The following is a 72,089-nucleotide window of genomic DNA, read 5'->3' on the forward strand; positions in this document are numbered from 1 at the left end:
TAAGTTAGATGTAAATTTAAAAAAATTTTTTTAAATGTAGGGGCGCCTGGGTGGCCCAGTCGGTTAAGCAGCCAACTTCGGCTCAGGTCATGATCTCGCGGTCCGTGAGTTCGAGCCCCGCGTCAGGCTCTGTGCCTGGAGCCTGTTTCAGATTCTGTGTCTCCCTCTCTCTGACCCTCTCCCGTTCATGCTCTGTCTCTCTCTGTCTCAAAAATAAATAAACGTTAAAAAAATTTTTTTTTAATGTAAATACAGATACCTCTTAGGAGACAAAAGAAAGTTATATCAGATAATATATGTAAAATAATATTAGCCCAAGCTAAAACATAATAGCCCCTCAATGAATGCTAGTTCTTGCCCTAGTTCTTAACCATTCCTAGAGCATTTACATTTTATGTATTTATTTTATATATTATAAAGAACATATACAAACATTACACTGGATAGGAATATAAAAGGAAAAAAATCACTAATAATTCCACTACCTTAACACAGCTATGTCCCATTTGATGCATTCCCTTCCACTCTTTGATTTCATGATTAAGTATTTTTAGGGCATTGCAATCAAGAGCATGCATAAAATTTACATCATTATATTTCTATGTTGGTATTGTCTCCATAGTTAAAATTTTCACGACTGCATAATATTTCATCAAGGGAATATAGTATGATTTAATTAACCATCCTCCTATCATTGAATAGTTAAGTTGGTTCCAATGTTGTCTTATTATAAGGGAATGCAATAAACTTTTCTGTGCCTATTAATTATTTTTCTTATTTGAGGTTATCTCTTTCTGACTTATTTCTGGAAGTGGAATTTCTATGTGAAACAATTTAAATATTTTTAGAGCTCCTGATGCATTTTGCGAAGTTGCCTCCCAAAGCATTTCCACAGCCTCCACTGCCACCAGTAGTGCATAAGTGGAAGTAGAGACACTTGTTATTCTCCCATTTAAAGTGCTTAGTTACCTTAAGGATTTAGACCAGGAGTGGCCAAATCCCTCAGGCTACTTGATCTTAAGGAGAAGGCAGTGTATCTATAGCTTCATTATACTGTAGGATTTTCTCTAAAATCCCTACTCTCCAAAGATATCCCATCTTCTTGCCTCTTTCTATTACTAGAGCCACCTTTTTGGCATCAATCTTGAATTCTCATCATCCTGCAAGATGCAGGTGCTCTTGTTGATCATGTAAACATAACAGCTTTGAATGCTCAATTTTATGGTTACTCATTAAAAAGGTTCATTTTTGCTGGGCTATAGTCCAGAGGAAGAGAGATATCAGAGTGGGCAGGTGGAAAAACCTTCCCACCCAATGACACTTCTGTGGGGTCCCCAGAATCCAGGAACAGATCTTTAACTTTGTAAGATTCAATTTGCCTTATCTCTTGCCTTAGGGGAAGGCCATAAAAAATGGATTCACTCAAGCCAAATGAAACACAGTAGTGACTTCTGTTAATGATTACAGCATGCAAATAATGTACAAATTTGAGATGCTGTGCTCCAAAAAGCATCTGAGAGGGGGAAACAGTTCATAACTGAGACATTCAGTCTGAAGACATAGAGACAAAGCAGGAGTTACCCATTTGGTAACTTGCTAAGATGGAGAAACCAGGGGGCTAAAGACTGATGAGTAGAAACACGGGATATTTCCAGAAACCCAGAACTAGGTCACATGGCCACCTGTAGACCAATCACCAGAAGAGAACAGGATTACCTCATTGGTTTAGATACCCACTGTTTGTTTCTTAGGGATCTGCACAGTACCCTGGGAATAAATTGAAATTCGATCACTAAAGAAGTAGAGCAGCTGTAGGGGGATTACACACACTGTTTGCCACAGCCAAGCATAAACAGCATGGTGATGAACACAATACACATAGTCTCTGCCCTAAAGGAATTTATACTTTAATGATAGAGGCAGACAGGAAACAACTCTTAAATATATTATGCCACATTGCATTAATTGCTATGAATGGAAAGTTGGGTTTTATGGGACAAAAACCTCATTGAGATTAGAAGGTAAGATAACCTCCATCATTCATTACTTCCAACTTTCCATCTTTCATTGTATGGCAGCAGGCTTGGTTTCCCAAGCCACTTGTTTCAGACAAGACCCTCTGGTTTGAGTCCAATGTGGGAAGCAGAAAAATGCTCCCCCAAAGATGTCCATGCCCTAGTCCCTAGAAACTATGAAATGCTATCTTTATAAAAGGGACTTTGCAGATATGATGAAGTTAGGGATCTTGAGAAGGAAAGGTTATCCGGGATTACCCAGATGGGCCCTATGTAATTAAAAAGTTCTTTAAGAGGAAGGCAGAGAAGGAGATGTGATGCTAGAAGCAGAGTGATGTGGCTACAAGCTAAGGAAAGTGGGCAACTCTAGAAGATGTTAAGGGCCAGGAGCAGATTCTCCCCGACTGCCTCCAGAAAGAACACAGTTATGCTGACATCTGACATTAACCCCATAAGACCCTGTTTCCAAATTCCAGAACTGTAAGATGATAAATGATATTGTTTTAAGCCACTTTGTGGTCATTTGTTACAGCAGCAATTGGAAACCAATACACCTAATCAGTCCCCATTCAAACTCTTCACACGTGTATGCACCTATAATTACCTGCAGATGAAAGCCAGGAAAGCATATCACCTGGGAACTTGGAGGAAGGGGTTCATGTCAATCATTTTGGTTTGGTTTCACAGCTTTTATCTAATGGTAGGTGACATGAAAAGAATTGCTGTAACATTTGTATGATCATTCTTCTTCTGTCCCTCTAAAGAGATGTAAGGGGAGGTTTGGTGCTTTACGCGTGTTCTCTGAAAATACATTCTGAGGAGACAGTTATATTTGTCCCTCTGAGCTGAACTTCCCAAGTGCTCATCCTCCAGTGTACATAATAGAGAACATGATTTAAGGTCATAATTTTCCTCTCAGAGAAACAGAACAACAGCTAGCAGTATTTTTCCAGCAGTTCTCCAGAACTGATGCCAGTGCTGGACACAGTCCATCTCCAGAGGAGGATTCTGACCTGCAACTCTCCTGTGAATTAATCTTGAGCCTTCCTTTGTGAATTGAATGAAGATCAAGAGGTGGATGCCAAGAAGGTCTTTGTAGAACTGAGGAAAAAAATCCAATGAGAAAAAGGCAACCAACCACCATCATTTGGGAACAGAAAGTATTACTAGAACACAAGTCTAAAAGGCAGTAAAATAAGTAAAAATGGAACATTTAAATAAAAATTTAAAAACTCCTAATATGAAGTACAAAATCCCAATGAACAAACTCTTCAAAGAAGGCCCAAAATGTCATTTTAAGGAATTTAAATAGCAAGCAAAAGCCTTTATCTCCTCTATATCCCTTCCTGCCCAGCCCTATGCCACTGGCATGGGCTCTTGACTTCTCTTGCCTTAATAATGAAATAGCTTTGTAACTCATCTCTCTGTCTCATCACTTTCCAGCCCACTTCCCACACTGCCACCAGAGTAGATTTCAAAAACATAGATCTTATCAAATCACTTCCCTGCTAAAAACAATTTGTTGACTCCCAACACCAGGCACATCTGGTAGGAAATGGCACATATAACCCTGTCTGAGCCAGTCCAGCTCTCATTCGTTACCTTCAGCCCACAGGTCAACCATATTGAGCTATCTGAGCACGCCATATTGTTTCAAGACTTCATACATTCACACATGCTCTTCCACCTATCAGAAACGTCCTTTCTGCCACCTCACCCTAAATCCACCTAGCAAATTCCAGTTCATTCTTTCAAAACACAGACGTCTTTCAGTAGTCTTCTTGGCTCATTCAGAGTTGATTATCCTGATCACTGGTGCTTACCTCTATGGTAGCTATTATCAGGGTGTATTACTATTTTATTTTCCTTCTGAACCTGACCATGAGCTTCCTGAAGAAAAGACTCTGGCTTATTCACTGTTTTGTCCATGACAGCCAACACAGAGCCAGGTACTCAGTAAATTTTTACTGAAAGCAAATTAGCAAAAAGCTGTTTAGCTACTTGTAACAAACACAAACAAATATTTGCGGGAATTATTTTTTCCTAGACTTAAGAAGTCTAGAGGTTGGAGTATCAGCTCATCAGAGCAAAACTTTCCAAATATATTCCCAGCAGACTTGTATTTACATCTCAATGGCCAGAACCATGTCACATGACCACCCTTAGCTGCAAGGACAACTGGGCAATGTTTGTTCACTGGTCACATTGCCATTTTGAACAAAATCTGTGTTTTCTTAGAAAGTAAGTGTATTGCACTGTATGTTAAGCAACTAGAATTTAAATAAAAATTTGGGGAAAAAACGAGAGCAATAGTGAATGAACATTGGGTACATAATGAACATAGAATATATCCTTGGGAGCATGCCTGAGAAATCGAACCTTAATAAGGCACTTAAGACAGCAATTCCTTTGCAAAGGGTATACTCAAAGCTTCTGAAGGTTATGGTACCCAATCCAGGAACAAGCACAGAAAACAATTACTCTGATGGTTCTTCCCAAGTTGCAGAATTTTTGAAAATGCAGATGCCTACACCAAACCCTTGTGCCACAGAATCAGAATCTCAGAGGTTGGGGATCTAAAATGCAGGTCCAGGGGCGCCTGGGTGGCGCAGTCGGTTGGGCGTCCGACTTCAGCCAGGTCACGATCTCGCGGTCCGTGAGTTCGAGCCCCGCGTCAGGCTCTGGGCTGATGGCTCGAAGCCTGGAGCCTGTTTCCGATTCTGTGTCTCCCTCTCTCTCTGCCCCTCACCCGTTCATGCTCTGTCTCTCTCTGTCCCAAAAATAAATAAACGTTGAAAAAAAATTTTTTAAATAAAATAAAATAAAATAAAATGCAGGTCCAACAAGTATAACTGTGTACAGCTGATGCAACCAAATGGAACAGCCCTGAAGACATTATGTGGCTTTTGAAAACTCTACAAGTATTTCTACTACATGGTCAGTGTTCAACGTCTGCTTTAGACTCTTGCCCTTTGGCTTATGCCACAAAGTCAAACCTCAGATGGGAAGATGGAAGTACAATGCAATGGTTAAGTGCATGGGTTCTGGAGTCAGTCTGTCCTAGCTCCTCCCCTTATTAGCTGAGCTTAAGGAAGTTAGTTGATGTCTCTGTGCATTTTCTCACCCTAAAAATGGGATAATGGTAGTATGACAAGGTTATTCAGAGGATCAAATAAGATGACATCTATACAGAAACTGAATTGGGGGCTGACATTCAATAGGTGTTAGGTACTGATATTATTACCCTAGATCTGTCACCAAAGAATGAAGAACTTTCATTCAATTGTTTTTTTAAGATATCTTTTATAAGGTTAAAGAAGTTCCCTTGTGGGGCGCCTGGGTGGCTCAGTCGGTTGGGCGTCCGACTTCAGCCAGGTCACAATCTCGCGGTCCGTGAGTTCGAGCCCCGCGTCAGGCTCTGGGCTGATGGCTCAGAGCCTGGAGCCTGTTTCCAGTTCTGTGTCTCCCTCTCTCTCTGCCCCTCCCCCGTTCATGCTCTGTCTCTCTCTGTCCCAAAAATAAATAAACGTTGAAAAAAAAAAAAAAAGAAGTTCCCTTGTATTTCAATTGTATTAAAAATTGAGAGCTTTTAATCACAAATGAGTGTTGCATTTTTTCAAATCCTTTTCTGCATCTACTGAAATGGCTATTCAATTTTTCTCTTTTATTCTGTTAACATGATTATTGGACTGACTTTTTTGAATGTTCAATCAAACTTGCATTCTCAGAACTAAACCCTACTTGGTCATGAAATATTATCCTTTTTTTATTGTTGTATTTGATTTCCTAATTGTCAAGAATTTTTGTGGCTCTATTCAGAGGGTTATTAATCCACTTTTCCTGTTATGTCTGTCTGTCTGGTTTGGATACCAGAGTAATGCAGACCTCATAAAATGGGTTGGAAAATATTCTCTCCTCTTCTAACTTCTGAGAGAGTTTATATACAATTGACATTATTTCTCCCTTAAATATTTGCTAGAAATAGGGGCACCTGGGTGGCTCAGTAGGTTGAGCATCCGACTTTGGCTCAGGTCATGATCTTGCAGCCTCTGGGTTCGAGCTCCACGTCGGGCTCTGTGCTGACAGCTCAGAGCCTGGAACCTGCTTCTGATTCTGTGTCTCCCTCTCTCTCTCTCTCTCTGCCCAACCCCCGCTCTCTCTTGTATGCTCTCTCTCTCTCTCAAAAATAAATAAAAACATTTAAAAAATATTTGCTAGAAATCACCATTTGGGCATAGAGTTTTCTTTGTAGAAATATTTATAATTATATATTCAATTTAGTGAGACATATGGGACTATTGATTTTATTCCATTCGAAATAAAACTCTCAGCGTCTGTGAAGATACATCACAGTCCTGCTTTCAGTCTTCCTTGTAGGGAACACTCACAGTTATACACAACCACTTGGCTAAGGCTTACCCCATGGAGGCATGCTGCCTGCTGCAACACTGCTCACGAGAATTCAGGTCCTCTGCTTAGAGTCCAGACAAGTTAAGGAGAAACCCCCAACAGGTATGGGCTTTCCCACCTCTTGGCTCATATGGGGAAAAGATTAACCAGGAGGCTGAAAATAGGTCCACTTGGCCCCAGCTGGGGCCACAGGTGCAACTGACCATGCTAGATACTGCACAACTCTAGGGACCCCACTTGCATTAGAGATATAATAATTTGCATATTTGTAACAATGGTTTCCAAGCAGATGTTAGGGAAGCATCTCATATGACCAGTGAGGCCCATGGCAGCCTTGAAGAGTCTTCTGTGGCTGAGGCTGCAGACAGGGTCAACCAACTCAATCATTCAATCATTCAACAAATACATACTGTGTGCCTTCTATGTGTCAGACACTGTTCTAGGAGGTGGTGTTTTCCAGATGCATGTGTTAGGAAAATAACTCCACCTCAGAGTAAACCCAGATATGTTACTGAGTCAAGAGCACAAGTCAAAAAACTTTGAAGATAAAATAGAAGCCTTCAAAAATGGTTATGCTCCCCCATCCCAGCCTTGGACCTCCAGACCCTTGCAAGACAACATAATCCTTCTTTATTTGAAGGAGTCTGTAAAGGAAAATTTCCTTAAGGGAATAATTATCTACAACAACAATATCAAAAGTTTATGGAAGTCAGCCATCAATGGTAGTATGAACATTTTTATTCAAGTACATACACACAGAATATTTGCCAAAACTGAAAATATACTAGGCATAAAATAAGTCCCAATCAACTTCAAATGTTTAAAAGCATATAGAATATACGCACTAACCATAGGAAAATAAAAAATGAAAGAATTAATAAAAAGATAATGCGAAAAATCACAAATTAAGCAACGTGTTTTCTAAAAAAACAAAAGCACGAGGTCAAATAAGAAATCACAACAGAAATTACAAACTATTCTAAATGAAATAATTACAATATAACATATCAAAATTTTTAGGATGCAGCTAAAATAGTACTTAGAAGAAAATAGAGAGCTTTAAATGTTTGCATTTTTAAAAGGCTGAAAAAACAATGATCTAAGTATATATTTTAAAAGTTAAAAAATTAGCAAATTAAAATATATTCAAAGCAGGATTTATCTGGTACATTATAAGTACTATATACATGTTAGCTATTATTGTTATTATTATTATTACCTAGCTTAGTAGGAAAAAATGGGTGCTACATATGCTACATGGTTTACCAAAACTAACCAGATTCTCTATGTTGGAATTTGGGTTTAAAGCCCTATATAGCAATAAAATAGCATGTGTAGTTTTTTTAATTAAGTGACACAAGGAACAATGGTTAAGATATACAAAAAAGCTCAACTGCCTAGGTTGGACTCCAGGATCTATGGCTGGCAAATTATATCACTGTTTCAATTATCTATCACTGCACAACAAGCTATCCCAACACTCAGCGGCTTAACATGACACCAATTTACCTGTGCACACTTTGTGGGCTAGTAATTCAGGCAGTACTCAACAAGCAAGTCTCTGCTCCATGTGGTGTTACCACAGCTCCTGCAAAATGGCCTTCCCCACAGGACTGGGCTTAGGTAGGGCTGTCCACTGGCACACTGTGGTTCCCCTCCTCATGGCCTCTTTCTCCACATGGTCCCTCTACTATATGACCTCCCTCTCCAGCAGGATACCCTGGACTTCTTTCTTTACATGGGAGTCAGGGTACTAGGAGAATAAAAACAGATACTGCGGGGTGCCTGGGTGCCAGTTGGTTAAGCATTGTGGTTTTGGCTGGGTTCATATTAACGAACCCATGTGGGTTCAAGCCCCACATGGGGCTCTGCACTATCAGTGCGGAGCCTGCTTGGGATTCTCTCTCCCTCCCTCTCTGCCCCTCCCCAGCTCACACTCTCTCTCTCTCAAAATAAATAAATAAACTTTAAAAAACAAAAACAAAAAAACGATACTTCAAGGCATCCTAAAGCCACCATCGGGAGGTGCCCCATATGCTTTCAGTGCACTGCATTGGTCAAAGCAAGTTACAGATGAGTTCAATTCAAGAAGAGAAATAAACCCCACTTCTTGCTAGAAGTAGCAAAGTCATATTGGAAAAGTAGGAATGATTGTTGTCAACATCTTTGAAAATAATACACCCCAGGGAACTTGAGCAATTTACTCATTCTTTCTGTGCCTCAGTCCCCATCTGTAGAGGAGCTAATACTAGTTCTTAGGTTAAGGATTGTTATGAAAATTAAGTGAGAAAAATTACAAAGCACTCAGATGCATCTAGTAAGGTGATTCTCAAACTTGGTGTGTATAAGAATCACAAAAGTCGGGAAGGAACACTTATTAAAAAGAGATTTCCGGGGTGCCTGGGTGGCTCAGTCAGTTAAGCGTCCAACTTTGGCTCAGGTCATGATCTCACAGTTCATGGGTTCAAGCCCCACATCAGGTTCTGTGCTGACAGCTCCGAGCCTGGAGCCTGCTTTGGATTCTGTGTCTCCCTCTCTCTATTCCTCCCCCATTCGTGCTCTGTCTCTGTCTCTCTCTCTCTGTCTCTCTCTCTCTCAAAAATAAACATTTAAAAAATTAAATTTAAATTAAAAAAATAAAAAATAAAAAGAGATTCTTAGACCCCATGCTCCAGAATTTCTGATTGAGCAGGTCCAGGGAGGGCCCTCAAATTTGCATTTTTACCAAATTTGCATGTGATGCTGATGCTGTTGGCGTTCGACCACATGTTAAATAGCAATGGGGTAGTATACAATAAGCACTCAATAACTGTCAGCTATTTTTTTTAATTTTTTAATGTTTATTTATTTTTGAGAGATGAAGAGAGAGTATGAGCAGGGAGGGACAGAGAGAGAAGGAGATGCAGAATCTGAAGCAGGCTCCAGGCTCTGAGCTGTCAGCACAGGGCCAGATGCGGGGCTCGAACCCACAAACCGCGAGATCATGACCCTTAACCGACTGAGCCACCCAGGTGCCCCAGCTATTTTTATTTTAAAAGAAAAAAGAGAAAGAAAGTTATAGACAGTTTTGCTATTTAGACCCCGAAGGCACTTTTTTTGTCCCCACTGAAGGGGATAGTTTACATGTAAAAACAAACACTGGTACAAAGGACAAGAGGCATGAGGGAGACTTTCAGGGCTGTGGTTCGCTGAGGGCTGGTACCATAAGGAAGGCCACCCTGAGAGAGTGAGTTGGGAGCTCTGCAGTGAAGGAGGGTATAAACCAGACAAAGTGGAGTGCCTTCTAGGTAAGGGGAACACGCGATTAGGGGTTCATCAATCACAGTCACTGTGCTAGCTGTTTAATTTAATGAATTTTTTTTTTTAAATCAGGCAGTGTGGCAGAACTATATAGGCATAAAAGAATATTCATTTTGACCCAATCTCCAGGCCTCCACAGCCCCATTTTTCTCATCTAGAATCAGGATGCCAAGCTTTGTCAGCTCCACAGTGTCATCAGCCAGCCTGGGCCTCTCCAAGTTGCCATGGTAACAGAATACCCTCATCCCTCTGTTTTTTTCTCACAAAATATTCAAAAGAATGAAATGCCATGACACCAGGATTTCTCCCACTTCCCAGCTGAATTTCTTTAGAACCTGCATGTTCTCAAGAGCAGCTTCACAAGTTACTGGGGTTGGGCCCTCTTTTGTGGATAACCCTTATCAGAAACACATCCCACTGTGTTCTGAAGTAATGTATGACCTCGTATTTCAGCTCTGAGAGGCTTTGACTTTTGTGGACTGAGCCCCATGTTCCCTGTGGCTTTGACTGTATCTCGGTTTTCTCAATGAGAAATAAGTGTCTGCAGTTTTAATACCAAATTTATTCCAGCCCTATGCCATATCACCCTGCTCAATAAAAATCCCTAGACAGTGAAAAGGAAAACACAATTTGCCTTAATCTGATACTGTAAGGGTTGATTGGGTTTTTTAAGAGGCAGCTCTCATGTTTCATTCCATTTTACAGTCCTCCACTCTACCAGCTGAGCTATCAAAGGGGGCACTCATTCCATTTTAAGAGTATCCTCAAAGTTGTGTTATTTAGATCACCTATGCCAGTGGTTCTCACATTTGAACCTGCATCAGAATCACCTGGAAAGCTTGTTGAAACACTGACTGCTGGGATTTCTGATCCAGCAGGTATGGAACTAAGTCTGAGACTTTATACTTCTAACAAACTCCTAGGTGATGTTGATGCTGCTGGGGTAGGGACAACACGTGGAGAATCATCGATGGTCCCTGAGGCTGGTAGGTAAGGCTATGAGTGACCAACTATTGTCAAACTCCTGGAATGCACCTCTGGAAAGGTACAGGGTGTGTGGGGCAGGAGACAGGGGTGGGCAGGGAAAGGGCTCTCAAATACTTGCAGATGGAAGATACTGGCTGCACAATATCTTTTCCTCCCCTGGCTAAATAATAGGTCACCTGAGGCAAGTCATAAAAGCTCTCTAACCCTCAATCTGACCTTTAAAAAATAATAGTAATATCCCCTTACTTAACCTTGCAAAGTTATTGTTCCAATTAAATAAGATAAAGTGTGTGAGGCTGCTCAGTCAGCAGGAACTGCCATACACATACAAATTGTTAAGAGCTTGGCAGCCAAGACTAATTATTTTTATAAACTGTTGCTCTGCCAAGACTAATTATTTTTATAAACTGTTAAAGTGAAATTGTATTCATCTTTCAAGGCTATCTCAAAGGTTATCTCCTCATGGGTATGGTCCCTATGGTCATTTTCTCATCATAAAGCTCATGTTACCTGATTTACACCTCTCTCTTGACAATTTTTGTCAGGTTTAAATCTGATGCCTGTCTCCCCCATAAATTCTGAGCTTCTTGAAGACAGGGTACTTGGGTCTTTTTTTTTTTTAACTTTCTGTGCCTCACACCCCAGCTTAATTCTTAAGTACAGTGTTATGCACTCTTAAGCATTTTAATAAATACTTGTTTGAACTAATAAGTAAATGAATGAAAAGCTTAAGATTACATATCCCTGATTTTAGCTAAGATTGTAACATATACAGTATCTACTTTTATTCACCCACATGAACTCACCACCCAAATCTATATATAAAATACATATGCTATATATAATATTTAATACATCATATTATATATGAAACCACATACACACCATATATGCAAATAATAAACAGTGAGCTCAAGAAACTAAAAGTTGTGGCCACCATGGCTGGCCTGAGCCAGGCTTCCTGATCCAGCATTGCTCTGCCAGTTGCCATGGTTCAGGCTCCTGCAAGGTAGACTCTTGGGAAGATGGAAGCAAGCTTGACAGTGAGTAACTCCCATCCCCAAACCAGATGGTTGACCTCTACCTCTACCAGGATAAGCTCCCAAGAAAAGAAGCAACAGGACAGAGACTATCAGACCTCAGATCTCCCTGATGACCCTCAGTGTTATTCTGTGGGCATTGGCCTTGACCATGCAAGCCTAAGTAGTGTCAGAGAAACTAGAATTCATGAGGATCTATAGTTTTCAGCTGTGTGAGTCACTAGAATTCTGCAACTGCAGGACCCTACCTCACCTGCCCTTCTTTTTTGAGGATCTTGGTTAGAAGACTGAGTGGAAAGTAAAGAACAAAACATTGTAATTATCATGAAGCCCATCCAGGAATTACTGGATGCCTTCAAGTAACCAGAAAGCTCCCACACCTTATTGGCATTTTGGCTGGTAGAGAGGGAAAACCTGATGAAGTCCTTCCATGAGCAAGTTTAGATGACTTGTCAATAGCCTTGACCTCAATCTCCGTAGGGAACACCAAATCAATGACACAGACCTGAACATAATAGGGGTTGCTTCTTTCTCTCCCTATGTGGAAACATCTTCCCCTAGGCAGCATGTTTATCTAGTTTATCTGGTTTTCTGATGGAAAACCTAGGCAATGCTAGCTAGCTACTGAAGTTTAAGATGAAGTAGAAGAGACAAGTCCTTCAAATGGCCCAGCTAGGGACCTCAGCCAAAGGAAGCCATGGGTGGGTCAAGAAGGGGTAGACCAAGGACAGTAACAGTGGGCAAAAAAGCACCTTCTCATCCTTGCCCACAGCCTTATGCAGGGGTGACCTCCAAGGTCCTTCTTCCTACAGAGGTAAGGAGTACCCATATGCATAAGTCTTCTGTGGATTTGGTTTTCATGAGACTGTCTCTGAATTTCCAGCACACAAAGACCTAGCCATGGACAGGATGGCCCAACATCTCTGGGGCCCTGACCTAAGCATCTAGATGGCCTTCTTCCCTTTCACCCCCTCTGCCATTCTCTTTAATGCCAACAATGAACAGAAAATATTTAAACAAAACTTTCAAATCTGGTTTAAATTTTTTAAATATTTTAATTAACTGCATTTTTTATCACCTAAAGTTGAATACCACTTTGTTATCATCATATAAATATTCCCAGAAATACATTTCCTCACTTAAAGACCTCAGAAAATTGAATACCTAGGAGGGCTGTCATTTGTAACTGTCATTCAACCCTTCTACGTTCAGCAAGATAAATGAGTTATGGAGAATTTTCTTTATGTTCTGTACCTTCAGTGTCTGTCTGCTCACCTAAAATAATTCTTTCTATGTGTTGTAAAATATGAAGAAAGAAAATGTTCTGGTTATTTTTTAAAGTATATTTCTGATAATACTTTGTATAAAAATCTCTGTAAGATTCTCTCCTCAAAATGTGTTTACTGGAGCCCTGAGTGATTTTTTAAATCATCCTCAATGTCCTGGGTCCTTTGACACTTGTCCAACTTTGGTGGATGTGTTCACTAAAGCCTTGCCTGTCATCTTATGTCATTTAAGGAAATGGCCAGCCAGATACACAAAGCCTTGTGAGTTGTCAGAGCCTTGATTTTTTTTTTATGATTTTTTTTTCTATGAAGTAATTTGAAAGTTGTTTCTTTAAACCAGCTAGAAAGCTATTTCTGAATGTGACCCAGATGAAAGAAGACAACAAGAAAGCACTTCGATGGTGACCATCAGAGGGAAGCTTGTCCAGTCCAAGGCACTTTTTGATCAGCTACACTTGGCCCAGAAAAAAATAAGGAAGAGAAATAAAATGCATAAGGGGTGGATAAAATGAGCAGTATTTACTGGTGGAGTACCTGACAGAAAAGCAAGGATTTGATAGCTATTTGATATCTTTACTGTTAAAGCATTTCTAACTATTCAAAGTCATTTTACATGTTTTATTTCTTTGTGTTTTTCTAGCAGGACAGCAGCAATGCTTGTTATCATTCATATTATTGTTGTTATCCTAATTGCTATTTCAGCTTAATAGAGAGCAAGATCAGGGCTGGAAGAATCTGGTAAATCACCTAGTGTACCTCAGAGCAAGGGGCTACATCCTTCAAGTCTCTTCTGTTGGATGCTTCTGTTTTACATATTATGAAGTATGATTTTTCCAAAGTCCCTCTTAGCGAGCACAACTAAAGATGGAACATGGTTGGAAAGTGAGGAAGATAAGGCACTGGGCAAGAAGTGGGATATAAAGTAGGCAGAGCAAATGGCTCAGCATGTGGGCTGTGGACAGAGGTGACCCAAGCATGCTGGAGGCAATCACAGCATCTGGCTGGAACCAGAAAAACCCGCTGGCCTCACAGCCAGCTGGACAGAGGATGGTTGGGTTGTCTAGATCTAACCAGGAGATTCTAAGAAACATGGGGTTTACTGGGAAATGGATGATGCTACACCAGCAAGCATCCATCTGTGGTCCCCAACCCAGACTAGAGTATATTAGGGAAAACTCTTTTGGTGGCAGACAGAAATTTTTCATCATTGTAGAAAGTTCTACTAGACAGTGCTGGTCTAGACCATGTTTGAAATTATCTAGGCAGTAGACAATATCAGGGCCTTGAAGACAGTGGTATGGCTCTGAGCTAAGTCATCACCTTGTGAGGCTAACAGATCTGCCTGCAGGACTCCCCAGGTAGACTTCGAACTGGCCCACTGGGTCAGCACTTGCTCATGCAAGAGTAAATGGCTAAAAAGGAAACTACCTAGCAAACACTGGAGAAACAACTTGTCTTCTTGCAGACAATGCAATTCTAATTGAAAAGTCCTTTCAGAATCTCTGTATTGCTGCCCCTCTCCTCCAACCTCACCCATTCCTAAAAGGTTTTAGAAGGTCAGTTGGCAATACCAACAGGGATAGAGAAGAGATAAGGAGCTCCTCGAGGAAGATCCCCTCTTTCACCTGTCTCGGGACATGAATCTTTCCTCCCAGAGGCTTGTGTTTTCTTCTCTAAGAATGAGGAAAGATGGTATCAGAATTCCATTACCCACTTACTGTGAGTCTGGTTTGGGGACCACAAATGGGTGCTTGCTAGCACAGCACCAGCCATTTTTTCATTAAACCCTACATTTCTTAGAATCTTCTGGCTAGATCTTTATGACCTGCAAAATATACATCTCTCCCTATATACCAGTTGGCTGTCCCATGTGATTTTATTCAAGCTCAGGAAACTCTGGGGCCTATCAGGTACAAGCAAGTGCCAAGACATCAGAGCCAAAAATAGTGATGGTTTATGATATTACTATGAAGGCTGGAGTCAGAATGAAGCAAGATGATATAGAAAGAAAGAAAGAAAGAAAGAAAGAAAGAAAGAAAGAAAGAAAGAGAGAGAGAGAGAGAGAGAGAGAGAGAAAGAAAGAAAGAAAGAAAGAAAGAAAGAAAGAAAGAAAGAAAGAAAGAAAGAAATAGTAGATTCAGGTAAGAAATCAAGATCCAGGACAAAGAATGGAGCATGGAAAAAAACCCCAGAGATGGGTGGTCTAAATATCAAGGAGGGCACCAAAACAAAGAGCCCAGGACCTCCACAGAACTGTGCCTGGGGTCCAGTCTATCAGGGTGGTCATCTGCCCACAGCACCTCTTCTAAGTCTGATGGCCACATTGCCCTTTGGACATAACAAGTGATCACATCCTGGACCCGATACACACAGTTAAGGAGACCAGAAGCTACATCAAGGGCTTTTCTTTGCTCTCCACATCCCCTTCCCCCATTCCACCACAGCCATGTTCCTTCAAGAATATACACCACAAACCCCCAACCTAGAACTAGGTTATTTGGTCACCTCATTTACTTGGAATATAGCTGAAAGTCAAGTCTGAGAAAACATCATCATAAAGGCCTCCAAACAACCAAAACAATGGTGTTAACATTAACGCATTCTACCTACAGGATTAGTCTTCAAGCTCTCACTCAATTTATCAACCTTATTTTATACCACACAGTAACAAGCTTACCTGTCTGGATTACCAGTCCACATCAAACAGAAAGCAAAAATTTGGAGAATTATGAGAGATCAGACATTATAACAAGCAGACAGATGGTCACCTCTTAAAGCACAAGTTGAGGCCACTGGTACAACGTTAAACTGTTCCACTCTAGAACAGTAACTCCTGTTAATGCACAAAATCACTAAACTGTGTCTTGTTTTTTTTTCTGCTTAAATCACATATTTGTCATACATAGTAACTCAGAGATTACAGATACTGCTTTATATGCTAAGCTGCATCACTTTTTTGTTTTGTTTTGGGTTTTTTCTGTTAATCTTGAAGAAAGGAAAAACAAGCTGCTTTCCTCTGTCCAGACCTGGAAGAGGTAGAGGCCCAGACCCAGAATCTGGAGAACTCTTAAGCTTGATCCTGCAAAATGATAACCCATTCATGGGAGTGGAATACACATCACCAGGGGGCTGTGGGAAGGGAGGTGTGGGGAGTTATTGTTTGATGGGTATAGAATTCTATTCAAGATGATGGAAAGGTTCTGGAAATAGAGAGTGATGATGGTTGCACAATTATGAATACAACTAATGCCACTAAATTGTACACTTAAAATGGTCAAAGTGGTAAATTTGATGTTATGTGTATTTTATCACAATAAAATGAATGAATGAATGAATGAATGAATGAACGAATGAATGAAAAATAAAATGATGGCCCAGCCAAGGAGCTAGAGACAGAGGTGGGGGAGGAAAGAAACCTCCAGGGAGAAACTCTGCAAGGTACTTCGGATTTTCCTTTCTGTATTGTAATCACTGCCTCTTCTCACCACACCTTCTGTGAAAGCCTGCCCTAAGCTGTTTTCTGGAAAGAAAAAGTGGGTCACTCTTGGACTGTGACATTACAGTGAGTACCATAGTCACCTGGGAAAACTGTAATAAGCAGCACTGACCAGCAGAGCTGCTTTGCACAAAGGCCAAAACACTGACTGGGGCTGCAGATGGGAAGGAAGGGCTGTGGAGGGCATGCGGGATTCCCTGAAGCCTTGCAGGAACAGCAAGGAGGAGATTCCTTCATAGTCTGGACCCCCACCAGACCACAGACTGTGAGCCAGGGACTGAAAGCTGCACCGCTGGCTACCATCCTAACCTCCTCCCTAGCTCCAGCATCTTCTCGGATCTCACCCAGTCAGGGCCCCACTACCAGCCCCACTAGCGGTCTCTTAGGGATACCTTGAACTTGACTCCAACTTTGCCCAGTCCCCCTACAGCTGAGACATTCTGGTCAGCTTCCCCCACCCCACCCCCCGCCCCCCGCCCCCGGGGGCGCCCCCGCCCCCCCCCCGCTCTCCTTGAATCCTCACCTCTCTTACCCTTGGGATCCTCACCAAAGCCAGATTTTCCCAAGCCCCAGGGAGGGTCACAGTGCTGCACTGTGGCTGTCACCTCTTCCTCAGACACAGAACCCCTTCTGCTGATCCAGAGCTCCATCCATTCAATACAACCTTCTCAGCTCTGTGGTCACCAGGGTCTAAAGCACTCACTGCCTGGGTGCCATAGCCTTTCTCCACCTAGTCCTGGCTGCTCTATGGGACAGCATGGAGCTGACTGGCCTCTGGTACTACTCTGTGGCCCCTCCTGGGCGTGGCTGAAGACTCTAACACCAGCTGTGGGTGCTGCTCAATCACTTTTCTTCTGATATAGGACCCACTGGATGCAGCTAAACACAAGGTGCCTGCATCAGTCACAGTCCCTAAACAGAAACAACATGTGCAACTTTGGACAATTTGTGGGCAGTTTACTAAAGAGACTATTTACAAAGGTGTAGGCAAGAAGTAGGGAACTCACAAGGAATAGTGTGGTATCCCCAAATCAGAAATAGCCTCCATCTCACCCCTAGGCGGGAAGGGATGAGGGAAGGTGTGAATAAAGGAACTAAAGATGGGGTGGCTAAGTTGCGAGGTGGTTGCAAAGAACTGAGACCTTGGGTCAAGGTACAAAGCAGACTGTGGCAATCCCACAGGGAGAAAGGAAATGTACACTGGCTTCCGTCTCCTTCCAATCTCCTGTGGGGCTCCTCACCGACTGAACCCAACCAGCAGCTGGAGGGCAAGCAGCCCAGTGCTGTAGGGCCTGCAGGCTGGCTTCCCAGGACACAGGGAAGTGTGGAGAAGGTCCTGCACAGTGCCTTTCCCTCTGTTAGTAGCACAACATGACTCACCTGCATGGTTCTGGCTAATGTGTACCCAGAGGGCTTGGTGCCAGGGTAGGAGGGGGAGACAAAACCAGGGTAATCTGTTTTTTGCCGAATTTCAAACCCCGATGTCTAGACACAAACACAATGACAGAAGGAAGGGAAAAAAGCAGATTAAAGATCCTGGCCACATTCCAATGCCCCCATACGGGGTTCAGCTCACCCTCTTGTTCCTTACCCACTCACTCACTGGCTGAGTCAGAAACATAGCTAACAACACAATTTTTAAAAATCAATCTACAAAGACATATACATGCAATTTATAGAAAAATAAATACAAATGACTTACAAACATAAGAAAAGATGCTCAATCTTATTTATTATTTATGAATTACCAAGGTACTATTTTTTTAACCTTTCATAGTGGCAAAGATGAAAACATCTGATGACACACTGTATCTGCATGGTTATGAGGAAACTGTTGGTAGCAATACAAATTGGTGCAATTTCTTTGGAGGATCATAAATTTAAACTTTACATACTGGTTAATTTAGCAATCTTACTTCTAGAAATGTATTCTATCTTCCCACATGTGAGTAAAAAAACTGAACATAGATATTCACTGCAACATTGTTTGAAAGCAAGGATTGGAAAAATCCAAATTATTTACCAAAAGAGGAATGGCTAAATAAATATGGTTTGTACATACAGTGGAATACTGCATAACAGACTTAAAAATAGGTGCATGTGGGTGCACCTGGGTGGTCCAGTCAGTTGAGCTCTTGGTTTCAGCTCAGGTCATGATTTCACCATTTGTGGGATCAGCCCCCTTGTCAGGCTCTGTGTTGATAGCACAGAGCCTGCTTGGGATTCTCTCTCTCTCTCTCTCTCTCTCTCTCTCTCTCTGCTCCTCCCCTGCTCACATTTATTCTCCGTCACAAAATAAATAAGGATTTTTAAAAAATAGGTGCATGTGTGTGCTGGTAAGAAAACACCAGGTAAAAAGCAAGGTACAAAAGTCTGGGCACGATATGGAGGTGTTGTTTTGGGGATGGAGCCAGATTCAGTTGAAACAGGGTGCATGAAGAAAGTACGTTCATTCTTTCCCACCACTTCTGTTTAAACTCACACTGTGGATTTGTTCTAGCTCTGTTCTAGGATGACATTGCTTGCAGGTCCATAGTTTTCTAGCTACTCCTAGATAATTTTGAAAGCCCTTAGTCACATTCACTTATAAGGAAAACCTCATTTTAGTAATTTAACCATTCAGTGTAACAACTAAAACTCCAGTCTTGTCCAGTGTACTATTTCTGTTTTTCTGTCAGTCTGGGCCTGTTTTCTGCAGGTGGGTGCTGTTGGGGCTGGGGGAAGGGGTGGATTTGGTTGTTTCCCTCTTCCCCACTAACCTCTCCAAACCACTTGCTGGCTATGGTTTCTGACCATGCCCTCACCCCACCTTGAGATGTGGGGGAAGAGGGTCTGGAGAGAGAGGGTGGTTTCTGTGGCTGGTGCAGAGGTTATGAAGATGGCTTCTTAGAGTGTAACAGACGCAGATCTTCCAGATGCTTGCTTTACATAAAGTTGTTCTCAGTTTTGACTTTTCTTTTTTTCCCTTCTTTGGAGCTTCTCCCACTGGGGACCCATGGGTATGGAGCTCTTACAACAGGAGCTGCCTCTTATCTGGCTATGGCCAAACACTCCCTTGGGCCCACAGACTCATTATGTAGGGATCACATGGCTCCACCAGGAAATCCTCTTGGGTGGGACCCAAGACAACTCCAGGCTGCTCCCCAAACCCAACAAAATCCAAATCTGGTACTCCCAAAACATGAACCTTTGCCCCACAGCTACTGAAAATGAAATCTCAACTCCAGGGCAGCTACCCCTCTTCACTCAACTCCCTGGTAGGCAGTTTCAAAACAGCCTTATCACCATCTCCAGGTAGAAATAGATACTATCTTTATTTCTAACAAATGCCAGGAAACAAGAGTCCAGCTCTCTGGGAGATGGCCCTGACACAGATGGCCTTGAAGCCCCACTCACCTGGCCAAGCATACTGACAATACTCTCCAAAAAAATTCTCTCAGCCCCAACACCCTCTACTCCTATTGGCCAGGGGGAGGGTTGCTAATGCAGCCAATGCGCTCTTAACAATCTCTTAGTACAACCTACAAAGGCTGTAAAACCAGTGCAAGTATAAGGCATCTACAATGTTGTTGCAGGCCTTTGGGCCTCACTCAAAGGGAGAAAGAGTACCATTTCAACATCCTTTTGCATACACATATACCCATGTATATATTTTTTTAAGTTCTGGGAGGATTATACAATAAATAATCCACAATAATCAACTGGGGGTAAACTAGGGGACAGAGATGAGAGGGAAATTAACTTTACATTGTATACCCTTTTATACTTTAATCATTTTTATGCTGTTATGTATTGCTTTTAAAACTAAACAGAAGTCTAGTTAAAACCTTTTTAAAATATGAAGGAGATTTGTACACATCAAGATCAAAAAGACCTCATTTGATACAAGGGCAAGTGAAACACCTGTTACAAAGTATACAGAAGAAAGTATCTCATTTATAACTAGCAACCAGAGGGGCACCTGGGTGGCTCAGTCAGTTAAGCATCCGACTTTAGCTCAGGTCATGATCTCGCAGTTCATGGGTTCAGGCCCCATGTCAGGCTCTGTGCTGACAGCTCAGAGCCTGAAGACTGCTTCAGATTATGTGTCTCCCTCTCTTTCTGCCCCTCCCCTGCTCACACTCTGTCTCACTCTCTCTCAAAAATAAACATAAAAAATTTTTAATAATAAAATAAATAGCAACCAAAGAGAGAAAATACAACACATGAGTAAAATCTATAAGCAGGAAACTTTTAAATTCTACTGAGGGATATAAAAGAATAATTGAATAAATGGAAAAGCATATTCTGTTCTCAAAAGACTCAATAATTTAAAGATGTCAGTTCTTCCTAAATTAAACTATAAATTTATATGATCTTAGTTAAAAAAACAAAAACAAAACAATAGGTTTTGGGCCTACACATGCTGACTATAAAGTTCATATAAAAAATAGCAATGAAAGATGGGCCAGGAAAACTCTTTTAGACCCTGCAGATAGCAGAACATTTTGTAGTGTTCTGGTAATTAAATTATTTGGGAGACTCCTGTGCAAACACAGCTATAGAAACACCACCAAAGGACAGTGAAATACTAATCAAAATTGAAAATCCAAAGAGAATGGCAGGAACAAAGAAAACTATAAACTGGTTTCCTTTATCGAGTAGAGGGAATTAAAAATGAAAAGGGATTGTCCCTACAGATCCTGATAAAGCTTCAAGAACAGAGGAACAATGCTCTGAGGAAAGTAGAAATCAGGCAAGAGGCTGAAAACATGTGATTGAAAGTCTATTTACAGAGAGGTTAGTATCCCATGGGTACCTTCTCCAAGGCTGCCAAAATAAATAATGTCCCCTACTCTCCCACCAGATGCCATTGATTTATTCTCTGGGAAAACAGAGTTGAAAATTAAACTGATTTTCAACCTAGCATCTAGCCTATACTCAGCCAAACTATCAAGTCAACATGAGGCTAAAATAAAGATATTTTAGGGCATGCAAGGACTCAGGGAACATACTGTTCCTGATTCTAGTTCTAATTCTAGTTCTAGGATCTAATTCTAGGATCTAGTTCTAGGATCTAATTCTAATTCTAGTTCTAATAAGGTGATTCTTGGTGGGCTCCTGGGTGTGGGTTGGTCACCAGAAAGACCAAGCCATGATTAGAAGCTTGAAATTTTCAGCCCCACCCCCATCCTCCAGAGAGGAGAGAGGGACTGAGAATGGAGTTAATAATTGATCAGGCCTGAGGAAGCCTCCATAAAATCTCAATAGTAGGGGTTCTGAGAGCTTCCAGGTGAGTGAACATATAGACATATGGGAGGGTGACACACCCCAATTCCACAAGGATAGAGCTCCTGCACTCAAGACCCTCCCAGACCTCGTCCTCGTCATCTGGCCTTTCATCTGTATACTTTATTATATCCTTTAATAAACTGGCAGACATAATCATTTCCCTGAGTTCTGTGAGCCACTCTAGCAAATTTATCAGACCAGAGGAGGGTTCATGGGAACCTCAGATTTATAGCTGATCAATCAGAAGCACAAGTGACCACCTGGGCTTGCAATTAGCATCTGAAGTGGGGGGCAGTCTTGTAGGACTGAACCCCAACCTGTGTGATTTGATGCTATTTCCTGGTAGATAGTGTCAGAACTATAGGACACCCAGCCAGTGTTAGAGAATTGCTTGGTGGGGAAACCCTCCTCACATCAGACATGAGAAGGGCTACAAGTGTGATGGTATGTGAGAGTGAAGAGTTACACCAGAGGAAGCACTGAGGATTTACCTCAAATGGTGTTTCTCAAACTTTTCCTGAGCATAAGAACCACCCGAGGATCTTATTAAACTGTACATTCTGATGGTCTGAGGGTCCACATTCCTAATGGATCCTGATGATATTGGTGCTGCTGGTGCCTGGACCATACTTTGATTAACAAACTACCACAACAGCAGTTTTCAAAGTGGAGCTGAGGGACTTCAGGGGACTCTGAGGTCCTTCTAGGGATCATTGAGGTCTTTGCTTTTCTAACTGTATCTGTGTTGAGACCAAATTTTCTTCATACACTTCAACTAGAACAATGCATTGCAACAGGTATGAGCATCTGGCTGTCTTCTACTAAGCCAGACATTAAAGAAATTTGCAAAACATGTAAAACAATGCCTCTCTTCTCAGTAATGGTTTTGTTCTTTGAAAAAAAAAACTATACTTTTGATAAAGAATTTTATGTTAGTATGCTATGTGCTTTATCATTAATACTTTGAAATGAACTATTGAATATTTTAAAGATCTTCCAGCTTTAGTTTCTAAAATGGTAAATATTGATAGGTACAACCACATCAACAAATGTTCTTTGGGGTCCCCAATAAGTTTTAAGAGCATAAAAGTCTCCTGAGATCACTATGCTAGAGAACATATTCCAGGAAGAAGACAAAAGATCTAGAAAGTAGGGACTCTAACACAAGAAAGATGAGAGGAAGTCCATGATGACAGCTGTACTAGTTTCTTCTTGCTGATGTAACAAATCACCAGAAGTTTAGTGACTTAGCACAACACAAGTTTATTATGGCACAGTTTCTGCAGAAGTCCAAGCACAGTGTGCCTTAGCTGGCTCTCTGCTTAGAGTCTCACAGGCCAAAATCAAAATGTCACAGGATGCATTTCTTTCTGGAAGCCCTGGAGATGACTCTGCTTCCAAGCTTACTGAGGCTATTGGCAGAGTTCAGTTCCATTTGGTTGCAGGACTGACGCCCCTGATTCCTTTGGTTCAATCTCAGTTTCTAGACCACCCTCCAGACCATTCCTTGGCTGCTGGCTTCCTTCCCTCATCTTGAGGGCCTGCAATGGCAGGTCAAATCCCTGTCACATTTCAAATCTTTCTGACCTCCTCATGCCCCCATCTTTACTGCCACATCTCTTTTTCTGCCTCCCTCTTCTGCTTTTAAAGGCTCATATGGCTACACCGGGCCCACCAAGATAATCTCCCTATGTTAAGGTCAGCCAATTAGTGACCTTAATAACACCTACAAAGTCCCCCATAGTAGTACCTTAAGTCATGTTTGCCTGAATAACCAGTGGATGGGAATCTTGGGGACCATCTTTATAATTCTAACTACCACAACAGCAAAGAGAAAGTTCCAGATGATGGCAGATAGCTGGTCTAGGCCCCAAAGGTTCTGTATTGAAACAGGCAGACTGAACTCTGGAAAACAGTGTGGAGGTTCCTCAAAAAATTAAAAATAGGCCTACCCTATGACCCAGAAGTAGCACTGCTAGGAATTTACCCAAGGGATACAGGAGTACTGATGCATAGGGGCACTTGTACCCCAATGTTTATAGCAGCACTCTCAACAATAGCCAAATTATGGAAAGAGCCTAAATGTCCATCAACTGATGAATGGATAAAGAAATTGTGGTTTATATACACAATGGAGTACTACGTGGCAATGAGAAAGAATGAAATATGGCCCTTTGTAGCAACATGGATGGAACTGGAGAGTGTGATGCTAAGTGAAATAAGCCATACAGAGAAAGACAGATACCATATGTTTTCACTCTTATGTGGATCCTGAGAAACTTAACAGAAACCCATGGGGAAGGGGAAGGAAAAAAAGAAAAAAAAAAGGTTAGAGTGGGAGAGAGCCAAAACATAAGAGACTCTTAAAAAATGAGAACAAACTGAGGGCTGATGGGGGGTGGGAGGGAGGGGAGGATAGGTGATGGGCATTGAAGAGGGCACCTTTTGGGATGAGCACTGGGTGTTGTATGGAAACTAATTTGACAATAAATTTCATATAATAATAAAAAAAAAGAAACAGGCAGACTGAGGGCATAAAATAAAGAAAACAGAGATGTTTAAGCATATGAAAAATTTTAATGAAAGGCATGGTACATAGAGGTAGAGTGTCTGGGTAAACTTAATAAGAAGCTTGCAGAAAGCTAGGCAAATGAAAAAGCAATATGCTTATTACTACAGAACAAAATTAGGAATTTAAAACTAAAAGAGGCTTGGGGCACCTGGGTGGTTCAGTCAGTTAAGCATCTGACTCTTGATTTCGGCTCAAGTCATGATCTCAGGGTTTATGAGATCAAGCCCTGCATCAGGCTGTGCACTGACAGGGTGGTACCTGCTTGGGATTCTCTCTCTCCCTCTTTATGCCCCTCCCCTGCTCATTCTGTCTCTCCCTCTCCCTTTCTCTCTCTCAAAATAAATAAATAAACTTAAAAACAATAAAAGAAAAAGATACTCAAGCATCACAAACCTCTTGGCATAGCAGTGAACAATTTTTGCACACTCATAAGCACTGACTATTGACTTAAAAACAAAAATACATAACTAGGATGGCAGAGAAAGAAGGGGCAAAGGTAGAAAGGTAGTCAATTGATAATTTTTTTAATTGTTTAAAGAGAAAAAGTAGAATGGCTGCAGGTGGTTGTCTCTAAGGAAAAGGACTAGAAGGGTGTGGAAAGGCATGGCTATTTCTCATTATAGGACTATCCCTACCCATCCACTCTTCACCCTTCTCAGCTCCACCCTCAGCCCCAGGAGGCTGGTCTTGGTGTTCCCTTGCCCCTGGTTCTGCTTGAACTCAGTCAGTGGAAGGCACTGCAGAGATCAAAGGGTAGAAGGAGGGAGGAGGCTCCTGCAATCTCCCTGCTCTGAGAGGGTATTTCTGAGCAAAGGATACAATTTCTTCTCCAAGTTCTGGCTCTCACCAGCTCTCTCAAAATGCCCCCTCTCCTTGCTCCTTCAGGCCCAGGACTGGGAATATCTTCTCAATGTCCCTGTGTCCCTTAATCTTGCCCACACCTCTGAAAATTATCCCTTTACTAAAGTCTCTTTGACTTCCTGAAGTGCCTTTGTTTCTGCCAGTGATTGATACAAATACTATATTATGTGACTTTTTAAAATTTTGTACATGACCAAATAATAGTCTACAAAAATTAATGGGTAATTTTCTTAAAAAAATGTCAAAATCATGAATAACAAATCTGAAGATCTGATACAGATTAAAGAAGACAAAAAAAGATATGGAAACTAGATAAAAGAAATGATCCTGGTTTGCATCTGGACAAGAAAAAAATACTATGAAAATTACTTTAAAGGACATTATTGAGACAATTGACAGAATTTAAATAAATCCATAGATCAGATAATAGCACTGCAATGACTTTAAATTTCCTGATGTTTATCATTGTCTCATGGTTATATAAGTGAATGTCCTTGTTCTTTTTTTTTTTTTTTAAGTTTATTTATTTTGAGAGTGACAGAGACAGAACAATTGGGGAAGGGACAGAGAGGGAGAGAGAGAGAATCCCAAGGAGGCTGCACACTGTCAGCCCAGAGCCCAATGTGGGGCTCAAACTCACAAACTGTGAGATCATGACCTGAGCTGAAACCAAGAGTCCAATGCTCAACCAATTGAGCACCCAGGCACCCCATGAATGTCTCTGCTCTTAGAAAATAGTTACTGAAGTATTTAGGAGTAAAGAGGTATCATGTTTGTAATCTACTTTCTTTTTTTTTTTTTTTTGAGAGAAAGAGAGAGAGCAGGGGAGAGGGGCAGAGGGAGAGAGAGAGGAAGAGAGAGAATCTCAAGTAGCCTCCACACTCAGCACAGAGCCTGACACGGAGCTAGATCCCACAACCCTGGCATGACCTGAGCCAAAATCAAGAGTTGGACACTCAGCCAACCAAGCCATCCAGGTGCAACCTACTCTTAAATGGCTCTGAATAAAAATTATAAAATAATAACATATGTGATAGAGAGACAAAGCAAACGTGAATCCAGGTGAAGGGAAGATAGTTCTTTGTCCTAGTCTTGCAACTCAAGTTTGAAGCTACTTCAAAATGCAAAGTTTCAAAAAATATGTATCAGTTATTTTGACAAAAGCTGTAAATATGCAATTTGGTACTAGTACACAAATAGATCAGTGGATCAGAACAGAAAATCCATAAATACATATATCCAAACACATATGAGATTTAATCCATTTAAAGGGTGGCATTTCGAAATATCATGTGCTAAGCAGGGATGGAGACGTATTATTTTTTAAATGGCATATGGAAAACTGAGTTGCCATCCAGACAAGAAGTAATTATGGATCCCCATGTCACTCCATGGGCCAAAATAAATGCCAGATGGATCAAAAACTTAAGCATAAAAGAAAACAAAAAATACTAGAAGAAAAATCATGAGAGGAGCAGACTTAGCGGGGGGGCAGAGGCCACCTCCCTGGGAGTCAAAGTCTGCAGACACCCGCAGGTGCAGTGCCTTTGCAGCTGACTTCCGGGCTCCTAACAACAGGGCCAGTCCTCTGACAGAGCCTTTGCACAGAAAATGAATGAATCAAAGAGCAGGCAGGGGTGGTGGCAGCAGCGGCAGCATTTGCTGGTCAGGGGCAGCTCCAGCAGCAGTGAGCAGCACCCAACAGAGGCGGTGGGGCCTGGCTGAGGAGTGCTGGCTCAGGGGACAGCTGCAGTGTCCACACCAGACTGCCCTGTGGACTCTGGCTGTGGGTTGATCGTCCAGCCTCCCGCTCTTCCCATTTCTCAAGCCTGCTTCCTCAGCCTGCTGCCACTTCCGGAGCTAGTAGACATTAAATTCCTTTTCTGTTTAAAATCACCCAAGTCTGTTTCTGTTGCTTACAACTTAGAATGTTTACTACACATGTGTGTGCACACACATGCACACATACACATAAATGGTGTGTGTGTGTGTGTGTGTATCATACATATATTATATGGCTGTTTTTTCCTTTTGCCCTAAAATTACATATGCATGAATATAAGCATGTGTATAAAACTGGAAGGCTAACATAGCAAATGGGCAACAGTGGACACCTATGGGGATGCTTCATGGTGGAGCTGGACTAAAAGGAACTTCCACTTTTGAATCTATCTTCAATGTTGTTTAGGGTTTTTTTTACAGTAATCATAGATTTACATACTACTTTTTTAAACTATAAATATTTTAATACAATTTTTTCCAAACAAACCTTTTACTTGCCTCGCACCAGAGCCAGAGTGGGGACACCAAGGCCTTAACAGAGAAGCAGGCAGACACCATCCCTTCCTCACAGAGCAGACAACCTAATGGGGACACATATAGGGCACCAGGCACTGATTCCACAGTGAGATGAGCCTTAAGAAGGGGAGAGATGGGCCACCTGGGAGCACAGAGGAAGGTCAACCACCCTCACCTAGAGGGCAGCCAGGAAAATTTTCCCAGCCTTAGACTTTAGGCCAGCAAACAGGAAAGAAAAAGTGAGCAGAAACATACAGCAGGCAGAGGGAACAGCGCCTCCCAAGCGCAGAGACCATGGCTCCTGCAGGAAATGCCTTTGCTGGACCACTAGGAGGGCAGGGGAAAGAAGCAAGCATGGAGAGGCGGACGAGGTCCATCACAAAGACTTTGTGAAGAAATATTGTGTAAAATCTTCTTAAGCAAGTCAGACTTTACCCTGAAGGCCAACAGGTGGTCACAAAGGACTCTGAGCAGAAAGGGCTGGTCAAACCTGGCTTTTGTCATAATCAGTCATCAGCATCTTCCCTCCGGTTTACATCAGCTGTGAAGCAGGGCATTGTTCTTTTCAGCACACCTGCCAAGTTTCCCTTATCTTTCAGAACACTGGGTAATGTTTTCCCACTGTCAATGGAGGAGAAGCATCTACCCATCTCTCCCAGTTTGTGACTCCTGGCTGTCAGGGCCAGCCTTAGTAGGTAGGCACCTTCCTCGGGGCTATTTACAGCATCATTCCTAAACCACTAGCTATATAAACTGATGAGAGTCAAACCCCAGGAATATCTCAGCCCTTTCCAGAAGTTTAACACAGAGGAATCCCCTGGTGAAATCCTCTGAGGGCAGGCCCGTTCAGCCACCGGAGGCCCTGTAGGCCCCTGGCTACCTTGGTGACCCTTAAGGCATACCGCCTTCAATTCCTCACTCATCCTTGTTAGCACACATACTGATTTGCTGGCACCTGCTGGCATATTTGCTCTCCTCTCCCTTCTCCCAGTGCCACCCCAGCTTAAGATTTCCTCTTGTCTTATTTTCAAGTGTCTGCTATTAGGCCACAGTCTATGTGTCATGCTCTGAGCTTAAGGGTTTCCCATGACATTGAGCTCTTGGGAATTTTCTCTCTCCATTTCGGTTATATCTGACATTTTTCTCTATTAGGACACACATTCTGACTTAAAGACCTTTTCACATTTTATGAAGTGCTTCATGAAATCACTGTGATTCATGTCACTCACAATTAAGAATGACAATTAGAAGAAAAAACAATTTGGCTTCTTGCTTTTAGTTGCACCATATAGCAACAGTGGCATGAGGAGGAAACCTGAAATTATCCCTAAGATTTTCAGCCAACATTCACCAGATGAGTATTTTACTATTTCAAAGCACCAAAGGCACAAAGATTTTTTTTTCCAGCAAGGCAAATAAGCAATACAATTGTGCATTGTTTTGAAATAGTTTCACAGTTGTTTATTCTAAAATGATGCATTTCTTTAAAATGCACTGAGAGTCTTTGGTAAATTCATTATCTGCACTGTAATTTAAACAGCCAAACTTCCATCTCTGCTTTGTGACACTCTGGTGTGACATCCCTGAGGTAAGGACAGATGATTTCTACAACTCTCCCTGCCCTGCGGAGCCCTGATCAGTCTCTACTTATTATCTCTAACAAGGTAGAGATGTGCTAATTAGCAGCTCCTCAAGAAAACACCACGAAATGATGGACATAGATAACTTTTTAAAAGCATGTCTTTCCCCACTCGCTGGACTGGACTCGATTAGGGAGTGGAAAGCAAAAGGGGCTTGTTGTCTGTCTTGGGTAAAAGCTCTCTAGCATCTCTAAGAGGTGCTTCACATTGACATTAATAAGCTCAGTGAGTATGTCTCAGGCTAAGAAACCTGGGATTGTCAGCACATCAAGATGAACCTTTTTCTCAGAAGCAGACTCATTAATGAAGCTCAATGTCTGATGTGCAGACACTCTCCATTTATGGCATTACCTTCATGTGTCTTTGGAAGAGCCCTCATTTCTTATTTAGAGCTTTTGTTACCACAGGTGAGCGATGTTCAGAATAAAAAAGGGCTTCACTGCTCAGTAAGCATTGCTGAAGACTTATGCTGCAGTTGGCAAAAGTTGTAGTAACAATGTCTAATGTAGGCTTGGTACTATGTGCCCCACATAGTGCTGAGGGCTTTATTAGCACTATTCTATGACCCTCCATATGGTGTAGTGACCGTTACTGTCACGGAGGCTTAGAAATATTATTGTGCCTACAGTTTTGCAGTTAAGAGTTTCAAAGAAGAGATGTTGTGGCTAAGACTTCTGGTTATTTAAATTTAAATTAAGTAAAATTAAAAATTTATACTCCTGAAACCAACATTATACTATATGTGAACTAATTAGAATTTAAATAAAAACTTGAGAAGGAAGAGTTAAGATGACAGAGAAGTAGGGAGGCTGGGATTTCCCTCATCCCTCAAAAACAACAGTATTGAGGTCAGAACACTTGGAACACCCACAAAATTAGTCTGTGGAGTAACAGAAAACTCTCCACAGGTGGATGGAGACAGCTTGGAGGGACAGAGGTGTATGTATGCGAATTGGGGGAGATAAAACAGGCAGTGTAGGCATGGGGGAGGGGACCCCTTCTGTGGAGAGACAAAAGGGAGAGAAAGAAAGGCTGTGGAAGTGTGGTATTGGGTCTGGACAAGAGAAAAACTTCCAGACCACAGACTGGGGAACAAGAAATACAGAGAGTGCCAGTTTCTACTTTGCAAACAACCTTAGGTGCTAAATATCATAATTTTCAGGAGTGCAGGACGTTCTCCAGACTGGAGCTGCCACTGTATGTGTATGCACCTTCGGAGGAAAGGGAAGCCAGCTCCAGAGCTCGGTAGCAATCTTGGGGGTGCACTGGGAGACAACAATCCCCCTCCTCTGGTACTGTAGGAAGAGGGTTTATTGCACCCCCAAAGAAAAAAGACCCTGTAGGCATCAGCCAGAGACCTTTTATCAGCAGGGCGGAGTGGAACTACCCCAGAACCAGGTACTCCTGGTGCAGGATGTTTTAAGACATCAGGGTTTGAATCTCAGCCAAGCGCGTAGGAGGCAGGGAGGCTGAAGCAGGACAAGCCACCCACCCAGGCTACCCTGTGAGGGCTGTCTCCCTGGTCGAGGGAGGAGAGACTGGGGTGTGCCCATTTTTCTCCCCAACACCAACACGAGGTGGGGATGCTTCAGTTAACAGAACAGTGGCCGGCAGTGGAGGTGGGACTCACTTATACCAAATCCCGCCCCTCCATGTCTGGCAACTGGTTATCTACCAGAGTGAGACTGACACTGACCGAACCAGACTGCCTGTCCTCCAGACCAGCACAGCCACTGGTCCCAGGCACCAACAGACAACTGTCCTGCAGTTTTGTAAAGTGGTCTGGTATTTTTTGTTTGTTTTTATCTCTTTTCTTTCCTTCTCTTTCCCCTCTTTTTCTTTCTACCCTCCTCTTCCCCCTCCCCACTTTGGAATCAGGCTCATAGACTGATTTGATTTTTGGTAAATTCTTATTTTATATATATATATAATATATATATACTTATATATATATTATATATATGTATTATATGTATATAATACAAAGAAAAAAAGGATATGTTTATATATGTATATATATGACCATAATCATATATATATGGTCATATATATACATATATATAATCATATATATACATATATATAATCATATATATATACGTATATATATGACCATATATATATATATGAGTGTATATATATATATACACACATCCTTTTTTTTTCTTTCTCTGTTCTGGTTGTTTATTTCTTTAATCAGGCATTTTTACTCTATTCTTTTTATACCTTTTTCTGTATCTCCTTCTTTATTCTCTCACTCTCTCTCTCTCTCTCTCTCTCTCTCTGGAATAAGTCTTATGATCTCTTTGATTATCTGCCTGGTCTTTTTTATTTCACCCCTTTCATTTTTCTCTTTGTATGGGGGGTTCCTCCCCCCTTTTCCTTTTTTCCAGGATTACTTCAATGAACAAATCAAAGGACACCTGGTGGAAGGTCCAATCAATCCACCACCATGAGCAGCGGGATAGAAGAGCCAAAGACACAACAACACAGTACATAAAATGTTCCAAAAAACACTTCCTGAAGTGCCAGGCCCTGGACAACGTATGACACCTTTTTAATATAGTAGTAATCACAAGTGCAGGACACATAACAAGCTATTAAAACACATAAAATACAGAAACCTAGCCAAAATGACAAAATGGAACAATTCCCTTCAAAAGAAATTCCAGAAAGAAATGACAGCCAGAGAACTGCTCAAAACAGATATAAACAATATATCTGAACAAGAATACAGAATAAAAGTCAAAAGACTAATAGCTGGACTTGAAAAAAAAAGAATAGAAGACAGCAAAGAATCTGTTGCTGCAGAGATCAAAGACCTAAGAACTAGTTGTGATGAATTAAAAAATGTTGTAAATGAGATGCAAAATAAACTAGATGCAGTGACAAAAAGGATGGAAGAAGCAGAGGAGAGAATAGGTGAAATAGAAGATAAAATTATGGAAAATGATGAAGCTGAAAAAAAGAGGGAAAGGAAATTAACAGACCATGAGGGGAGAATTAGAGACTTAATCACCTAATCACCTAATCACCTAAGTGATTCAATGAACCAAAATAATATCCATATCAAAGGAGTTCCAAAAGAAGAAGAAGAAAGAGGAAGAGGCAGAAGGTTTATTTGAACAAATTATAGCTGAGAACTTCCCTAATCTGGAGAAGGAAACAGAGGCATCCAAGTCCAAGAGGCACAAAGAACTCCCTTCAAAATCAACAAAAACAGGCCAATACCAGGACATATCATAGTGAAATTGGCAAAATACAAAGATAAGGAGAGAAACCTGAAAGCAGCTAGGGACAAACAGGCCTTAACCTACAAGGGTAGACACATAAGGGTAGTAGCAGACCTATCCATTGAAATTTGACAGACTAGAAGGGAGTGGCAGAAAATATTCAATGTGCTGAACAGGAAAAATATGCAGCCAAGAATCCTTTATCCAGCAATGCTCTCATTCAGAATAGAAGGAGAGAGAAAGGCTTTCCCAGACAAACAAAAACTAAAGGAGTTCATGACCACTAAACCAGTCCTGCAAAAGATCCTAAAGGGGGCTCTGTGAGTGAAAAGCAGCAAAGACTACAAAGGACCAGAGACATCAGCACAAGCATGAAACCTACAGATAACACAATGACATTAAATTCATATCTTTCAATAATCACTCAGAATGTAAATGGACTAAATGACCCAATCAAAAGACACAGGGACATTCTTATCAGAATGGATAAAGAAAAAACAAGACCCATCTTTATGCTGCCTACAAGAAATTCATTTGACCTAAGGACACCTGCAGAATGAAAGTGGGGGGATGGAGAACCATCTATCATGCTACTGGATGGCAAAAGAAAGCTGGAGTAGCCATACTTATATCAGACAAACTAGATTATGGACCAAAGACTGTAACAAGAGATGAAGAAGGGCATTATATCATAATTAAGGGGTCTGTCCATCAAGAAGAGCTAATGATTGTAAATGTTTATGCCCCCAACATATAGCACCCAAATATATAAATCAATTAATCACAAACATAAAGAAATGTAAAGATAATAATACCATGATTGTAGAGGACTTTAATACTCCACTTACAACAATGGACAGATCATCTAGGTGGAAAATCAATACGGAAAAAAATGGCTCTGGATGACACATTGGACCAAATGGACTTAACAGACTCAGAACTTTTCATCCAAAAGCAGCAGAATACACATTCTTCTCGAGTGCACATGGAACATTCTCCAAAATAGATCACGTACCGGGTCACAAAACAGGCCTCAACAAATATAAAATAATTGAGATCATACTATGCATATTTTCAGATCACAATGCTACAAAACTTGCAATCAACCATAAGAAAATATTTGGAGAGCCCCCAAATACATGGAGATTAAAGAACATCCTACTAAAGAATGAATGGGTCAACCAGGAAATTAAAAAAATATATGGAAGCAAATGAAAATGAAAACATGACAGTCCAAATCCTTTGGGATGCAGCAAAGGCAGCCCTAAGAGAAAAATACATTGAAATTCAGGCCTATCTCAAGAAGCAAAAAAGGCCCCAAATACATAATATAACCTCATATCTAAAGAAACTAGAAAGACAGCAGCAAAGAAAGCCCAAAGCTAGCAGAAGAGGGGGAAATAATAAAGATTAGAGCCAGAAATAAACAATACAGAATCCAAACAAAACAAAACTGTAGAACAGATCAATGAATCTAAGAGCTGGGTTTTTAGAACAACAGAAGAAATTGATAAACCCCTAGCCAGATTTCTCATAAAGAAAAGACAGAGAACCCAAATAGATAAAATCATGAATAAAAGAAGAGAAATTACAACCAACACCACACAAATACAATTATTATAGAATATTATGAAAAATTATATGCCAACAAACTGGACAACCTGGAAGAAGTGGAAAAATTCCTAGCCACCCACACACTACCAAAACTCCAAAGGGAAGAAATAGAAAATTTGAACTGACTCATAACCAGTGAAGAAATTGAATTGGTTATCAAAATTTCCCAACAAATAAGAGTCCTGGGCCAGATGGCTTCCCAGGGGAACTCTACCAGACATTTAAAGCAGAGTAAATACCTATTCTGCACAAACTGTTCCAAAAAATAGAAATGGAAGGAAAGCTTTCAAACTCATTCTATGAAGCCAGCATTACCTTGATTCCCCAAACCAAAGACCCCACTAAAAAGAATTACACGCCAATATCCCTAATGAATAGGGATGCAAAAATTCTCAACAAGATACTAGCAAATTGAATTCAACAGTATATTAAAAGAATTATTCACCACAATCAAGTGGTATTCATTCCTCAGCTACAGGGCTGGTTCAATATTTGCACATCAATCAACGTGATATCTCACAGTAATAGAAGGAAGGAAAAGAACCGTATGATCCTGTCAAAGATGCAGAAAAAGCATTTGACAAAATACAGCATCACTTTTCGATAAAAACCCTCAAGAAAGTCGGTATAGAAGGAATATACATCATAAAAGTCATATATGCAAGGCCCACAGATAATATCATCTCCAATGGGGAAAAACTGAGAGCTTTCCCCCTGAGATAAGGAACACGACAGGGATGTCCACTCTCATCACTGTTCAACATAGTGTTGTTCAACATAGTGTTGGAAGTCCTAGCCTCAGCAATCAGACAACAAAATGAAATAAAAGATATACAAACTGGCAAAGAAGTCAAACTTTCACTCTTCGCAGATGACATGATACTCTACATAGAAAACCCAAAAGACTCAGCCAAAAACTGCTAGACCTGATACATGAATGCAGCAAAATTGCAGGATATAAAATCAATGTACAGAAATCGGTTGCATTTCTATACACCAATAATGAGGCAACAGAAAGAGATATCAGGGAATCTATCCCATTTACAATTGCACCGGTAACCATAAAATACCTAGGAATAAACTTAACCAAAGAGGTAAAAGATCTGTGCACTGAAAACTACAGAAAGCTTATGAAAGAAATTGAAGAAAAGAAGACACAAAGAAATGGAAAAACATTCCATGCCCATGGACTGGAAGAACAAATATTTTCAAAATGTCAATACTACCCAAAGCAATCTACACACTCAACGCAATCCCAATCAAAATAGTACCAGCATTCTTCACAGAGCTAGAACAATCAATCCTAAAATTTGTATGAGGGGGCACCTGGGTGGCTCAGTCAGTTAAGCGTCCGACTTCGGCTCAGGTCATGATTTCACAGTCCGTGAGTTCGAGCCCTGCGTCAGGCTCTGTGCTGACTGCTCAGAGCCTGGAGCCTGTTTCAGATTCTGTGTCTCCCTCTCTCTCTGCCCCTCCCCTGTTCATGCTCTCTCTCTGTCTCAAAAATAAATAAATGTTTAAAAAAAATTTTTTTAATAAAATAAAATTTGTATGGGACCACAAAAGACCCCAAACAGTCAATGTTGAAAAAAAAACAAAAAACAAAAACGAAGCTGGAGGCATCACAATCCTGGACTTTAGCCGTATTATTAAAGCTGTAATCATGAAGACAGCATGGTATTGGCACAAAAACAGACACATAGACCAATGGAATAGAATAGAGAACTCAGAAATGGATCAAGAATGGATGGCCAACTAATCTTTGACAAAGCAGGAAAGAACATCCAATGGAAAAAAGACAGTCTCTTTAGCAAATGGTACTGGAAGAACTGGACAGCAACATGCAGAAGAATGAAACTGGACCACTTTCTTATACCATACACAAAAATAAATTCAAAATGGATGAAAGACCTAAATGTGAGACAGGAAACCATCAAAATCCTACAGGATTAAACAGGCAGTAACCTCTTTGATTTCAGCCACAGCAACTTCGTACTTGACATGTCTCCAGAGGCAAGAGAAACAAAAGCAAACATGAACTATTGGGACCTCATCAAGATAAAAAGCTTCTGCACAGCAAAGGGAACCATCAACAAAACTAAAAAGCAACCAACAAAATGGGAGAAGATATTTGCAAATGACATATCAGATAAAGGGTTAGTATCAAAAATCTATAAAGAACTTAACCAAACTCAACACCCAAAAAACAAATAATTCAGTGAAAAAATGGGCAGAAGACATGAACAAACACTTTTCCAAAGAAGACATTCAGATGGAAAACAGACACACGAAAAGATGCTCAACATCATTCATCATCAGGGAAATACAAATCAAAACCACAATGAGACAACCTCACACTGGTCAGAGTGGCTAAAATGAACAACTCAGGAAACAACAGATGTTGGTGAAGATGTGGAGAAAGGGGAACCCTCTTGCACTGTTGATGGGAATGCAAACTGGTACAGCCACTCTGGAAAACAATGTGGAGGTTCTACAAAAAATTAAAAATAACTACCCTACAACCCAGCAACTGCACTACTAGGTATTTATCCAAAGGATACAGGAGTGCTGATTCGAAGGGGCACATGCACCCCAATGTTTATAGCAGCACTATCCACAATAGTCAAAGTATAGAAAGAGCCCAAACGTCCATCAACTAATGAATGGATAAAGAAGATGTGGTATATATACACAATGGAATACTACTCAGCAATGAAAAAGAATGAAATCCTGCCATCTGAAACAAGATGGATGGAACTGGAGGGTATTTTATGCTAAGCGAAATAAGTCAGAAAAAGACAGATATATGATTTCACTCATATGTGGAATTTTAGATAATCATGGGGACAGGAAGGAAAAATAAGATACAGAAAGGGAGGCAAACCATAAGAGTCTCTTAAATACAGAGAACACACTGAAGGTTATGGGGGTGGGGGGTTGTGGGGCTAGTGAAAATGGGTGATGAGCATTGAGGAGGGCACTTGTTGGGATGAGCACTGGCTATGGTATGAAAGTGATGAATCACAGAAATCTATTCCTGAAGCCCAGACTACACTGTATGCTAGCTAACTTGACAATACATACATACATAACAAAATAAAACTTAAATAAATTAAAAATTAAATTAAAAATTTAGTTCCTCAGTCACGCTAACCACATGTGTGGTAGCCACATGTTGCTGGTAGGTGGCTACAGCATGGGTACAGAACATTTACATCATCACAGAAAGTTCTCTTGGACAGTACAACATAGAAGGGACTGACAAAGCAATTGGATGGAAGGAGCCTAGATCCCACAATGACCCCATGGACATTGGATATGACTACAGTGTTTGAAGGCACCTGAATGGGGCAGGATGACACAGTTGGTCAACAGCTCAGAGCACTAAGGTTCAAGCTACCCTACCTAGTGGAGAATGAGCCCTATCAATTTGTCTCTGGGACTCCTTCTTGTTGTTCATAACTAACCAGTGCCCTCTACTGACTGGCAGATTCTTCTTGATGTATTTGATCAGGTCTGAGTCTGGGAGCCATTTAGCCTCTGAAAAGCCTTAGAGGTTCCACGTTCAAAAGGTAATCCTCCTAGCTTATTTCCAAATTCCTGGGGAGATCTACCATCACTCACATACTGGAGCATATTATTATGAGCAAACGGCTTTGATCATGCACTTCTGAGCAGAGCCTCATACTTGTTTCCTTTGCATTTCACCAGATCTTGCATACAGGGACAACACATGCCTGAGGTTCAGGTAGCTTGCAGTGAAAGAGCAGCAAGAATTCTATATTGCAATTGATACACTATTTAGCGTCTGGAGGATTCTGGACCAGAATCCAGAGGAAAAGTGTAACTGTCATTTCTCAGGAAACTCCAAGGAAAATTCCTAAAACTGTCACAACCTTAACCTCATCTGGCAGAAGAGAACACATCTACCAAATGGTGGTCTAATGGTGGCTGCCTTTACCAAGGGCTCAGGGAGTCAGCCTCCTCCTACTGGTTATGGCCCAGGAATGTAGGAGCCTCTGAATTCCTAGGTCACCTGCAGGCTTTATGGCAGCATTCCAAGACCACTTCTTACCATGACACTATTTTATAAATGATGAATCAGTTCAAAAGATATGCATGCGGGACTCATGGGCCAGGTATTGCGCATCATGAGTACTGTATAGACAAGAAGTGTTGATATACTAGAGATCACCAATACATTAAATAGATTCAACAAACAGCTTTGCAGACTGTCTCACTGGGGCCCTCCTTTGGTTTGAATCTTTCTCTGCACCTTTGTGTGCCCAGTCCTTTCCGTGATACGGGACCTTCACCAGGTGACCTACAATATCTGGTGTTCCCCTCTCACTTTTTGTTTTGTTTTTTTTTGGGGGGGGGGAGGGGAGAGAGAGGTAGCACGAGCTGGGGAGGGATGGAAAAGGGAGAGAATCTCAAGCAGGGTCCACATCCAGCAAGGAGTCCAACACCGCAGGCCTTGATCTCACAACCTTGAGATCACGACCTGAGCCGAAACCAAGTTAGAGGCATAAGAGACTAAGCCATCCAGGTCCCCCCTACCCCTTACTTCTTAAAGAGTGGTGGTTGTTTTCCTTCACTTCCTCTCTATTCTAGACATTCTACATACTTCATCTCCCCCTGCCCTTAGGAGGGAGATTTACATTTTCCTGTAGACTAGTCTGTGAACCAGTGGTGGGAAGAAAATTTCTTGGGGAATTTGTTTGAAAAAAAATAATAAGAGAGATTCTTGGAGCTCCACCCCCTGAGATTCTAATTTATTAGGCCTAGGGGTCCTAGAAATGGGCATTTTAAACAAATGCTACAGATGAATCTGAAAAACGATCAAGTGTTTAAATCAGCTTCCTGCTGCTCTCTTTAACCACTATTCTCCAAGTACTTTGCCTCCTTCCTGCTAGATCACCCAAGCCTTCCCTTAAAAACCAAAATTTAGCAGGACCTAAGGGAGGGGAGAATGAGCAGTTATTATTTAATGGCTACAGTTGCAGTTTCAGAGTATGAAAAATGTTTTGAAAATGGATGGTGGTGATAGTTGCACTACAGTGTGAATATACTTAATGCCACAAAACTGTACACTTAAAAATAGTTAAAACAATAAATGTCACGTGATGTGTATTTTGCCACAATTTAAAAAATAAAAAAAGGAATGGGTACTGATACATACTATAATATAAACAAACCCTGAAAACATTATCTAAGTGAAAGATGCCAGACACAAAATACCATAAATCATATGATTCCATCAGTATGAAGATATTTTAAAATTGAGTGTGGTGATAGCTGCACATATCTGTGAATGTACTAAAAACTACTAAAATGTACACTTTAAATGGGTGAATGGTACAGTATGTACATTATATCTCAATAAAGCTGTTAAAATTTTAACTGATTTTAAAACTATGATCACATTTATTTAAACTTCTGAAGAACTTAAGTGGCATCCCATAAATCCTGGAATCACATTCTGGTGACATACTGGGGGAAAAAGAAGCAAATAAATCAAAGGAATGAGGTTTAGAACAGCTGGCAAGGAAGATCAGAAAGATCTGTAACTGGGCATGGTGGTCCTCTGGTCACAGTGACAAGGACAAAGGCAAGATTATAAAACACACTATGTTGAAATTGATCAGAAACCTTTATTATGTTCCTCATCATTCATTAAGCAACCTACACAAATCATTTTCTCTTTCTCTGCCTCAAACAGCATAGGCTGCATCCAAGCCTAAATGGAAGACACAGTAGGTGGAAGACCTTGTAGAGAAAAGCTAACATGTGAGATCTCTGCTTATCTCGGCTTAGGTGAAGGTAGGACAGGAAAAGCATATAAGTACAATATTCCAAATACTCCGTTCTTCAAAGATGAGGCCTGCAGGAGAGGGGCTGTCCGAAGGACGCAGGTGAAGGCTCACAAAACTGCCCAGCTCAGCAATCAATCCAAAGGCTCACAAAACTGCCCAGCTCAGCAATCAATCCAAAGTTCCTTTAAAACAAAAACAAAAACAAAAACAAAAACAAAGAGCAACATGTAAAGCAAGGTGCCTCAAGAACTGGATGAGTGTCACAAACTGGGCAAAGTTAGAGTAGAAGCTGCTCTGGTACTGGCAATTCTCTAAGATCAAATTACTCATTTGGGGGAATATCCATCCAAAAGATCTCAGAGAAAGAACATGTCACTACAGAAAGTGGGCACCTGAGAGTTAAGCACACAGGTCTAGAGAGTTAGAATGAGATGTGGGGAACAGAGCAAAGAAGTTGTTGTGTTAGTTAATGAGCATTTGGGGATTCCATACAAAGTGTGATCAATACAGAATAAAGGAGAAAAGTTTTCTAAGCAAAAAGTTCATAACCTTTTGAGAAACTTCCAGTTCAAGATGGGAGACTGAGCTCACAAATTTGTATGCCCTCCCTTTCAAGATTCCATTCAAAAGAAATAAAAGGTTTTAAAAAGGTATAAATCTACAATAAAGAATGGGGCCCATCAGCAGTTAAGAGATTTCAACAAAAGCTGAATAGAAATCTGATTGAAGTATGTTTATAAATAGAAAAACAAATCAGCCTAGAATGAATAGAGGGGGGCAACAGAGGTGGGAGCCCATCGCCTAGGAGACCCTTGGGGAAGTTCCAGCCAGACTCAGACACCAGGAATGACAGAGAAAGAAACAGGTCAGAAAGGGTTAGTGACCTGAGGGTCTACATAAGAAACAGCTGGCCCCATCTCCCTACAACCCTTCCAGCATGGAGCATTACCAGAAAACAAAATGGGAAAAAATCAGGGGTTCTCTTCTAATAAACTAAATGAATTACCTGAAGAACTACAGGAGCCTCTGAAAATGCCAGCTCCCCAAAGTAAGGCTTTCCGGACCCCAGCTTAACATCTGGTCCCACCCCAGCCCACCCTAAAGTAAAAGTGCCAGGCAAAAACCACCTTCCCATACACACACACAGCTTCCAAACAGACTTCTTAACTACCTCATTCCTAAACGGAATGGAAATTACTGGGCAGACTAGAGAGAAAGGAAAAATTAAAATTTATTAAAAAAAAAAAAAAACCCTAGATAAAACAGATAATTCAGAAAAGAACACAAGAAAACCAAGCAAAAATACCTCTAAGTTAAAAAAGAAAAAAAGAAATAGCCTCTGTGATAAAGGCAAATTCCTGCTGAGATCAACTGATAAACCTGATTGAAATATTTTTAAAAAGAAAATCCTTCAAGCACTGAAGAGGCACCAATAAAAGTGAAATCTAAAATCTAGAGAAGGCAAGAACACAAAGTAAACCCAGCCTCCAAACCTGTTTTTGCCCTAAGATCATTTGCCGTCCAAAAGATAGAGCTGAGAAATTTTGGCTGAGCAAATCAAGAGTCAAATCTAAGAGTGTGCCCAAGAGAGAAGGTCTGATTTTTTAAAAAGCTACAGTCCCAAAAAGTGGCACCCTCAGAGTAACACTGCACTAGAATTAAATCAGCCCCTTCGCAGACTTGCCATCAGGGTTCACATAGATTACCACAGAGAACCAAGAATCCTCAAGTCTTGGATCTGGATTAAGGAGATTAATACATTCCCCTAGGGGCCTTGCAGCAGCAAATGAAAATCTTCTTTGGAGAAAGGTTTCATCATACAAGCCTCAAACTATCCAAAAAATAATTTATTCAAGTACATTGACCAATACATCAAGAAAGCTAGGCATAAAGAGGAAAAAAGACTATGAAACAATATCAACAGAAACAAGTCAGGAAAAAAAATAAAATAAATCGGCCTCAAAAATGCTTTGGATATTAATTAGACTGGAGACTATAAAACAACGACACTTACTTTGTTTAAACAAATAAAAGACTAGCTTCAAAACACCTGGAGCAAATACAAATAACAAACAGGCAAATGGAATTCACAGAACTGAAAATACAAAAACAAACTAAAAAATTAACAGAAAAGTTTAAAGGAGACAATTCACTGGAGAGAGAATTAATAAACTGGGAGATCAGAAAAAAACTACACAGAATGCAGCACAGAGAGGCAAAATTATGACTGAGGTTTAACATACATTTAATGGAAATCTTAATGAGAAAGGAGAAAGAACAAAGCAGAGCCATTATCTGAAAAGATACAAGCTGAGATTTCTCCAGGACTGATAAAAGACACCAATCCCTAGATTTAAGAAGCCTAAGCAGCAGATACATAGAGGGAAATCAGCACCCAGATACATCCAAGTAAAACTACAAAAATATCAAAAACAAATATAAAAATCTTAAAAGTATCCAAAACAAGGACAAATTAGCTTCAATTAACAGATTAACAGTGATTTCTAAACAGAAACAATGGAAGTCAAAACACAGAATGAGATCTTCAACACTATAAAATTAACTTTCCACCTAAAATTCTATATTCAGCAAGATGCCTTTAAAAACCAAAGTAAAATATAGGAATGCAGGCACTCTGGAAAACACTATGAAGGTTCCTCAAAAAATTAAAAATAGAACTACCCTACGACCCAGCAATTGCACTATTAGGCATTACCAAGGAATACGGGTGTGCTGTTTCAAAGGGGCATATGCATCCCAATGTTTATAGCAGCACTATTGACAATAGCCTAAGTATGGAAAGAGCCCAAATGTCCATCGACTGATGAATGGATAAAGAAGATGTGGTATATATACACACAATGGAGTATTACTCAGTGATGAAAAAGAATAAAATCTTGCCATTTGCAACAATGTGGAATTGAACTAGAGGAATTCAAACCCCAAATTTGGCTCTAGGTCTTGCTCTGGCTCTGCGCTGACAGGGCAGAGCCTGCTGGGAATTCCCTCCCTCTCTCTCTGCCTCTCCCTGCGCTATGCTCACCTGCTCTTTCTCTCTCTCAAAAAAAATAAATAACTTTAAAAAAAAGAGAGAGTATATACTTTCCAGATAGAGGGAAAAATGAAATAACAAATTATACTTAAAACAAGGGCAAAAAACTGAAAAAAAAAAAACATAAAATAGGACAAATGGGAAACACAAAATAATATAGTAGATTTAAACCCATATATATATATATCACTAATTGCATTAAACATAAATGAACTAAGTGCTGCAAACACTGTCAGCCTAAAGTTTTAAAAATAATCCAATTATACCGTTTATAAATACGGAAAGGTAAAAATTTTTTAAACGAGAAAAATACACACCATTCAAATACTAACAAAAGAAAGCTTGTAAGTTTTAAAAATATTAAACAAAATAATCTTTAAGGCAAAAAGCACAAACAAAAGTAACAATGATCAATTTATAAATATAAAATGTTCAAACACTTAACTGCTAATAGCCTACTGCTGACCAATAACACAGTTGATTAGCACATATTTTGTAGGTCATATGCATTACTATACTGTATTATTACAATATAGTCACCTAGAAAAAAATGTTAATAAAATAAGGAAGGAAAAATACATTTATAGGGCTGTACTGTAAAAAAAATCCACATATACTGAAGCAGCTCGAACCTGTACCATTTAGGGTACCTGGTTGGCTCGGTCAATACAGCATATGACTCTTAATCTCAGGGTCATGAGTTCAAGCTCCACACTCATCATGCAGCCTACTTAAAAAAAAAAAAAAAAAAATGCCCACTTGGGGTGCCTGGCCGGCTCAGTCAGAAGAGCAGATGGCTCTTGATCTTAGGGTTGTGAGTTCAAGCCCCATGCTGGGTACAGAAAGTACTAAAGAAAAAGAAAAATAAACTTTAAAAACAAACAGAGGCACCTGGGTGGCTCACTAGGTTAAGCGTCCAAATCTTGATTTCAGCTCAGGTTATAATCTCACAGGTTTGTGGGTTCAAGCCACATCAGGCTCTGTGCTGACAGCAGTCAGAGTCTGCTTGGGATTCTCTCTCCATCTCCCTCTGCCCTTCCTGCACATACATGCTCTCTCTCTCAAAATAAATAAATTTAAAACAAACAAAAAACCTGTGCTATTCAAGGGTCAGCTGTACTATGAAGAACTTTATGCCAACAAACTTGAAAATTTAGACAAAATGTAAAATTCCTAGAAAAACTACAACTCTTATGGGGGGAAGCAGGGCAAGACGACCTCAAGAAAATAAAATAAAATCAGAATGGTCCCAATACCATCCAAAAACATCAATCAAAAATCTTCCCACAAGGAAAATTCTAGGCTCAGATGGCTTCACTGATGAATTATACCATTCAAATAAGAAATAATTCCAATCTTACAAATTTTCTAGAGAACAGATCAAAAAGATATACATACTCTCCAACTAATTTGTATGAGGCTCACATTCGATATGAAAAAAATCTCCAATCTCTCTTTATAAACATTGATAGAGCATTTGAATCTATTAAAATTAAACTACAAAAAACTTTAGAGTTAAGTATAATTAATGGGGAAACACTGAAAGCTTCCCCTTTGAAATAAAGATGACTGCTATCAGCACATCTATTCAACATTAGACTGGAGATTCTAGGGCAAGAAGAAATTAAAAAGAAAAGGATTGGGAAAATTTCACAAAATTGTCACTACTAGTGGATATTACTGTGTAACTAAGGAAATCCAAAAGAATCAACAGAAATCATTAGAGTTAAACAAGATGCTAGGCACAAAATTAACACAGAAAACCAATTATATTTCTATACTATCAACATTCAGAAAATTAATTTTTTCTTAGAAAGATACCAGTAACAAGAGCATCAAAATTATTAAATACTTAAAGAAAAGCATCTAACAAAATTATTCAAGATTTCTTCCCAGAAAATAAAAAACCTTAATTTATGAAACATTAAAGGGGCACTTGGGTGGCTCAGTCAGTTAAGCATCTGACTCTTGGTTTTGGCTCAGGTCATGATCTCATGGTTTCATAAGTACAAGTCCCGCATCAGCCTCTGCACTGACAGTGTGGAGGCTGCTTGGGATTCTATCTCCCTCTTTCTGCTTCTCCCCCACTCACGCTGTCTCTGTCTCTCTCAAAAATGAATTTAAAAAAAAAAAAAAGGTTTTTAAACATTAAAGATCTAAATAAATGGAGAAATATACCATGTTCATGGACTGAAAGATTCACTATTGTAAAAATACAGTTTCTCCCCCTAAATAATCTACAGATTCAATACAATCCCCACCGATATGCTTTTTACATGGAATTTGACAAGCAGATCTTCAAATACGCATGAAAGTGCAAAGAACTTAAAATAGTCAAGACACTTAAAGAAGGTGGGAAGATTTGTTCTTTCAAATAAAGCAACTATAATTCAGACTGTGTGCGATGGGCATGGGAATAGACACAACAGAAAGCCCAGAAACAGCCCTGATTTCTAACAAAAGTAGCACTGCAAAGAAAATAATACGGAAAAGTATCTATCTAAATAATAAGAAAAAAAAATAAATTGACCCTCACTTCAGTCTGATACACAAAAAGTCAACTAAAGTTTTATGAAAGACAAGAAAACTACAAAAATTTTAGCATATAGGAGAATGTCTTCATGACATGGGATGGGAAAAAAGTCTTAAACAGGAAAACAAAGAGCATTACCTATAAAGAAAAACATTAATACATTTGACTATCTTTATTTTTGTTAATGTTTTAATTATTTTTGACAGAGCACAAGGGAGGGCAGAGAGATGGGGACATTAGATCTGAAGTGTGCTCTGTGCTGACAGCAGCGAGCCTGACATGGGGCCTGAACTCACTAACCATGAGATCATGCCCTAAGCCTGAGTCAGGTGCTCAACCAACAGAGCCATCCAGGTCCCCCACATTTGACTATCTTTAATTAAGAACTCATTTATTGGGGTGGCTGGGTGGCTCAGTCAGTTAAGCATCCTACTCTTGATTTCAGTTCAGGCCATGATCTCATGGTTAGTGAGGTCAAGCCCCACATCAGGCTCGGTGCTGACAGGGTGGAGCCTGTTTAAGATTTTCTCTCTCTCTCTCTCTCTCTCTCTCTCTCTCTCTGCCCCCTCCCACTTGTGCATGCCCTTTCTCTCTCTCTCTCAAAATAAATAAACTTAAAAAAATAACCTCATTTATCAAAAAGCACTCTAAACAGTGAAAAGCCAAGTCTAAACCAGGAAAAGATGCCTGCTTCCCATATGCTGAAAAAGATTCATATCCAGAAAAAAGAAAAAGAAAAAGAAAAAGCATATACATACATAATTACAGTTATAGTTATAAATCAATAAGGAAAAAGACAAAATATCCAAGATAAAAATAAGACACCACCTCACCCCCAAAAAAGGGACACACGTATGAGAAGATGTCACCAGTAATCAGGGCAATGCAAATTAAAAGTACTATGCAATTATCATTAACATCCCCACCAGACTGGCAGAAATTAAATCCCAAGTGTTGATGAGAATGAGGAACAGTGGGAATTATCATATGCTCTTGGTAGAAATGTCAATCAGGCATGCAAGAAGTATGGGCATGGGAATAGACACAACAGTATCTATTAGACAGCAGTATCTACAAAAGATGGAGTTATACATATCCTATATCCCAGCAATTTTATCTATACCCACATACATACATACATACATAAACACACACACACACACCTGGAGAAACGTGTAAGAATGTTCATAGTGAATTGTTTATAACAGAAAAAAAAGTTATCCAAATATCCACATTAAAATGGTTCAATTGTGGGGCACCTGGGTGGCTCAGTTGGTTATGCATCCAACTTCAGCTAGGTCATGATCTTGCAGTTCATGAGTTCGAACCCCGCAGTGGGCTCTGTGCTGACAGCCTAGAGTCTGGAAGCCTGCTTTGGATTCTGTGACTCCCTCTCTCTGCCCTACCCCACTTGCATTCTCTCTTTCTCTCTCAAAAATAAATATTAAAAAACATTTTTTTTAATGGCCCAATTGTAATACTGTCACACAATCGTATGCCATACAGCACAAAAAACAAACGAGATATGTACAACCACATAGATGATTTGGTTACATTTTTAAAATTTCAAAAAAATATAAAACTAAATCCCACTGTTAAAGGATACATGCTTATGTGCTAAAACTATAAAGAAAAATCAAGTAAATAATTACCAAAAAGTCAGGATACTGTTAAGTCAGCAAAGGGGATGGAAAGAAGATCTATCACAAAGAAGGAATATATATGGAACTTCTGGGGGCTGATGCTATTCTATCTCTTAACCTAGCTGGTGGTTACAATGGTGTTCATTTTGTTATTTATTGCCTTTACATTTGTTATCCGTGTTCATAAGGAAAGGCTTAGAATATACATATATCAATACCTTTGCATATAACATCCAGAAAATTACCCAAGAAACTAATAACAGTTGCCTGCAGGGAAGACATGTCTAAGAGGGATTAAAGGACAGGAAGGGTAGTGGTAGTGTCCACATTACTGTTTTTCAACTACTTGACCTACAGGTAAAGCATGGGAGATTTAACTATGACAAGAAGATATGTTATTAGCCTTGACAATGTCAAAGTAGAAGTATAAATGACACTAAGTGAGAGTTAAGAGTGGGTTAAAAAATGGGAAAGGAAGAGATAGGCTCACTGATAGTCATACCTTCCAAAGTGGAGAGTTAACCAAAAAAATAGATATTTTAGTGTTATGTAAACTGTAAAGGTAACAAAGGAACAATTTGTTCCTTTTATAATGTCCAACATTATAAAAATAATGACATAACTACCAAAAATCAGAAGGGGGGAAGAGGGATTTATGGAGCAGTACAGGTTACCCAAATCTTCATTTATCACAGCAGGAAGTTAACAGATAACATGTATAGTTGAAAAACCAAAGATGAAGCATATTATTTAGAAATATAAGTAACCACTTAAAAAGCTAAAAAACAGAAACAACAAAAGGGCATGGAGCACCAGCTGCATTTCATTGTAAGACATTAGATATTTGATTTTCAAGCATGGATATATATCGCCTTGATTAAAAAAGAAAAAAAAAATAATTTTCTACTTAGAACATATACATCTAAGGACATAAGAACATTTATTTTATCAAGTACAAAATAAGAGAATACTCAATCTACAAATGCTAAAATGGCCAAAATTCAGATATATTAATGTAGAGAGAACAGACGAATGCAACTACTGAGATTATTGGATCAGAAGATGAAAATGAATACATCCACCACTCAATAAATGACCATTTATGAAAAATCCAACCTAAGGGGCACCTGGGTGGCTCAGTTGGTTAAGGGCCCTGACTTGGTTTAAGCTCAGGTCATGACCTTGCGGTTTGTTGAGTTCAAGCCCCCCACCCCCACCCCCCCACCAGCCAAGGCAGGCTCTGCACTGACAGTGCAGAGCCTGCTTGGAATTCTCTCTCTGCCCCTCCCCCGCTTGTGCACGTGCTCTCACACTCTGTCTCTCAAAATAAATAAATAAACTTAAATAAACAAATAAATTAATAATAAAAATAAAAATCGAAGCTAAGTACTATGCCATGGAAGAGGATAGAGGGGAAAACTACATAAGATCTCTCCACTTCCATTCTGTGGTACCCTCCAATTCATCATCCACAGGTCTGTAGTGTTACCTCTTTAAAATATGTATCTTATTATATACTCTGAAAAACTGGTCACTAAAAGTGAGCTGGTAAAGCAGGCGCTGAACATTTTTGGAGAACTGATGGGAAGTCTGTCACAAGAAGTTGCCTTCCTTAGGTAGGCAGGTAACAAGTTACTAAGAAAAATGAGTAAGCAAAAAAAGGGTTAAGACAGACCTACAAACTGAAAGAATACTCAATAATCTAGACTTAAAGCTAGCTATGGAAATGTATCTTGAAACACATTTAAAAGAATGTATCAAAAGGGTGAGAGGCCCAGATTGATATGATGCAGAACAAAAGAGAAAAATAGTGATATATATGACACAGAACAAAAGAGAAAACTAGTGAAATAAATAAAGCCACAAAGGATTTGTGGAGATAATGAGGCTTGAAAGAGATCATGAGAACACCCTGGTATTGTAAGGGCAAGAATGAACTGCAAGTGCACGGCTTTCACATAGTCAAGCAGAATTTGTGCAGGGAACAATAAGCTGATCAGATATAATTAAATAGGAGAAATAGCCCTGAAAGAAGATAGCTAAAATAAGGTATCTCAAATATTTTCTATTTCAATGACAAGACTTAGTACACAAATTAATCCAAAACTCTTAACAACAAACAGGCAAGTACATAATCTCCCAGTGGCAAAATAATAACTATAGGGCACCTGAGTGGCTCAGTTGGTTAAGAGTCCAACTCTTGATTTCGGCTCAGCTCATGATGAACCCCGCGTTGAGCTGACAGTACTGGATTCCTGGGATTCTCTCTCTTTCCCCCTCTCTCTGCCCCTCTCGCTCAAGCATGCGAGCTCTCTCTCAAAATAAACATTTAAAAAATTTTTTTAAATAATGTTATACAGACTGAAGAAGAAGAAAGAACAAGAAGCAACCCTTTAAATGTTGGCAATTGTTTCTGATCTCTAGCATTATGATACAGGGAAGATTATATCTAGGAATGGAGATTAAAATATGAATCAAACTTTTCAATGCACCTAACTCCACTGGAGTCCTTATATTGCCTCTCATTTTTTATAATTAGCAATTCTCAGGAAAAAGTTCTAATGACCCAAGAGAATTAGAATTGCTAGATCTCACCAGATTTAACATATTAGTTTTTCCCATCTTAATGGGAAGTAGAAAGAATTATCACTATACAGACAAGGAAGAACCAAATAGCAGTTTTATAAGATTTTGAACTCAGCTCATTAGCATGGGAAAGACAGGTGGAAATGATTATCCATCCATAGAGAACTCACCTTCCAGAAAAGCAAATTCATCCACGGCTTCTATTGCATTATCTGAAACACAATGTAAAGGGACACCTGACTAACTCTGGTCATTTGGACACCAACCTCTTAAAAAAAAAAAAAAAACACAACCCACATAGTGAAGGGCGTGAGGCTTTATGCAAATGAGGGCATTTATAAAATTTGTCCCTTGATTTTGTGAATCCATTTCTACTCCACCACTAAATCTTACATATCAGCTGCCTCTCTACAAGAGTAGAAAAGCCTAGGTAAACACTGTTCGGTAAGGGGAAACCCTTTGCTCTGAAAGTCATCAAAGAAGAGTCTGGCAAAATGAAGGGAAAGTGGAATTAAGGTACACAAAAGTTTACACATATACAAGGGTTACCAACTAAAAAGAAACAAATCAAACCCCCAGTTTCTATGGGAAAAAGAAGTGTCAAGTCTGATTCAACATAGCAGACAGCATAAAGGGGTATAATCAGCTTTAGCAACACATGGACTCCTTTCATTCCCTACCCCACCACCTATACAGCCACCCAAAGCACTGGGACCCTAAAGGTAGGACTTTCTATCACTGTGGCAGTCCAAAGGGATGTGGCACCTTTCATCTTACAGAGGTGGCTTCCCCCAGCCCTCCCTCCTTTGCCCCCAGATACCAAATACCACAGTGACACTCTACCCAAATCTCTCCTCTGAAGGGTTTTCCTCTTTCCTTGTTGAGCACAGCAGTAGGCATCTTTTGCAATGGTCTCCACAAATAATTCCTGTGAGGCACAAGGGGAGAGTTGTAGCAATGGATTCTAGCACAATTCTTGTGAGCTCTTCTATTTGAGTGGTGGGAAGGAGGTGAGGGGTGCTCAGGTGCATGGAAAGGTTCTCAGTCTGGACTTCATGACGATCTGCTCCCATTCCCTCTACCCCAGTAGGACGTGACACGTTCCTGCTCCCTCACTTGTAAATTCTCCAGACTCATTCACTTGAGATTCCCACAAGCTGTGTCAGGCATTGTAAAAGCAATTTAAAGTCGTTGTCCGTGCCCTAATGAAGAGGCAGGTGTGTTAACAAACCAATACAACTACTGAAAGTATGTGTCTCTTTCCCCTAGTGTTCCCTCTTAGACTTTTATCTCAGAATCTGGCCCCGGCCCCTCACCTCCGCATTCTTCACACACCCAGTCCAGACCCTCTTCCACCCCGGCTTCCCCCTCTCCCCAAGCCTCCCAAGACGCCGCTAAGCCCCGCCCCCAGGAAGGTTCCCCCCAGGCCCCGCCCCTCGCCACGGCCCCGCCCCTCGCCACCTCCCCGCCCCGCAGCCCCGTGTGGCCTTCGCGCTCCCGCCGCACCGCTGCTCGTGCCAGAATGAAGATGGCTTCCTGTCCCGCGAGGGTCACGTCGGGGTCCGCCTTCACCAAGGCCTTCACTCGCGCTAATGGCAACCTCGAGAGACGAGCTCCGGGCACACTCGTCGGGGCCTGCGGCGGCGGGGCCGCTGCCTCCCCACTGGGCCCCTCCTCCTCGCGGGGTGTCCCATTTCCAGCCGCCGCCGCCGCCATCCGGGCCCCAAGCGTGCTGCGCGCGGCCGCCGACTGTGCGCGCGCGTGCGACGCCGGCCCCTTTCCCGCGCGCGCCGAAGGCCACGCCCCCTGTGGGCGCGTGGCTCCGCCCCTTACGCGGCTGGAAGCTCCCGGGACTCCCGGCTGGGCGTGGCGGCTCTCCCTGCGCCGTCGCCGCTCCGCCACCGCTCTACCGCGGACTCTTTTCCCGGTACCGGTGAACCTGTGGGGCCTAGTTGGGCCCAGGCACCGTCCCTTACTGGTTTAATGTGGTTGGGCCCGGCTAGTGCGGGGGAGGAGCATCCTTGGTCTGGAGAAACCCAAACCTGGCCCGCAAGAATGTCTCAGTCAAGTGATAAGCAAGTGATAGCCAAAGCTGAGAAGGGCAGGTGCCCCTGCGAGGCCTGGGCTTTCCGGAGGGCGCAGTGGACTGGGGAAAAAGGGTCCCGAGAAGGGCGCGAAATCTGGACCAGTGTCAAGGAGAACAAAATGCCCTAAAAGGAGGTTGTGGCGATCACAAGCCGTCCACGCTTGTTCAATCGCGAGTTGCACCACAGTGTTGGCTTTCAAAGTTTTTGTTCACAGGCTCCGTTTACACTCTTAGAAGTTACTAAGGATCGCAAAGAGCTTTTGTTTCTGTAAGTTATATTGATATTTATTGTATTCGAAATTAAAGCAGTTTTAGAATATTTAATACATTACACGTTAACACAATGTTTTTCATGACAAGTGAACATTTTTTATGACAAGCACAAAGTGCTTCAAAAAAAAGTGTAATGAGGAAAATCTCTTGAATGTATGGCTTTAATAGAAAACAGTTGGATTCTCCAGCTGCTTCTGTATGTTAACGTTATCACTTTTCACATAGATCTGGAAACTCCTATGCATCTTCTTGAGAAATGAGAATGAAAAGGGCAAATAGCATCTTAGTATTATTAAGAAAATAGTTTTGACGTCACAGACACCTGCAGAGAGACTCTCAGAACACACACCACCCCCCATTAGTCCCCACACCAAAGTTTGAAATCTGGCATAAAAGATCAGTTCACGTTTGCAGTAACAGCTTTAACCTAAGTCTGTTGTTATAATAGCTCACATTTTTTAGCGGTTACTATGTGCATGGTTCAAAGTGCTTTACATTTATGTGTTTATCGAGTAACGATTTTTGTAATCCCCTTTTTGAAGTAGGTGATATTTTAACCTTTATTTTACAGTTGAGGAAGTTAAAACACAAAGTGGCTAATTTATCCACTGCAGAATGTAGTCAAACCAAGATACAGTTGAATTAAAGAATATCTAGTGTCTGCATTCATCAATGATGTAGTAAATGCTACATGACTGGATTAGCAGAGGCTCCAATAGAGCAGAGCAAGAGGCTGGGCAAGATTAAAACCTTCAGAAAGGAGTCTCTGGCACTGAAAATTTCACTACAATCTCCTTTAGGATCTCAGTCCAGAGTCCACCTTCAGATTACATTTGTGGACACTCCTGCACAGGGAAAGCTCCACACAAAATTCGTGAAAGCACAGCCAGATTCTTGTGTCCCCTTACAGTGGGACATTCCATGGAGCAATATTCTAACTATGTCAAAGTAGTTAAATACTAATGGCTGCCTAAATTCTGAGTTAACATAATAAATGAATTGACCACTGTGGGGACAGGAATTAGTTCAGACTTCCTGAAGGGTAGAGGCAAATTGGCTTTTGGAGGATTCTCTTTAACCCCTCTTTCTTCCCAGTTTTCTCTGTTATCCATATTTTCCCTACCTTCTTCCACTTCCTCCTCTTCCTTTCCCTTTCTTGCCCTAGTTCCTTTCCACCCCCCCCCCCCAATCAGTTGTCCACTTGGCCTAGTTCCATTCTCCTTTCCTTGGTTTTACCATCACAATAAGAAGACGTTTATTTAGACCACACAGCAGTTCATGACTATGAGTGTTGAAAGGCACTATGTCGTGTTAAAAGGGGAATCGTGTTTTACTGTCCTTGAATTTTAGTGGTAAAAGCGCAGAGGAAACAGGAAAACAGGGGTCAAAAAAGCCACACACACACACACAAAAAAAGGTTTGCATTTCAACCATATAGGACGAAAGGCTAAAATTATCTTTAAAGGCTGCAAGAAGAAAATTAATGCAAAAAGGAAATATTATGTGAACATTTTATGTGATAAACTAATGATTTAAGACAAGTTATCATCTACCCTCCTCGGATAAGAGTTGTATCCATTAGATATATATTTTGTGGAAATACATTTCATTTATGAATTATTTTTTGTAAATAATTTCATATTGGGACACCTGGGTGGCTCAGTCAGTTAAGCATCCAACTTCAGCTCAGGTCATGATCTCACAGTTCATGAGTTCGAGCCCCGCATTGGACTCTGCACTGACAATGCAGAACCTGCTTAGGATTCTCTCTGTCTCTCAAAATAAACTATAAAAATAAAATAATTGCATGTGTGTTGTATGTTGTTAAAACTCAGTTGAGTACATTTTAAAGATCTTACTGGCTTTATTCAGCAACTCATGAATTGAGTAGCATCCAACCTAGCAGATAGAAAGCAGCTCTGAAGATCTGTACAAGGCGAGAGATTTTTACAGACCAAAGTGAACAGGAGTAAGGAAGTTATACTGGACATTTGCTGATTGGTTAAAGCAGGGTTAGTTTCCCTATATGGAGCAGAGAGAAGTCTTAGAGCCAGGTTAGAAAACTTGTGTTCAGCAGGCAAGCATTGATGGGCTTCTAGAAAAGCCCTCCTTTTCTAGAAGAACGGAACATAGAAACTAGTTAAGTTTTGACTTGCTGACATGGGGCTTAGCATGAGCAACTCCATCCTGGACCTAATCTGGTTGCTTTAACATATACATATATGTACTTTACATATATGTATGTGTACACACACACACACACACACACACACACACACACACTCCTGGAGGGTCAAATGTTAAGTAAACCATAGGGAACACAAGGTAAAAGAATCCATAGGACTGTTTTAAAGAGAAAGAAAAAAATATCATGAACCTAGCCATAGAAACCTTGGGATGCAGGAATCGCTTAAGCACTTGAAAGTCAACTCATCAGAAAGAGAAAGCATATGGAGAAAAAGAAAAGAAAGAAATAAAAGGAAAAGTGTTTTGGGGCGCCTGGATGGCTCAGTTGGCTGGGTGTCCGACTTCGGCTCCAGTCATGATCTCACAGTCCGTGAGTTCAAGCCCTGCATCGGGCTCTGTGCTGACAGCTCAAGCCTGGAGCCTGTGTCTCCCTCTCTCTCTGCCTCTCCCCCACTCACACTCTGTCTCTCAAAGATGAATAAATGTTAAAAAAAAAATTTTAAGTGTTTTAAATCTTTAAAAGATACAAAGGAATAGTTTACTCTTAATTCAGTATTTAAAGATATTGTTTAGGCAGTGTTCCCAATCCTTCCCTTCTAACTTTGATTGAAATGATAATAATTTGGAGGGGAGTTAAGGTGGTGGATCAGCATGGAGACCCTGAGTTTGTCTCATCCCTGAAATGCAGCTAGATCAGCACTAAAACATTTTGAACACATAGGAAATTGATCTGAGGATTAACACAAACATCTGCATAATTTGAGCCACAGAACTTCACAAGTGCACAGTTCTGAGAGGTGAACTGGGGAAGAGAAAAGCCGTGGAGGGTAGGGAGCTGTTTTGTGGAGAGAGGACAGAGGAAGAGAAAGGAAAACTTCCAAACTCTTTCAATGAAGCCAGCAGTACCTTGATTCCAAAACCAAAGACCCCACTAAAAAGGAGAACTACAGACCAATTTCCCTGATGAATATGAATACAAAAATCCTCAACAAGATACTAGCCAACCAGATCCAACAACACATTAAAAGAATTATTCTTTTAATAATTTTATATTTTTAATAATCCCACCATGACCAAGTGGGATTTATACCTGGGATGCAGGACTGGTTCAATATCTGCAAAACAATCAGTGTGATACATCACATCAATAAAAGAAAGGACAAGAACCACATGATCCTCTCAATAGATGCAGAGAAAGCATTGGACAAAATACAGCATTCTTTTTTGATAAAAACCCTCAAGGAAGTAGGGATAGAAGGATCATACCTCAAGATCATAAAAGCCATATATGAAAGACCCAACACTAATATCCTAAATGGGGAAAAAATGAGAGCTTTCCCCCTAAGGTTAGGAACAAGACAGGTATGTCCACTCTCGCCACTGTTATTCAACATAGTAGTGAAAGTCTTAGCCTCAGCAATCAGACAACACAAAGGAATAAAAAGCATCCAAATCGACCAGGAGGAAGTCAAACTTTCACTCTTCACAGGTGACATGATACTTTACATGAAAAACCCAAAAGAGTCCACCAAAAAACGGCTAGAACTGATCCATGAATTCAGCAGTCACAGGATATAAAACCAACGCACAGAAATCAGTTACATTCCTATATACCAATAATGAAGCAACAGAAAGAGAAATCAAGGAATTGATCCCATTTACAATTGCACCAAAACCCATAAAATACCTAGGAATAAATCTAACCAAAGAGGTGAAAAGTCTATATGCTGAAAACTATAGAAAGGTTATGAAAGAAATTGAAGAAGACACACACACACACACACAAAAAAAAAAAAAAAAAAAAAACCTGGAAAAATATTCCATGCTCCTGGATAGGAAGAACAAATATTATTAAAATGTCAATACTACCCAAAGCAAACTACATAGTCAATGCAATCCCTATCAAAATAACACAAGCATTCTTCACAGAGCTAGAACAAACAATCCTGAAATTTGTATGGAACCAGAAAAGACCCTGAATACCCAAAGCAATCTTGAAAAAGAAAACCGAATCTGGAGGCATCACAATCCCAGACCTCAAGCTGTATTACAAAGCTGTAATCATCAAGACAGTAGGGTACTGGCACACACACACACACACACACACACAAAAACACTCAGATCAATGGAACAGAATAGAGAATCCAGAAATGGACCCACAAATGTATGGCCAACTAATCTTTGACAAAGCAGGAAAGAATATCCAATGGAATAAAGACAGTTTCTTCAGCAAGTTGTGCTGGGAAAACTGGACAGCGACATGCAGAAAAATGAACCTGGACCACTTTCTTACACCACACACAAAAATAAACTCAAAATGGATGAAAGACCTCAATGTAAGACAGGAAGCCATCAAAATCCTCTAGGAGAAAGCAGGCAAAAACCTCTTTGACCTTGGCTGCAGCAATTTCTTACTCAACATGTCTCTGGAGGCAAGGGAAATAAAGGCAAAAATGAACTATTGGGTCCTCATCAAAATAAAAAACTTCTGCACAGTGAAGGAAACAATCAGCAAAACTAAAGGCAATTGACAGAATGGGAGAAGATATTTGCAAACAACATATCATATAAAGGGTTAGTATCCAAAATCTATGAACTTATCAAACTCAACACCCAGTACACAAATAACCCAGTGAAAAAATGGGCAAAAGACATGAACAGACATTTTTCCAAAGACATCCAGATGGCTAACAGACACATGAAAAAGTGTTCAACATTGGTCATCATCAGGGAAATACAAATCAAAACCACAATGAGATGCCACCTCACACCTGTCAGAATGGCTAAACTTAACAACTCAGGCAACAACAGATGTTGGCAAGGAAGCAGTGATAGAAGAATCCTTTTGCATTGCTGGTGGGAATGCAAACTGGTTTAGCCACTCTGGAAAACAGTATGGAGGTTCCTCAAAAAATTAAAACCCTACCCTATGACCCAGCAATTGCACCACTAGGTATTTATCCAAAGGATACAGGAGTGCTGATTCGAAGAGGCACATGCACGCCAATATTTATAGCAGCACTATTAACAACAGCTTGGAAAGAGTAGGGAAAGAGCCCAAATGTCCATCAACTTATGAATGGATAAAGAAGATGTGATGTATGTGTACACACACACACACACACACACACACATAAATACACAATGGGATATTACTCGGCGATGAAAAAGAATGAAATCTTGTCATTTACAACAACGTGGATGGAACTAGAGTGCATAATGCTAAGCCAGGTAAGTCAGTCAGAGAAAGACAAATATTATATGATTTCATTCATATGTAGAATTCAAGATACAAAACAGATGAACATTGGGGCACCTGGGTGGCTCAGTCGGTTAAGTGTCCAACTTCAGCTCAGGTCATGATCTCGCAGTCCGTGAGTTCGAGCCCCACGTCAGGCTCTGTGCTGAAAGCTCGGAGCCTGGAGCTGCTTCGGATTCTGTGTCTCCCTCTCTCTCTCTGCTCCTCCCCCACTCACACTCTTTCTCTCTCTCAAAAATAAATAGACATTAAAAAAATGAAAACAAAAACAAAACAAAACAAAGAAATAATAAAAACTCAATGTTGTCTACAAAATTTTCCATATTTTGGTTCTTCTAACCTTTCTAGTCCCATTTCATCTGTGTGCTCAAGCCATACAGATTTTGTTTCCAGTCTATAGCAATTCTGCCATGAAAGTTTTTCTCATCTTCCTTCAAATTGCAAAAGTCTTCCCCTATCAACTCATCTTCCCACAGAAGAGGTTAAGTTACACATACCACTGAACACCTGTCCTTCATAGTATTGATCACAGGTTGCAATTCTGCATTTACCTATGCGATTATTTGATCAACATTTGACTTCTCTCTTCCCCCCATCCTCCACAATAAGCTCCTTTAAGGGAGTGTCTCTGTCCACTTTTGTTCATTGAGTCTGTGGTACAGTACCTAGCACTTAATGGGTGCTTAATAAATATTTAGTGAATGAATGAATCATTAACTGTGGCTCATCTGGAATTGCCAGCCCCTAAGAAAGCATGTCAGAACCCAGAGAAAGAATTGTTATTTGGAAATGTCTACCAAGGGTACTAGTACTATTGACTCTCGAACAGCACAGGGGTTAGAGGCACCGATTCCCCTGTGCAGTTGAAAATCCATACAAGCAGCACCTTACACAACTATGCTAAGCTTGCAACCTGCATCTATAAGGTTTGCCTCCACTATACTAAACATTGTGAACCCATGTGCCTTCCTGGGCCAAGATGATAATACACATCAGAGCCCAGCAATCTATGGTCTGTGGGCCAAGTCCAGCCTGCCACCTGTTTTGTGAATAAGGCCATGTGTTTATGTATTTTCTATGTAACTTAAAGGTGACTTGAGCAAAGGTTTATCATTATGGAAAGAAAAGCACTATGTCTCAGGATTGCTTTTATTGCTATTTACACTATTCTTGTGTAATCATGTGACGAGGAAGAAATAATCAGTGACCCAATTAATAAATCAATAAGTAGTAATTAAGATGAAAATTATCTACAAATGAGAAAATAAGTAATTTGACCTAGTACAAAGATGGGACAAACAGTGTCTGATAAGAAGTTCCCCCAAATATATATTTTGAATGAAGTAAGGTAAGGTAAAAATATAAGAACAGAAAATACTTATTTGGTTATTGAGGAATTTGGTGAGGTGACGCCTCCCTCAAGTACGTGTAAGTTAAAGAAATAAAGTTATGCTTTATTTGTAGAGAATTAAACCCTACAACTACACAAAACAGATCAGAACAGATATAAAGTCATCTTAAGGAAAAAGAATAAGTCTGAAAGTTTAAGCAAAGAAAAAGATTTAAAGGGTCATCAAAGCAGGACTGGTTGGCAATGAAAGCATAGAAAAAGGGGCATCATGATGGTAAACATCAGCAGAGCCCTTTTAAGAAATGCCCACTAGAGATGGCCTCTCAGCTAATGGTTGTAAATATTCTGGTGCCATAGGTATGGCCATACCTACAGTAAAAAATGACCGTGTCAGGCTTTCTCGGCTTAATGCCACTATAAATTTCAATCATCTAACTTGTTCCCCTCATTTGGATTCCATGCTCACGAAGCAACCTGCTGATAATTTGCCTTCCTCAGAGGTCTGTCTTCAGTGAAAGAACCTGCCAGCCATGTGGAGACAAATATTCCAGACACAGAAGTGGTTCTAATCCTCTTGTGAATTGATAAGTAGACATTCTGGTTTCATGCATCAGCTCTGAGCTTAATTAAAAAGAGAACAATGAGGTGGATCCACACTCAGTGTGTTGACAGATCCAGTTTCTAAACCAGTGGGGTGTGGACCAGACCCTTGGCAGAGGGAATGCCACCCTGTGAGGTATCTCGGGAGATGACCAAATACTCACCCTCTTATATCCCTGCATTGCCTTTGCAATGAAATTCCTCTAAGATTTGTATCTGTCTGGTGACTCTGAGAGCATTGATTTATAGGGAAGGAACCAGATGTGGATTGGCAGATCTCTGATTCTGATTAGAGAAAGGATACTAGAGTGAATTCAGAGCAAAAACGACCCTTTTCACTAACCAGCTAAAGCAACTCCTAATGTAATCGGTGCCTGAACATGTTATTTGATTTTTTAGTTAATTTTGATCAAGAAAATGCCATTTGTATCTCTGGGTTGTGATTATTAAGTATCTTTTCATATCTGTCAATTTTCTCCACTATAAAATGAGGATAATAACCCTTCTTATTGATTTACTAATCATTCATTCAACAAATATTTATTGAGTGCCCACTATGTGAGAGGCACCATGCCAGGCACTGGTGATATTGGGGAAATAGAGATGGTACTGGGGAAATTGGCTTCTAACGGGGCAGACATAATTTAAACCAGTTGTGTTGGTCTGACTAGGCTGCCATAACAAAATACCATAGATTAGGTGGCTTAAACAACAGAAATTTATTTCTCACAGTACTGGAGGCTGTGAAGTCCAAAATCAAGATGTTGGTTGATTTGTTTCCTACTGAGAGCTCTCTTCTGGGCCTATAGACAGCAACCTTTTCGCTGTGTGTGCACATTACCTCTTATTTGTGCATGCACAGAGAGGGAGGGCTCTTTGGTGTTTCGTCTTATAAGGACACTAATCCTATTGGATCAGGGCCCCACTCTTATGACTTCCTTTCACCTTAATTACTTCTGTTAAAGACCCTGTCTCCAAATATAGTCACCTCTATAAAGATTCTATATCCAAATAAGGTCATATTTTGAGGTACTAGGGGCTAGGACTTCAACACATACATTTGGGAGGACACACATTATTAATACCAACTGAATCCACCGTAGCTACACCTTGATTTCAGATGTCTAGCCTCCAGACCCAGTCTATGGCACTTTGTCATGGCAGCCCTAGCAAACGAATACACTAGTGTTCTAGGGTCCAACCTTAGTATCAATATCCTCTCCATCAATTTACTCAAGTAAACAACACTCCTTAAGGCCTGCCCTGATATACCAGGACTCTCAAAGTCATCATGTGGATCAGCCTTTCTCTCCACCATGGCTGTCCCTTCGTTGTTAATGCACTCTCCTTACTGTCCATATGACTACCATCTCCTTGGGAACTAGGGATTAAATGAGTGAGACTCAAAGTTTTGAAAATATAATGAAATCTTGGATTTTTTTCTTGCTTTTATTTCCTTTTTTTCTTGTTTTGTTGCTGTCAAATGATCCTGTATTGAAATATTCTCCTTTGTAGTTCTTAACTAGCTAGGCATTCCACTGAACCACTATTGATGTCATCTATGATGTCATGAGGGTGGCAGACATCAACATTATAGCCCACAGACTGGGTGGTCCCCAGAATCTCTTTAATGTTTCCAGAGAGTCCTCTGGCTAAAAATCGGTGCTGCATCTGCCAGGCAATGTTGACAATCTCATCAAAAGTGATATTTCCACTGTGTTTAATGTATTTCTGCTTCTTTCTGTCTCTTGGAAGTTCCTTGAGGACTTTGATAATCAGGGCAGAAGCAGGAGATACCACTTCAATCTGGAGCTGTCTGTTCCGAATGATCAGTTTCACTGTAATCCTCAGACCCTGCCAATCACCAGTTGCTTTGGTGATATCATCACCAATCTTTTTTGGAGACAGACGCAATGGGACAATCTTTGGGGCCAGGACAGATGTGGCACCCACTTCGCCATCGGTGCACCTCAGGTATACAACTTTGATTTCATTGGGGTCGAACTTAGGTGGCATGGTGGAGGCCACTGGTGTAGGATACACCTAGATTCAGGACAAGCAAAGACTGTTGCACCCTCACCTCCCCTGAGCCAAAAGTCAAAAGTGCTTTTCTTTGTTTCTGAAACTAAGATAGTACCAGGGAAGAATGGAAAGGAAAGCTTACTATAAAGAAATTACTAACTCTAATGGGGATTGACTATTAAGGAGTAAAGAGAAATCTAGGGGTGCCTGGGTGGCTTTGTCGGTTAAGCCTCCAACTCTTGATCTCAGCTCAGGTCTTGATCTCAGGATCGCAAGTTCAAGCCCCGCACTGGGCTCTGCACTGGGCATGAAGCCTACTTTAAAAAAAAAAAAAAAAAAGGAAAGTGTAAAGAATAGACGAATTGCATGTATAGGGAGGAGTCACTACCCCCAGGGCTAGATAAAAAAAACCCAAGGGTGGAACGAACATGGGACACCACCCTTACCACTGGACCTGAAATTGAAACCTTGTTGGACAGGGTGCAGACCTATGACTCAATGAGCAGTGAAGTCATTGACGTGTCTGCTGGAAAGACTTGCTGGCAATTCACCTTTTGGGTGCTTTGGGAAGATGCCTTTGAAGAAGTGTTGCACACTGCCCCACCACTGTGTGCTACAAAAGCCTCCTCCAAAAAAAAGCTCATAGGAACCAGGAAATGCCCCCTTTTTCCTCTAGTTCCCTCTACTGATGAAGCATAACATCATATCATCTGGCTAAGGAGGAACATGCCAACATCACCATCAAGTAGTGAAGTTGGATTTGGAGCTGAGAGGCAACAGACTAATAACAGCACATTAACCCTGGTTAGATCGAATCCCATGCCTATGCTACGCTGACACTCATGCAGTTATGTGTGAATAGAGAAAACAGTATCAATAACAAAAAAACAAACTGACTGGTCTCACTAGTCTTGTCAGTCTCAAGTGGGTGTCAGGGCAGCCAGCAATCCTACCACATTTCCCTGGCCTGCTCCCTCACCTCCTCAGCCAGATGGTGATTCCTCACTCTCATCTCCTCAAACTTGTATCACCTTCTCACCATACACTCACTGTGCCACTGACCTCACTTCCTGTTTCATGGAGAAAATAGAAGCACTGAGAAGAGAGCTTCTGCCAACTCACCACCACACCAACACACCGGGTAGCACCTGTACCCACATACTCTGCCTTCCTACCTGCTACCAGGCTGAGATGCCCATGCCCCTCTCCATGGCCAGCCCCACAACCTCTCTCTATTAGATTCCCATCCCTTCTTTCCTACTCAAGGAAACTGCTCTCGCTCCTACAACATCAACTTTTCCTCCCTCTGCTGAACCATTCCTTTCAGCATACACTTAAAAAAAAAAGGCAACTCTTCACCCCACACACCCCTCCAACTTCTGCCTCGTTTCTTTGCTCTTATTTACAGCAAAAGTCTTTTTAAAACTTAGTCTATATTCATTGTCACCAATTTTTGTCTTCTCAGTCCCTCTTGCACTTACTCCAATGAGGTATTTATTGCCACCAGTCCACTGCAAGAATTTTCAAGACTACCAGTGACCAAGGGCACCCCTGCTGTGCAGAGCCCTGGAAAAGCATTTTGTCAGGGTCCTTGTCTACCTAAACAATTTGACTTTAAAATGTTTTTCAAAATTTATTGGCTCATGTGAGATGTTGACATCAATCAATGAAGATTTAGAATCATCAGTAGCAAAGAGGCATTTACATATTTGTTTACTGGTCTATCACTACATGTGAAGATTCTTCATAGAGTCCAGGCACCAAGTGGTTCTGTTCACATGCAGGAAACATCTCTTTGTGCTCTGTTGGCTAATGTTCTATCTCTCCCAGCAAGAAAAAGACAGCAACACTGTTACTGCTCACAGTGTCATGCTTTGAAACCTGTTTGTACTGAAACAAGATGGTTTGGGATTTGGGCTGTTTGTTTTTCTTTTGTGCCTCTGCAGTTCTCTGATACCATTTATTTAATGCTGATTGCCTCATTACTTATGACGTTGCATCATCCATCATGGCAGCTGTGCATGCTGGCTTCCAACCACTCTATCAAAGGCTATTTCTGTGCTTCATTGATGAAGACCAAATAATGCAAGCCTTACCCAGAAAATGCAGGAAAATATGAATGACAATCCATTTTCTGATTATGTTAAATTTTCTGATTGGAATTTTACAGTATTAACATAGAACAACGTGTCTTCAAACCACGTACTCTCTTTAATTCCTCAGACCGTAATCACTGCATGTTTAGAAGCCAGGGTTGTCTGTACTCCTGCTTCCACGTACCACTACCAACAGGGAGGAAAGGCAGGGAGACATGGAAAGAGCAAGAAAAAGTCTCGTTCATATAAGGAATGTCCATTCCTTTTTGGGGGTCACCATACAGCCAGCCTTCTGGAGTCCCCACCCAAATAAGCACTCCTTAGCCAGTTCGAGAAGCAACAGAAGTCAGGGTATGGGGCCAGTGCTCTACAGCAGCATCCCGTGGCGGAGAGGGCAAGAATGGCTGCAGCTTGCAGGCTGGCCAGGGGACCATTTGCTTAGACAGAAGCCTGGGGGAGCTCCGTTCAGACTTGCACAGGCCCCCAGTGTTCCAGCAACACATGTGAAGGAGGCAGGCTTCCAGAGATGAACACTGGGCCCCCTGCCCTGTCTTGGCTGATGATAGGGGCAGGAGGGGGGCAGGGGAAGAGAGAGCTGGTTACATATTAATTCTAGAAAAGCCCAAATGTGATGTTTCTTCACCTTGTTGCACTCGCTAATTCTAGGCTTCTTCCCAGCTCTGCCCACCACCATCCCCTCTCCTATACTCAGACGTCTTGAGTTTACTACCCTTCATTTTAATACCTAATACATTTCTTTATTTAAACCTTTTCCTATGGAGAAATTCAGATAAGTGTAGAAGCAGATGGAAGAGTACAGTGAACGCCCTCCCTCCCCCCACCCCACCCCCGCTATGTGCCCTTCATCAAAGCTCAGTACCATCAGCTCAGAGTCAATCTTATTCTGGCCAAACTCCCACCTATATCTCCCCTCCTATATTGAGGCCAGCCCAAGTTTGATTTCATCAATAAATACTTCAGTGTATGTCTCTTAAAAATGATCCTTTAAAAAAATATGACCTCGATGCTCTTACCACATCTAGATTTTAGAAAACACCTTAACATCATCAAATATGCAGCCAGTGTTCTCATTTCCATATCTACTAAGTACCACTCATGGTGCTTTGGGAAGGGCACTGGCAGAAGCACAATCTGTGACAGGACAGCAGTGGACCTGGCCGTGGCCCAGACCACGTGGGTGCCAAAGGTTTGAATGGGGGAGGAAATGGTGAGAGATGTCGCATGAGGACCATAGGCGAGTGTCGAGCAGAGGCAGATGGAATTCTCCCCCGTTCCTTCCCAGCCCAATGGGGGAAAGGGGGGTGGCGGGGGACTCGAGGAAAAAAGGGTTGTGAGAGAATAACCAAGTGAATTTTTCTCCTTGAATGCTGGGTAGTTTTTATTATCAGTGAAGAGAAGTGTATAAGTGTCATCTTGGCAGGTTCAGAAGATAAAACTGAATTTCCTCAGGAGGTAACCAATGTGCTGGGGAGGAGACAGGGCAGAAAGAAGTGTTGGATTTGGTTAGTGAATAAGTGTCAAGACCTAACACTGCCCCTTTGGAGAGGGAGACATAAAGGGAAAAGCATGTAGACTTTGTCCTCGCACCAACCTAGGCTTAGAGGTGTGCCAGTTACCAGCTGTGTGACCTGGAGCAACTACTTAACCTTTCTGAGCCTATTCCCTCATCTTAGAACATAAAAGGCCCGTAAAGGAATAGATCCAGGAACACAGGTGAAATGCCTCATCAACCCTTAGCCACGGAGAGCACAGCCACCTGTCAGTTCTTCCCCATCCTCTGTCTTTTTTCCGTTGATGTCTAGATGCAGTCACACAGGTAGCTAAGGAGGCCAGGCTCTGAGAGGGCTCACTATGACAGAGATTCTCACGTCTTTGTCTACCAGGCCGTGTGGTCCAGATGGCTTTCACACAGGCGGGAACTCCAGCCTTTCTCCTCCACTCAAGAAAACCTTCCAGAATGCAAGCGAGGCTGGAGAAATGTCGTCTGGGACTGGGATGTTATGGGATAGCTGAGGACAGCAATGGTGGCTGGCCAATGGAAAGGGCAGGAGAGGCAGCAGATCTGAGGCATCAGGGTGATCGGATAGCCCTGGAAGCTCTGCAAAGCGGGGAGCTATGTCTAAGACCTAGCACAGAGCTTCAAGGGAGTGTGACCTGTACAGTCTCACCCAGTCCTGTGCTTGGAAGGGCCTGCACTTGATTTAATGCTTTGCTGTCACCATCTTGGAATTGTTAAAAATCTTAACAGGGACCCCACATGTTCATTTTGCACAAATCATGTGGCCAGTCCTACCTGCCACCAACCTTCCAGCTGTGTGAACCCCTGCAGCATCCCCAGGGAAGAGAGAAAGCAGACTCCAGCTGATCCAGCCTGGCAGACTTGGAAAGCAGGTGTTGACGAGGAGACAGAAAAGTTGAGGGACCATCACAGGGTTCCAGTGATCACCCATGACATCTAGGATAGGTGGGGAAGGAAGCAAAGCCAGCAGGGGACTGATGTATTAGAAGAAAAGGAAAGTGGGGCGCCAGGGTGGTTCAGTCAGTTGAGCGTATGACTTTGGCTCAGGTCATGATCTCACGGTTTGTGAGTTCGAGCCCCACGTCAGGCTCTGTGCTGACAGCTCAGAGCCTGGAGTCTGCTATGGATTCTGTGTCTCCCTCTCTCTCTCTGCCCCTCCCCTGCTCGTGCTCTGTCTCTCTCCGTCTCTCAAAAGTGAATAAACATTAAAATTGTTTTTAAAAAAAAGGAAGAAGAAAAGGAAAGAGTCTAGAGTCTGCAGGTCTTATAGACACCACCAATTGGAGTGAAGTAGAAGTGTGACTGAGCCAGCACGAGTGATTTTATTATTTACTGCTAATAAAACCTACCCAGCACTCAAGCTGGGGCTTAAAGATTTCAGACGTGGAGCAGATGGTATGGCTGGGCTGCGGCCTCGGAAAGCAGAGCTTAGTGGAGGACCAGGCAAGCTGCCGCTGTAGATGATGGGGTCAGGATGGGGATGGGAAAGTGTGGGGAGAATGGGGGCAGTGTGTCAGTTGGTTGTATAATAATCAAGTGCAGCAGAGTCCTTGATATCCAGAAGTCTAGGCAGCAGGCAGCTCTGGGGAAGTTAATCAGTAAGCACGGGGGGCCCAGCACTATGCAAGTGTTCTGGGACAAAACTGGGGAGGGGAATGCCTGAGCCCCGACAGGTTTCCAGTGCCAAGATTGATGGACCAAAAAAAAAAAACAAACAAAAAACAAAAAACAAAAAACCAATAATAGTAATGGGACACCAGAAAAAAAGCCAGGCAAGCTGCCTGGGAAGACAGGGAAAAGGCTGGCATCTCCATTTCCGCTACTTGTCCCTGTGCACCTACTTGGCACATCCCCCTCCCAACACTTTGGTCTCCCTTGACAGCAGGAGGCTCCTGAAAGGCAGATGCTCTGTTTCATTCACCCGCTTAGCCCTAAGGCAAAGGAAGTACTTGGCACATGGTAGGTGCTGAATAAATGCAGTCTGGTTGGCTGGGCATTAGATAGTTGGACAGCTAGATGGCCACTCAGCTCAATAGTGAGAGAGAAGCCGGCTTGCAGAGTGAAAAGCCTGCATAGTCTGGTACCAGTCGGCAGGGGTTCTAACCCTACCTGGGCTACTTGTTAAATGAGCAATCTTGGCCAAATTATTTAACCTCTTATACCTGAGTTTCCTCACTATAAAATGTAAATTTTAACTTTTTTAATCTTACAATGAGCCTTTGAATTAATGTATATAAAGTACTTAGAACAGTGCTTGACACCTAGCAAGTGTGGTGGACAAGTCATGCACTTGTTATCATTATTTTGACCAATAAATAACATTTTGCGTGTGTGCATGTTGCAGCTGTTAGCCACGGGCAGAGATGTGCCTCCTTCACTTGCTTACACCGGAGGCTTAGATAACACCCAAGAGGCACCGGAACGCAGCAGCCCCTTCCTCCCTCCCTAGTTAACATTCCTAAAATATCTGCAAGGAGGCCCAAATGCACAGGGAGGCCATGCACCTCTGACACAGGCTGCACTTTTGTGGAGAAAAGGCAGCGTGGCCACCCAGAGGCGGGGACCTGGCCTCGCCCCAAGTGCCCGCTCCTCTTGGCGGCGGGCGCTACCTGGAGGCCGTCTCAAGAAATGCGGGGATGCTTCAGGCACTTGGGAAGGTGGCAGAGTCCATGCCTTCAATTTTATCCTTTTTTTTTTTTTTTTTTTAGTTGAGCCACTGCTGTGTGTTAGACTGTGATAACATGGGTAGTAAAAAGCTAACGTCTCGTCTCCCACGACATTTGTGGCTTAATGGAGAAGACAGACCCCCAACAAATAATTCAATGTGCATCACTAAGGGCTGGAAAGAGATAGATACAAAGGAGGGAATAACCAAAGTGGCCATCCCCAAGGTGTTCATTAGTGCCAGAGGCCGTTCAAGGCACTAAAAATAAAAGAACAAAACAAGCTCCTGCTCATGAGGAGCTCATCGCGGGAGGGACAGACAGGCAAACTTAGAGGTAGGGGACAGACCTAAGGATGAGCTGTACTGACAGCTCAGAGCCTGGAGCCTGCTTCGGATTCTGTGTCTCCCTGTCTTTCTGCCCCTCTCCTGCTTGTGCTCTATCTCAAAAATAAATAAACTCTAAAAAAAAATTTTTAACAAAGTAAAAAAGAATGACCGGCCCAGGATCAGAGGTGTGCAGAGTGAGGTCAGGGACATCCTCCAGGAAAACGTATTACTTAACTTGAATTTTAAAGAATGGGCAGAATTTCTCAGAATTTCTCAGGGAGGTGAAGGCGGGGTATCTTTTGTGAAATTGTGGAAGCAAAAAGAAAAGACATGGGTTGGAGAGTGGCAAGTTTCTGTGTTTGAACTACAAGGAGGGTGGAAGGGAAGTGCTGAGACACGGAGCTAGAAAAGGAGTTTGGAGCCAGATCGTGAAGGGCTCCATCTGATGAGTGAAGAAGTTCGGATCAGAGCCAGAGGGTAACAGGGACCACCCAAGGTTCTACAGCAGAGACCTGCGCGGTGGAAATCTCAGCGCGAAATGCATAAGTGAGGGCAGGTGAGGATACTAGCAGCTCAAAGTCTCAGGTGCCGAGAAACAGCTGAGCACTTGGCACCCTCTAAATGCATCAATGGGGTAAGTACTATTATTCCAATTTTACCAATGGGAAAAAACAGGTATCCGTCAAGTGCCGGCTGCCCTGAAGCTAGGTTCAAGCTCCTGGGCCGGCTGCGGGGCCTGAACTCTTCTACGGGCTACGAGCAGAGTCAGCTGCGCCAGGGGGCGGAGGGCTAGAGCCAATTCCCGCTCAGTAGGGGCAATCAACACTACATAATGACTGTCCAGTCTGCAAGATGAAGAACAGCAAAGAGCCGATGGCTAGCTTATTAGGAAAAGTTCGCTTTTGAGATAATAAGTTGTTAGACCTGCAAAAAACCTTATTGCTCATCCAGAACAACCCCCTGTTCTGCCTTCCATTCGGGCACTGAATCAATGCACGGGAGTCTGAGCCACCTCCTCCTTCCCCTCCACCCCTCCACCCCTCCACCCTAACCCCGCCCCGCAGAAGGCAGGGGCCCTGAACCTTCCGAAGTGCAAGCGTCTGCAGGATCAGCAGCCTTATGCGACACCACTTCATCCATTGGCTCCTCTCGCACTACGTGAACAATTTTTTCTCTCTCTTTTTCTACTGAAGGAAACATGCACGTGTTCCCAAAACATGTGTATGTACTATAATTTTTTCCATCTGGAAAAAAGTTTTTAATTTAAAAATTCCTTTGACCCGAAACTTCTCCCACAACCATCATTCTATTACATCAATTCTCTTCAAAAGAGTTTATACTCAGACTGCACTTTCGCTCCTCCTAATCTGTCTTGAACCCACTTCAATCAGTTTCATTCCCCTGATGCCACCAGAATTGCTCTTGTTGAGGTTACTAATCACTCCACATTGCAATCTCAAGTCAGTTGAGAGTTCTTACCTTGGTGACCTGTCAGCAGCATCCGACACAGTTGTGAGTCTTCCTTTGGTGGCTTAAAGCTGTCTACACTTTTCTCTACCTGCACTCACTTCCTAGTGATCTTACCTGGCCTCCTGCTCACAACTCCCGAGTGTATTAAATGTCCAGCCTGACTTTTCCCCAGAAATCAGATCCGTGTATCCAACTGCTGATTCAACGTCTGCACTTGGATGCCTGATGCAGGATATGAAGTTCAAACTCAGTGTGTCCAAAAACAAGCTCAGAACTCTCCCCTCAAAACCCACTCCTCCCACACTCCCTCTTATCTCAAGAAATGAAAAACTCATCTTGCGGTTGCTCAGAACACATCCTGTTATCTGAATTTGTCAGGATACATTTGGTTATGCTGCAATAACAAAGACCCCCAAATCTCAGGGGCAAACACAACAAATGTTTATTTTGTTGCTCATGTCTAGCCTAAGTTCGTCGGAGCTCTACACCTCATGTTCACTTAGGGACCCGACCAAATATTTCCACAGTCTTTGAGGCAGGAGAAGGCATGTTGCAAGGTCTCGCTCTCACACTTCAATGCCATACACATCTCTTCTGCTCATATCTTGTTGTCCAAAGCAAGTCGTGTGGCTTGAAAATGCAACAGGTGAAAATACAAATCTATGTGCCAAAAAAAGAAAACAGCCCAAATACCATGCACAGCCCCCACTCTCCTCCAGCCCTCTCCTCCCCAGCACTACATTTGCAATCCACCAGTAGTCCTGGCCTTACTTTCAAAATAATCCAGTCTGACCTCTTCGAACACCTCCGCCAAGGCACCCACATCCTTCACCTGGATCATTGCGATAGCTTCTTTACTGAACTTTCTGCTTCTGCCCTTGCTCCCCTTAGTCTATTCTCAGCACAGAGAATCACCTGAGTGATTCTTTTAAACACGCCCCCTCTCTTCTCAGACCCTTCCAGTAAGGTAATAAATAAGTCTAATAAAAGAAGACTTAATACAAGTGTTTATGGGGGAAAGGTGTGTTGCCAAAAAATCCACAAGGGCTAGAGCTCCTCCAGTGACTTCATCCCCAGCACCTGCTCTGGTCTCAGCTCAGCTTTCAGAGGTAAACCCCAGCCTTACCTCCGGCTTCCTCCTCAGACCCAGAAGCAGGATCTCGACTTCCTGTGCCAGCAGAGCCTGGCCTCAGCATGGACTGTAGTGCTGACCAGCCGACTCTCCCCAGGTCTTTCTGCAGCACATGGCCTGGCCATGCCTCATCACAGTGTCCTGCATCACAGACAGTCACAAGGAGCAGCACAGCAAGGACACAGCCTAATTGGAATCAAAAGTCATCAATTCCTTCGCAGTTCCACCCAGTTTGCAGGAGTAAAGGACTTTGCTAAGAATGTGTACAGGTTGCCCAAGAAAGTATCTCCAAATGTACTCAACCTGGGCTGATGCAGAACCTCACAAAGCACCCTGTGCTGATCCTTGAGTCCTACGCTTGGGAGGCCCCCAACTTCATGCCCCCACTGTGGACTCAGCTCCAGAATGGCTATATGAGCATCAAAGCTACATCAGCACTTTTACGGAGCCCCTAGGAAGGCCATGGGCTGATATTCAGGCTTCAGACAGTGAAGTGTGTGTGCATAACACCAAATGCATTGTAGTTAACCTGATCATGAACCTGTTTCAGACCCACAGGGGTGATTCAGGACATCCTGCTGGTAACTGCCTCCTCCCTTCATCATTATTTATTCTGTCTATTCATGATTCCCACCAGAATAAAAACATACTGTAACTCCTCCCACCTTGAAAACTAACCTGTCATCCCTGTACCCCTGCTCACATATCTGTGTAATTTTTCTGCTGCTCTCTTACAAAATTCCTCTAAAGATCCAACCATGCTCACTGCCTCTGGTCTCCTTCTCTGCCTTCCAGAAATCACTGCAACTTTCCCCAAACTGCTCTGGTCCAGGTCAGTGATGGCCACCCTCTGCCAAATGCAACGTTCAGCAGAGCACCTCCTTTTCTGCCTCCTCTTCCAGACCCTCAATTTTGGAAATCCTCAAGATTTAGTCTGTAACATCTCTTTTCTCTTATTCATATTCATTTTTAAGGTGATCCCAACCAGTTCCATGATTTTCACACATATATAAATTTAGGACTCCTTAATTTTTTTTTTTTGTCTCAAACTTTAATATTGTCCTGAACTTCAGGCCCACATACCCAACTACCAACTTGATGTTTCTGTCAGAACATCAGATTAGCAGCTCCAACTTCACATGCCCAAAACACAACTGTCTCCTTCCTCTCCTTTCTTCCTCTCTCCTTCCCTTCTCCCTTACCTTCCTCTGTTCCTTACTTTCTTTTTAAATATGCTCTCTCTTTTACTTATAATGGGAAATTTCAAACACCTACAAAATCGATAGACAGATTGGTCTAATGAATTCCCATATACCCATCACACAGATTCAACATGACTAACTCATGGCCAATCTTGCTTCTCTTCCCCTTGAACCTTGCATTATTTTGAAGCCAGTCCCAGACATACAGGCTGCATCACTTTATCCG

The 72,089-nt window shown here is 41.5% G+C and overlaps 2 protein-coding genes across 4 annotated transcripts; both read right to left on the minus strand.

The window, feature by feature from the left end:
* Positions 1-39,657: 39,657 nt before the first annotated feature.
* On the minus strand, positions 39,658-51,622 carry POLE4 (DNA polymerase epsilon 4, accessory subunit). 3 transcript variants are annotated; one of them, XM_040458408.1, is made up of 5 exons: positions 51,160-51,622; positions 50,497-50,581; positions 49,824-49,865; positions 49,236-49,382; positions 39,658-40,021 (listed from the first exon to the last, which is right to left on the minus strand). In XM_040458408.1, the coding sequence occupies exons 1-4, from the start codon at positions 51,367-51,369 to the stop codon at positions 49,279-49,281; spliced, it is 441 nt and encodes a 146-aa protein (XP_040314342.1). In that variant the 5' UTR covers positions 51,370-51,622; the 3' UTR covers positions 39,658-40,021; positions 49,236-49,278. The 3 variants fall into 3 exon arrangements, with proteins under 3 accessions (XP_040314342.1, XP_040314340.1, XP_040314341.1); XM_040458406.1 differs by having other exon boundaries at positions 49,236-49,378; positions 51,160-51,423; XM_040458407.1 differs by lacking the exon at positions 49,236-49,382 and having other exon boundaries at positions 51,160-51,420.
* A 9,134-nt stretch (positions 51,623-60,756) lies between these two features.
* On the minus strand, positions 60,757-61,554 carry LOC121019144 (60S ribosomal protein L12-like). Its single transcript, XM_040458314.1, has one exon. It carries the CDS (start codon positions 61,423-61,425, stop codon positions 60,928-60,930), a length of 498 nt encoding a protein of 165 aa, XP_040314248.1. The 5' UTR covers positions 61,426-61,554; the 3' UTR covers positions 60,757-60,927.
* Between the last annotated feature and the right edge of the window lie 10,535 nt (positions 61,555-72,089).

Source organism: Herpailurus yagouaroundi, unplaced genomic scaffold (genome assembly GCF_014898765.1).
Source record: "Herpailurus yagouaroundi ecotype Mexico unplaced genomic scaffold, PumYag 221, whole genome shotgun sequence".
Taxonomy (NCBI): Eukaryota; Metazoa; Chordata; class Mammalia; order Carnivora; family Felidae; genus Herpailurus; species Herpailurus yagouaroundi.

Coding starts and splice junctions, on each gene's coding strand:
- POLE4 (XM_040458408.1), bottom strand. CDS start 51,369: ATGGCGGCGGCGGCGGCTGGAAATGGGACACCCCGCGAGGAGGAGGGG. Junction 50,582..51,159: donor TCATTCTGGCACGAGCAGCG/GTGCGGCGGGAG, acceptor TGTGCCTCACAG/GAATTATTTGTGGAGACCAT. Junction 49,383..49,823: donor TGAATTTGCTTTTCTGGAAG/GTGAGTTCTCTA, acceptor GTTTATTTTGAG/AGAGAGCTCGCATGCTTGAG.
- LOC121019144 (XM_040458314.1), bottom strand. CDS start 61,425: ATGCCACCTAAGTTCGACCCCAATGAAATCAAAGTTGTATACCTGAGG.